Here is a 72,089-nt window from a genome sequence, read left to right on the forward strand (position 1 = left end):
CCACCCCAAGGGTGGCGTAACTGTTGATTTTGTGAAGGAAGGTATCCCTTCCTGCATCAAAACAACCCGATTTCAAAGCAGGCACCCTTGCACCAAAGTGCAAGGGTGCCAGGTTTGCCACAAGTCATTCATTTGTGCTCCAACACAGTGTAAGAAGGAATGTGTGTATCTCAGAGATATGGCGCATTCCTGCCCTGCAGGGCAGTGCAGCAAAGTGACGTGCAGCGCTGCCCTGTGTCAAAGTGTTGTAAATGAAGCCCAGGATTCACAACAAAAGATGGCACATTGAACATATGTGGCTAGAATAGTTGTAGACAAAGGTTCCCAAGGTTCTTGCTCACAACAAGGGCCTCGTTTAAGGCATTTTTGTGCAGGGCAAATGCAAGGTACTTGCTACCCTACACCAAAGTAAAAGGGCAGGAATTCACTGTATTTCAGTAATACGGTGCATTCCTGTCCTTTCTGCCTAGGCTGGTGCTGCTTTGGCAGCCTAGTGCCAACGTAGGCGCCCTTGCAACATTGTGCAAGGGTGCCTGTGTTGTTGGCAGGGGCACCTTCCTGTAAAAAAAAAATCTTTTTTCTATGTATGCTGCAAAATGCAGAGGAATAAATGAGTTAAAACAAAACTATTTCTCCTTGTTATGCCTACTCTGGGAGGCATAAGGTTTTGGCGCTTCCCCAGGTTTACGTGACCAAGTAAATCTGGGGCAGCATCAAAACCCATGGGTGTTGCGTGGAAAACTCACTACATAGCCCATGGAACACCTCCCTGGTGCAGAGTAAGACAACTCAGGGACTTGTGCTGCTTTGTCTTACTCCATATCTATGATGCCATTCAAAGAGGCAATGCCTGGCCTCCTAGATATTTTTGAGAGGTTGGGGTTGCCTGAGGATCAGAAAAAGTGAAGGTGCGGTGGTGCAAGCCTCTCATACATAAGCCACCAACAATCTAATTTATTGTCATTCTATAAAAAACTAATATGTAAAATATAATAACTGGAAGGAAAAAGGTAAAAAAAAAACAACAGTGTATGGAAATAAACGTCAGGTTAAATACAAACATTGGTAAATGCATTGGGTTTCGCCTATGTGACTCTTAATATTTTTTTGTTGTAATTTGTAGCAAATATTAGCAATGATTTGACCCGTTCTTTCCCTCGTGTCAATGCATGATGATCAAAGCAAGTGCAATTCTTCATGCTGTGATATTAGTATTAGAGCACGGCCCTTTGTAGCATCAAGCTTGCTAAATGAACAAGTAATGACGGGGCGAGGGTGGTGAGTAAAAGTAATGAAGGAAAACCAAAGGGAATGATGGACGGAGTGTTGAACATTGCAAGCACTCACCCCCAGTCAACTGATCTAGGTTTTATCCATCATCATTCTTTAGCTCACTCCACCACCCCAGTTCAGACATGGCCATATGCAAATCATTCTGACCCTGTGCTTCATGGGAACAGTCCAGCACGAACTGCCAAGCCATGTCTTCCCTGGACCGAAAACAACCATCCTGGGACCGGTTTCTGACTAATCAGCCATAATCAGCCAGCCTAGCTTGAATCCAGTGGCAAAGTGAGCAAGAGACCCATGTCTGGGCATACCCTGCTAACTTAGGGCGAACAAAGCAAAACCAAAAGGGATGATGGACGGAGTGCTGTACATTGCAAGCCCTCACCCCTAGTCAACTGATCTGGATTTAATCCATCATCATTCTTTAACTCACTCCACCACCCCAGTTCAGACACGGCCATATACAAATCAGTCTGCCCAGTGCCTCATGGGAACAGTCCAGACCGAACTGCCAAGCCATGTCTTCCCTGGACCGGAAAAAAGCATCCTGGGACCACTTTCTGGCCAATCAGCCATCATCAGCCAGGCGAGCTTGAATCCAGTGGAAAAGTGAGCCAGGGACCCACGTCTGGGCATACCCTGCCAACTTAGGGCAAACAAAGCAAAACCAAAGGGGATGATGGACGGAGTGCTGAACATTGCAAGCACTCATCCCTAGTCAACCATCATTGTCCTTTAACTCCGTCACCCCAGTTCAGACATTGCCATATGCAAATCAGTCTGAACCTGTGCCTCATGGGAACAGTCCAGCCCGAACTGCCAAGTCATGTCTTCCCTGGACCTGAAACTAGCATCCTGGGACCGGTTTCTGGCTAATCAGCCGTCATCAGCCAGCCTATCTTGAATCCAGTGGCAAAGTGAGCAAGGGACCCACATCTGGGCATACCCTGCTAACTTAGGGCAAACACAGCAAAACCAAAGGAGATGATGGACGGAGTGCTGAACATTGCAAGCACTCACCCCCAGTCAACTGATCTCGGTTTAATCCATCATCATTCTTTAGCTCACTCCGCCACTCCAGTACAGACACAGCCATATACAAATCATTCGGACCCTGTGCCTCATGGGAACAGTCCAGACCAAACTGCCAAGGCATGCCTTCCCTAGACCGGAAACATGCATCCTGGGACCACTTTCTGGCCAATCAGCCAGGCTAGCTTGAATCCAGTGGAAAAGTGAGCAAGGGACAAACGTCTGGGCATACCCTGCCAACTTAGCGCGAACAAAGCAAAACCAAAGGGAATGATGGACGGAGTGTTGAACATTGCAAACACTCACCCCCAGTCAACTGACATGGGTTTAATCCATCTTCATTCTTTAGCTCAATCCGCCACCCCAGTTCTGACATGGCCATATGCAAATCAGTCTGAACCTGTGCCTTATGGGAACAGTCCAGTCCGAACTGCCAAGCCATATCTTCTCTGGACCAGAAACAAGCATCCTGGGACCCGTTTCTGGCTAATCAGACGTCAACAGGCAGAATAGCTTGAATCCAGTGGCAAAGTGAGCAAGGGACCCACGTCTGGGCATACCCTGCCAACTTAGGGGGAACAAAGCAAAACCAAATGGAGTGATGGATGGAGTGTTGAACACTCACCCCCAGTAAACTGATCTGGGTGTATCCATCATCATTCTTTAGCTCACTCCGCCACCCTAGTTCAGACATGGCCATATGCAAATCAGGCTGACCCTGTGCCTCATGGGAACAGTCCAGACCTAACTGCCAAGCCATGTCTTCCCTGGACCGGAAACAAGCATCCTTGGACCACTTTCTGGCCAATCAGCTGTCATCAGCCAGGCTAGCTTTAACCCAGTGGAAAAGTGAGCAAGGGACACACATCTGGGCATACCCTGCCAACATAGGGTGAACAAAGCAACCAAAGGGGATGTTGGACGGAGTGTTGAACATTGCAAGCTCTCACCCCCTTAAACTGATCTGGGTTTAATCCATCATCATTCTTTAACTCACTCCACCACCCCAGTTCAGACATGGCCATATGCAAATCAGTCTGACCCTGTGCCGGAAACACTCTTTCGGAAAAAACTCAAGACTTGGCTCTTTCCATCCGAAGGCCTTCCCTTCTAACTGTCTCACTGCTTTTTGCTTCTATTGAGGTCTCTGATGCCGCAGCACAGGGACACACTAGTTAGTGTAGCCATGCGCATTATAAATGAGTTCATTATTATTATTATTATTATTATTATGATGGACAGAGTGTTGAAGATTGCAAGCACTCACCCCCAGTCAACTGATCTGTGCTTAATACATCATCTTTCTTTAGCTCACTCCACCACCCCAGTTCAGACATGGCCATATGCAAATCAGTCTGACCCTGTGTCGGAAACACTCTTTCGGAAAAAACTCAAGACTTGGCTCTTTCCGTCCGTAGGTCTTCCCTTCTAACTGTCTCACTGCTTTTTCCTTCTATCGAGGTCTCTGATGCCGCAGCACGGGGACACACTAGTTAGTGTAGCCATGCGCTTTATAAATGTGTTCATTATTTTTATTATTGTTATTATTATTATTATGATGGATGGAGTGTTGAACATTGCAAGCACTCACCCCCAGTCAACTGATCTGGGTTTCATCCATCATCATTTTTTAGCTCACTCCGCAACCCCTATTCAGGTATGGCCATTTGCAAATCAGTCTGAACCTTTGCCTCATGGGAACAGTCCAGCCCGAACTGCCAAGCCATGTCTTCCCTGGACCCGAAACTCGCTTCCTGGCACGGGTTTCTGGTTAATCAGCCGTCATCAGCCAGGCTATCTTGAATCCAATGGGAAAGTGAGGAAGGGACCCACGTCTGGGCATACCCTGCCAACTTAGGACGAACAAAGCAAAACCAAAGGGGATGATGGACGGAGTGTTGAACATTGCAAGCACTCACCCCCAGTCAACTGATCTGGGTTTAATCCATATCAGGCATTAGCTCACTCCGCCACCCCAGTTCAGACATTGCCATATTCAAATCAGTCTGACCCTGTGCCTCATGAGAACAGTCCAGCCTGAACTGCCAAGCCATGTCTTTCCTGGACCGAAAACAAGCATCCTGGGGCCGGTTTCTGGCTAATCAGCCGTCATCAACCAGGCTAGCTTAAATGCAGTGGCAAAGTGAGCAAGGGACCGGCGTCTGGGCACACCCTGCCTACTCAGGTCGAACAAAGCAAAACCAAAGGGAGTGATGGATGGAGTGTTGAACATTGCAAGCACTCACCCCCAGTCAACTGATCTGGGTGTAATTCATCGTCACTCTTTAGCTCACTCCGCCACCCCAGTACAGACATGGCCATATGGAAATCAGTCTGACCCTGTGCCTCATGGGAACAGTCCAGCCCTAACTGCAAAGCAATTTCTTGGACTGGAAACAAGCATCCTGGGACCGGTTTCTGGCTAATCAGCCATCATCAGCCAGGCTAGCTTGAATCCAGTGGCAAAGTGAGCAAGAGACCCACGCCTGGGCATACCCTGCCAATTTAGGGCGAACAAAGCAAAACCAAAGGGGATGATGGACAGAGTGTTGAACATTGCAAACACTCACCCCCAGTCAACTGATCTGGATTTAATCCATCATCATTCTTTAGCTCACTCCGCCACCCCAGTTCAGACACAGCCATATACAGATCAGTCTGACCCTGTGCCTCATGGGAACAGTCCAGACGGAACAGCCAAGCCATGTCTTCGCTTACCGGAAACAAGCATCCTGGGACCACTTTCTGGCCAATCAGCTGTCATCAGCCAGGCTAGCTTTAATCCAGTGGAAAAGTGAGCAAGGGACCCATGTCTGGGCATACCCTGCCAATTTAGGGCGAACAAAGCAAAACCAAAGGGGATGATGGACGGAGTGTTGAACATTGCAAGCTCTCTTCCCCCAGTCAACTGACATGGGTTTAATCCATCATCATTCTTTAGCTCACTCCGCCAACCCAGTTCCGACATGGCCATATGCAAATCAGTCTGACCCTGTGCCTTATGGGAACAGTCCAGCCCGAACTGCCAAGCCATGTCTTCACCGGACCGGAAACAAGCATCCTGGGACCTGTTTCTGGCTAATCAGACGTCAACAGGCAGGATAGCATGAATCCAGTGGCAAAGTGAGTAAGGGACCCACATCTGGGCATACCCTGCCAACTTACGGCGAACAAAGCAAAACCATAGGGGAAGATGGCCGAAGTGCTGAACATTGCAAGCACTCACCCCCAGTCAACTGATCTGAGTTTAAATCATCATCATTCTTTAGCTCACTCCACCAAGCCAGTTCAGACATGGCCATATCCAAGTCAGTCTGACCCTGTGCCTCATGGGAACAGTCCAGCCCGAACTGCTAAACCATGTCTTCCCTTGACCGGAAACAAGCATCCTGGGACCGTTTTCTGGGTATTCAGCCAGGCTAGGAATCCAGTGGCAAAGTGAGCAAGGGACCTGCATCTGGGCATACCCTGCCAACTTAGGGCGAACAAAGCAAAACCATAGGGGATGATGGATGGAGTGTTCAACATGGCAAGCACTCACCCCCAGTCAACTGATCTGGGTTTAAACCCTCATCATTATTTGTCTCACTCCGCCACCCCAATTCAGACATGACCATATGCAAATCAGTCTGACCCTGTGCCTCATGGGAACAGTCCAGCCCGAACTGCCAAGCCATGTCTTCCCTACTCTGGAAACAAGCATCCTGGGACCGGTTTCTGGCTAATCAGCCATCATCAGCCAGGCTAGCTTGAATCCAGTGGCAAAGTGAGCAAGGGACCTACGTCTGGGCATACCCTGCCAACTTAGGGCGAACAAAGCAAAACCATAGGGGAAGATGGACGGAGTGTTGAACATTGCAAGCACTCACCCCCAGTCAACTGATCTGGGTTTAATTCTTCATCATTCTTTAGCTCACTCCGCCACCCCAGTACAGACACGACCATATACAAATTAGTCAGACCCTGTGCCTCATGGGAACAGCACAGACCGAACTGCCAAGCCATGTCTTCCCTGGACCGGAAACTAGCATCATGGGACCTCTTTCTGGCCAATCAGCCGTCATCAGCCAGGCTAGCTTGAATCCAGTGGAAAAGTGAGCAAGGGACCCACGTCTGGGCATACCCTGCCAACTTAGTGCAAACAAAGCAAAACCAAAGGGAATGATGGACGGAGTGTTTAACATTGCAAGCACTCACACCCAGTCAACTGACATGGGTTTAATCCATCATCATTCTTTAGCTCACTCCGCCACCCCAGTTCCGACATGGCCATATGCAATTCAGTCTGACCCTGTGCCTTATGGGAACAGTCCAGCCCGAACTGCCAAGCCATGTCTTCACTGGACCAGAAACAAGCTTCCTGGGACCAGCGGCGGCCTTAGGCATGTGCAAGCTGTGCACCTGCAGAGGGCCCCCAAACCCCAGGGGCCGCCACGAGGAATCGGATACAATACATATTCGTGGCGGCCCCTGGCAGGGATTTGGCGGCCTCCGGCTTCCACTAACTTTCGAGGACAGGAGGCAGAGAAGTAACAGGACTCTGTCTTTTCCTTCTCGCCCAGAGAAGACAAAGACAGTGTCCACTTCTCCTCTGCCGCTTCAGCTGCCCCACCCCCACTCTTTCCTTCTTCCCTCTCTTTCTGTCTAGCAGTTCATCTCTTCCTGAAAACCGAGATTTCAAGACAGGGTTCTCACTCTCTTTCCTCGCCTTTCTTCTATTTGCTCCTCTGTGAAATGGATCAAAAAAAGAAAAACACTTTTGCTGGAAATGTCGTATTTTAATTCCAAAGTGCAGCATTTGGAATAAAAGGTTAAAAATATGAAAAATAACTAAATAAAGTAAGACAGAGTGGTAGCAAACTGACCAGATTGATTTTATTCACACCCAAACACATTAGCGCCAACTTTACTGAGTTTGCCAGTGAAGCGCTATTTTTGTTTTCTTGTCTTTGTTTTCCCTGGGCTTGCAACTAGTGCACCAATCCTGGAGGTACTGCAAAGTGTGGATTGGAAAACAAAATGTGTACTGCGGCTCTGCGTCCAGTGATGTGGTCTTTTTACCATACTGCTCATGTTTTGTAAGGATATAATCAATGGACATTGAAATGGGTCCATTCAGGGCCCTGTAGTCATGTTCTTAACTTTTCAGGCAAAAGCACTCACTGATTTCTGAATGGTGAGTGTAAAAGCGTTAAGGTAACCATGTTGTTCCTGCTTACATTTCACATGGTTTGCTAAATTTTGCATTCCCTATGAGGGTTTGCTTTTTCCAGGATGTTGTTACTTTTTTTTGTAGGCCGCATATTGCTCTTGTCTAGTGCATCATTTAAATTGAGCCGCATCCAGGTGTTTATAGTTGGCAGCAATTGGGTTGTAGTTGAAGGCAGTGTGAGTTTTTCTCATTGGTGTTCACTGGGGGAGAAGATGTGGCACTATGACCAGAGCTGCTTAATTTAGAACTGGGGATCCAGGTTCAGCCTTAATGACCAGTCCACCTGACCACTCTCATGAGGGAGCACGTTCCCATGCTAGGCCTTAGAAGGCTTCGCTAGAGCTTAGAAGCGCTGGTGTCTTAGCACCAGAAGGTGGACCCTAGCAGTGGCAAGTGTGGGTTAACCTTCAAGGTTTGTCCACCACAATCCGTACTGCAGTTCACCTCAAGTCTTGCAGACAGGCCTAGGAAGCAGCACACCCTAGAGTAACAGTGACTCTGTCACTGAGGTCACAGGATACTTGAGAAGGGCCAGCTCTAGGGCAGTGCAACCGGTGTGACTGCACCGGGTGCTGACTTTTGGGTGGAGGCATTATGTTTGCAAGTATAGTAAGGTTTTAAAAGCGCTTGCTGCCTCCTTCCTGGCCTCCAGCAATTTTCGGCAACAATAAAAATGTCATGATGACTCTGGTGTTTAATGTTCTTCCTAGAGAGAGATCATTTTGTCTAGTGGAAGTTTTGATTCATGGAAAGGTAGCTCAGAGGGTTAATGTGCCCGCTGCAAAGAACATGTACCATGCAGATTGTGAGAAGTTGGCCTGGTATATGCTGTCCACTAGTTATAGTGGGCACCTTGTACCAGTCCAAACAACCCTTACTGATGAATTGGTTAAAGACAACCTTTATTGAAAGCTATCCTAATGGTAGCTATGGAGAGCAGCCTTCAGGCTTAGTTTCGAAGGAGTGTGAAGCAGCTTGGTTTACCAGATTATAACCTCTTGAATTACTAAATGAAAGGAGATCCACACAAGGTATATATAAATTATATGTATTTATTTCTTAACACTCACTACTAATCTCTTTATGAGATTAGAGTGCAAAATACACAATAATATAGTTCTGCATGCACTACCTTACCCAGGCTGCAGTGACTCAGATGTTGATCCCGGAGATTTACATACCGAGCTGCGAATGTTCTCCTCCTTGGTGCCAAATAATGCAACAGCTTTAGAAACATTACAATCCATTTATGAAAACAAACTGAAGACTGCAGTTCCAAATCTTGCAGTGGCTTTACGCATTGCGTAGACAAACCCAGTTACAGTGGCTTCAGGGGAAAGAACTTTTTCAAAACTGAAATTGATTAAAAATTGTTTGAGGACATCAATGACTCAAGAGAGACTGAATCATTTGTCCCTGTTATCAATTGAACATGACATTGCTAGATCTCTGGATTACGGACAGCTTATCAGGGAATTTGCAGCACAGAAGGCTCGCAAAGTTGACTTCCTCTCATTAAGAAGTACGCAAGATGTTTTCCATGGTTTTAATCAGACTCGCTATGTTGCTACTCACTAAGTATGCAGAAATGAAAAAAACAGGTGGTAACATAACGAAAGAAGGAAAATGGAATTGGAAAAGTGGAAACAATATAGAAGAGATAGCAAACAGTAAAACACAAAAAGGTAAAAAAGTAAAAGAAAAAGTTAAAAAACATAACATAAAAAACAAACAAATAAAAAAAGCTGGGTATTGCTGCTACCTCCACGTGGTGCCTGGTGGAAACAGCGAAAGCTGGCAAAACACGGCAGCAAATTTTGGCAAAAGTTAAATGCTTGTGTCACGAGGCGGCTATGCAGTGTCTGCAACGGACATGGCCATGCGTAAGACACCATATTTGATATGGTATCGATATTACTGTTTCCGGGCAAAGAGCCACAGATTCTTTCTCTGTGGGGGGGCTGTGGGTCCGGGCCCCCCTGTCATGGCCCTGCAGCCGTCTGTGTGGTGAAATATATTCCTAGGCAATCTTCGTACAATATATGAAATTCTATCGTATTACTTTATAGGGAAACAAGAAAGAATTTGTTCAAGAAAAAATTATAAATATAAAAGATTTATTTTTTCATTATTCATTTTATGAAAAAAGGAATCATATAGCACATTACATTCAATTTTAGTTAAAGGTGATGATTCAACAATTGTGAAAAACAATATAACATAAATATAAAAAGTGGCAGTGTTTGAATAATCGACGCGCGTTTCGGCGTTCACAACGCCTTCATCAGGAGTAGCCACAAAAGTATCTATAATGGTAAAAAAACATATAAATAATCATAATTAACAATATAGTGTTTGTACGTTATCAACATTCTTTCTATAATTCAATCTCTATTTTGCAAACAAGTCTAATAAGAACTTTTTACAAAACAATTTCCCTATATAGACAACTCTATTCAAATCTTAATATAAATTCTGTGATCTCGAATGTTCATTTGGACTAATATATATAAAAAACTAAAAAAACATTTTATCGTAAGTTTAATATCAAAAAGATAGAGAAAATGGAAAAGAGAGAAGACAACGATAGAGAAAGAAACCAAAATAAAACAAGATAAACAGTATTCTAAAATAGATATACTTAAATTTGAAATAATAAATCTTTTAAAGGAAAACTAAGAAAGTAAAAGACAATGATAAAAAGAGAGAAAGAAAATAGATAAGACAGAGTGAGCGATGTTATGAAGTGGACTTACTTCAAGTTTAATTAGTTGATCTTTTTAAAGAAAGACTACCATTCAGATTTTTTCTTTCCACTTAGGATGATCGCTGTAAGTTCGAGAAATAACATAATCAACTAGTTTATTTATATACATATATGTGTATATATGGTGTTTAACCATAATTGTACGACTAAACCCACACTATATATGCGGAACTTGGTGTTGGTATATACTTAAATAGAAAGACTTTCTTCTACACAAGTTTGGATTACGTCTTTCTTCTAAATGTAACCTAATTGTACTGCGCATATATTGAAAAACCTAAAAAAACACAACAACATATTTTTATAATGATGATGATGTTTACGATTAATAATATTAATATTCGTAGTTTAAAGACAACGTGATAAGATTACCTTGTATTTGGGAAGGGATCACTAGTCAGTATTTATATATTTTTTTAAAAATTCACTGGTAATTCGGATTGATTAAAGCAGGGTTTCTAAAAAGAAGAAAGGAAGGTTTTATAAAGAGACTGAAATAACTGACCCTCGTTTATCTAAACAGATATAAGGAACAATATATAAATTAATAATACCTCACAAAGCGCAGTAGTAGGGATATACACTGTTACTACGATATAGTTGGTTTCAGATGTGCATTTCAAAAGCGATTTTTCTGAAACAGAAAATTATGTTTCTCAGAGGTAGAATACCATAATACAGACTACTTTCTCTGCCACATAAGTTGTGTAGAAAGGGTACTATTTAAGTGTTAAGGTTACCTGATTCTGCTTTCGACGGGCTGAAAATGGCCTCTGGCGTTTTACGCACACAACTGAAAACGGGATAACAAAGAATCTAAACTGGCCATGAAGATAAATACTCTATGGTGTGTCATGTGACAAGTCACATGACATACCTCATTTTTTTTTTTTTTATTATTATGAAATCACGTGATAAGTCACATGCTGTGTCTTACTGGCATATTTATTTCTTTTAAGAACCTTTACAAATAGAAATATAAGGGTAAACAAAAAGGAAAATACGTTTCCATTTTTTCCTTTAAACCGATGACTAAAGAATCAGGGATCACTAATTTAAAAAGTGGTACGAAAAAATTCGAATGAAAATAAAAAGAGGACTGTTATATGTGGACGTCCGGCCATGTTTCTACAGGGAAGAACCATCCAGTAGTTGTAAGGAAACCAGCAAGATAGAAAGAGGACTAATCCCCTGGATATTCCGATTTTTCAACTAACTTTATTGTTTCTTAGGTGCGATGTAAGGCCAAGAATTTATAAGAATATTTTATTGATTAAGATTCAAACATGATTTGGAAAACTAGAACAAATAAATCAGATTAATTTTAATTATTAATAATATGGTTAATTGGAAACCAGATAATGATTTTTATGACAGGAAACCAAGGAACCATACATTAGAGAAATCTAATAATACATTATAAAGGTGATTACTACATTCGAATAAATCGACAAAGCGAAGGACTGATAGAGTCGAATAATTCTTAATCGAACAAGAAAGTATTCGATAAGAATTTTTTTTTTTTTTTTTACCATAATAATAATCATTTTTTTCATTTTTCCAATCTTTATTTCGACCATTTGGTCATAAAAGATACACATACATTAAAATCACAAAAATTCTGTCACATTTGATAAAACATCAGTGCGTGATTTAAAAATCCGCTTCAAACATTATTAACAATGTTAAAAATAGAGCAATCTACAGACTACCCAGCATTTTTTAAAAGACGATTACGCGTATGCCATACATTTGTAAAAAATTTGGCAAGCGCAAAAACGATTGGGCCGGAAACATCACATTTTAAAATCCTGTACATAGGTATATATTCCCTGCCACCCAAGTTCTTAATCAGAGGCAGCAGCCAGTACTTTCTGGCTGCCTTATATGCTGGGCAGAAAAAGATCACATGTAAGTCATTTTCCTCTTTGTCAGCGCAAAGGGGGCAATACTTAGTGGAAGGGACTTGCGACCAGGTGCTAGAAAAGGAGCGCAAAGGCAATGTACCGTATCTCCACTGGAGAAATAACTTTCTAGTGAGTACGGGATATATGGGATCAAAAGCCTTTTCAAGTGCATAGAGATCCTTATTTTGCAGGAATTTAGAGGAAAGGGACCCCTCTGTCTGGGTAGCTAAAGCCCTTACCCTTTTGTGTTCATGATACAGATTCGCCAAAAATCTCTTAGAGATTCTAGGTGCTGTATCTGCTGGTTTAGTCCACAGTTCGGGGAGCCCCAGATCTGTGCAGGTTGACTGGATATTTTGGACCCAGGGGATACTGAGCGCCTTGGGGTGTTTTAATAGTTCGACCAGTTCCGCCCTATAGTCGGCGAGATCGTCGCTGCTCCAAAGCCTGCGCCAGAAGGCAATGGGTCTTAGACTTATCTCGTCGGCGAGAGGCCGTAGCCCTAGATCAAGCCTCAAAGGGAGAAGTGGGGTGCTAGAAGGAAGTGCGGTAATTTGTCTTATGAATCTGTTTTCCGTGGATGACAGATTCCGACATGGGGTATGGCCCCACAGTTCAGCCCCATACAGGATCGCCCCCCTGGCCTGTGCTTTATATATCTGAATTAGGGCCCCCAATGGGCGATAGGTCGAACCGGTCATCATCCGGGAGATACCCCCGGTAATTTGTACTAGTTTAAGGTTAGCCCTGGTTTGATGGGTCCCCCAGGTAATATTTTCGTTGAGTGTCACGCCGAGATATTCAAACGTGGCTACTCTTTCCAGCCGTGCTGCTCCCAGCAGGGGATTCGGGCGCTGTTTGGGGCTTGGATTCAATACCATATATTTGGTTTTTGTGGCATTGATTTCCAGTCCTCTGTCCTGACAGAAGGCCACAAAGGCATCAAGTATCCTTTGGATGCCCATGGGAGTTTTAGATACCAACAGTGTGTCGTCCGCAAACATTATTGCGGGCACACTGTTGCCATCTAGTTTGGGGGCATCTGTGTAGTCGGTGGCGTTCAGATGAGCGACTACCCCGTTGACAAAGAGGCAAAACAGGGTCGGCGCCAGCACACAGCCCTGTCTTACCCCTCTGCCCACGGGGAATCTGTCGGTCAGCTCCCCCGACCTCCCACACCTCACCTGGGCATAATTGTTATGGTGCAGCCTCTGCAAGGTCAATAAGATGTCTGGTGGTACGCCCATCCCTGCCAGAATGACCCAGAGTTTTCCCCTGGGCACGAGGTCGAAGGCGGCTCGTAGGTCCACGAAAATCGTGTACAAACTGCCACCCTCGAACCTCACTGTCTTCCAGTACACCAGGTTCAATCTAAAGACCTGGTCCACAGTCGATACCCCTTTCCTAAAGCCTGCCTGGTATGGACTGAGGGCGCCTGCCTCCTCGATCCATTCCTGAAGCCTATTCAGGAGAACCCTGCCGAACAACTTCTGCGCTACATCTATCAGGTTGATCGGTCTGTAGTTGGCTGGGAGGAGGGGGGATCCCTTTTTGAAAATCGGGACCACCTCAGCCCCCAGCCAAGTACTAGGGATTTCCATCCCACCGAGGATACCATTAAAAAGAGCAGCGAGGTAGGGCGCCCAGACGGTGGGCTCCTGCTTGTACAGGTCTCCCGGTAGCCCATCCAGCCCAGGGGCCTTCCCCGAAGCCAGGCCTGAAATGGCAGCAGTGACCTCACTCAGTGTTATTTGGTCCACCTGAGAGCCCTGCCTTTCTGGTTCAATTGACACAGGAAGTTCTCCGGACTCAGCACTGTATAAGGACTGGAAGTGGGCCTGCCACACTCCAGGAGCTATGTTAGGCTCCACTGCCGAATGTAAACTCCCTGATCCCCCGTTCACCATTCTCCAGAACAGGCGTTGATCTTGCACTGCTAGGGCCTTAGTGAGTTCTTCCCACTGGTTTTCCTCCCATTCTATTTTAGCCTGGGCGAGAAGTTTCTTATAGGCTTGCCTATATTGCTTAAGGCGTTCCCCTCCTTTGCCCTCCTTTATTACTCCGAGGAGTTCTGTTTTGGCCCGTCTACAGGCCACATTGTACCATTGGGTTTTGCCTTGGCACCTCTCTCTTGGCTTTCGTACCTTACATGTGAAGTGGGGTGCCGCAACTTTTATAAGTTCCTTGTGGGCATCAGACAATTTGCTCCTTATATCTATTTTTCTTGCTACACTATCAAGGTCCCCAACAATTTCCAGGATAGGGGTAATCTCTGCATAGAGCAGTGGGAGTTTGTCCTTTTTTGTGACCAGATGCTCCCACCTAATTCTTCTCCTACTGTTGTCTATAAGGAGCGTGGGGTGGTTCCCTTCTTCCTGGGTCACTAAGCCCTGAGGTGCTGGATGAACAAGATCTAACTCGAGGGCATTATGGTCACTATCCAACCTATCTATTACCCTAAAATCCTGTATAGTTGACCACCTCGCTAGTTGGACCAGAATATAGTCCAAGTGTGACTCTCTTCCCCAGCGGTTGTAGGTATTTTTGCCTGGTGTGTCCGATTTAACTCTCCCATTACACGCTCTAAGTCCATACCTTAAGGTAAGGGCAGTGATTTGCAACGCTAATGGGGTCCAAGCTTTCGGAGATAGAACATCAACCCCTGGTACTGCCCACCTAGCTTCTTCATCTGATAAAAACCCTTCCTGAAGGCCGGGGAGTGGCTCAAAGTGAGAATTAAAATCCCCACCCACCACATAGTATGAATCAGTTTTCTCGCTACAAGGATTGATCAAAAGATGGTTAGGTGATGGCATTTTCCCAAGGTATCTCACTGTTCAATCCTTTCTTAAAAGTGCTGAGAGAAAAAATCCAAAAAACTTCACGTTTTTTGCGTATTTTTTCGCCACCCTTGTTATTGGGGGTTCTGATTTTTTCCAAAATTCTCCATCGGAGATCCTCAGGTTTGTGATTCATTTCAATGAAGTGCTTAACTAAAGGTGCTATGAGTTTAGCTTATAGCAGAGCAGTGTTCAGTAATCCTGGTATGGATAGCTCTGGACGTTTCTCCAACGTATCCAAGGTTACATGGACAGAGGATGAAGTAAACAGTATTTTGAGTTCTACAGTTCCACATCCCTGCTGCTTGTATGGTGAAACCATTGTGAACAAAGGTTTCTCCACCCAAAATTGAGTCACACGATTTACAAGAAGAACATTTGACTGTTCCTTTAATAGGCCTGTTGCTATCAATGGATTTTTGAGTGAAAGCAGGACTACGTGTCTTTTTGTCAAACCTAGAACGGACAATCAGATCCTTGATGTTCTTGTTACGTCTGTGGGCGAACAAAGGTTTTGCTAGTTTTTGACGTTCAGGGTTACTATTTAAAATATGCCAATTGGTATTAATGATTTGTTTCACTTTAGAATCCAAGGTTGAGTGTCTCGTAATACATACAAGCTGAGTATTTTCACTATTATCTCTAGATCTCAGGAGATGGTCCCGATCATAAAATTTTGCACGTTTATAGGAGTCCCTTACCAGCCGGTGGGGATATCCTCTGTCTAAAAATTTCTTTCTCATATCAGTTGCCTGCCTATCAAAATCCTTCAAATTAGTGCAGTTTCTTCGTACTCTTAAAAATTGAGAGAACGGAATACTCTGTTTCTGGCTACGTGGAAAATAAATCTTTTATATTTATAATTTTTTCTTGAACAAATTCTTTCTTGTTTCCCTATAAAGTAATACGATAGAATTTCATATATTGTACGAAGATTGCCTAGGAATATATTTCACCACACTAAAATTACCCTGTCCTAGGAATTGAACTATTTTCTGTTCAGGGGGTCCTTGTTTTTACTCCCTGCAGCCGTCTGTGCCAGTCCCTCACGTTGTGTGTCACAATGCCCTCCTCCTCCTAAATGTTATCGTTCTGAGACGAATTCGGAAGGGTAGTAGCAGCCGCAGGTACTGGTCATCTAACGCCTTTTCTGGACGTTTTATTAAAACACCATCCTGAGCTCTGCCCCGCCCGGACCCCCTCTTCCGGGGCCCCCTACCTACGCTCCCTGCACAGGGCCACCATGAGCCTAGAGCCGCCCCTGCTGGGACCCGTTTCTGGCTAATCAGACATCAACAGGCAGGATAGCTTGAGACCAGTGGCAAAGTGAGCAAGGGACCCACGTCTGGGCATACCCTGCCAACTTAGGGCAAACAAAGCAAAACCAAAGAGAGTGATGGATGGAGTGTTGAACATTGCAAGCACTCACCCCCAGTCAACTGATCTGGGTGTAATCCATCATCATTCTTTAGCTCACTCCGCCACCCCAGTTCAGACATGGCCATATGCCAATCAGGCTGACCCTGTGCCTCATGGGAACAGTCCAGACCGAACTGCCAAGCCATGTATTCCCCGGACCGGAAACAAGCATCCTGGGACCACTTTCTGGCCAATCAGCCGTCATCAGCCAGGCTAGTTTGAATCCAGTGGAAAAGTGAGCAAGGGACCCACATCTGGGCATACCCTGCCAACATAGGGCGAGCAAAGCAAAACCAAAGGGGATGATGGACGGAGTGTTGAACATTGCAAGCACTCACCCCCAGTCAACTGATCTGGGTTTAATCCATGACCATTCTTTAGCTCACTCCACCCCCCCATTTCAGACATGGCCATATGCAAATCAGTCTGACCCTGTGCCTCATGGGAACAGTCCAGACCGAACTGCCAAGCCATGTCTTCCCTTGACCGGAAACAAGCATCCTGGGACAAGTTTCTGGGTAATGAGCCAGGCTAGCTTGAATCCAGTGGAAAGGTGAGCAAGGGACCCACTTCTAGGCATACCATGCCAACTTAAGGCGAACAAAGCAAAACCAAAGTGGATGATGGACAGAGTGTTGAACATTGCAAGCACTCACCCCCAGTCAACGGATCTGGGTTTAATCCATCATCATTCTTTAGCTCACTCAGCCGCCCCACTTCAGACATGGCCATATGCAAGTTAGTCTGACCCTGTGCCTCATGGGAACAGTCCAGACCGAACTGCCAAGCCATGTCTTCTCTGGACCGGAAACAAGCATCCTGGGACCCGTTCTGGCTAATCAGACGTCAACAGGCAGGATAGCTTGAATCCAGCGGCAAAGTGAGCATGGGACCAATGTCTGGGCATACCCTTCCAATTTAGAGCGAACAAAGCAAAACCATAGGGGATGATGGACGGAGTGCTGAACATTGCAAGCACTCACCCCCAGTCAACTGATCTGGGTTTAATCCATCATCATTCTTTATCTCACTCCGCCACCCCAGTACAGACACGACCATATACAAATCAGGCTGACCCTGTGCCTCATGAGAACAGTCCAGACCGAACTGCCAAGCCATGTCTTCCCTGGACCGGAAACAAGCATCCTGGGACCACTTTCTGGCCAATCAGCCGTTATCAGCCAGGCTAGCTTGAATCCAGTGGAAAAGTGAGCAAGGGAACTACGTCTGGGCATACCCTGCTAACATAGGGCGAACAAAGCAAAAGCAAAGGGGATGATGGACGGAGTGTTGAACATTGCAAGCACTCACTCACAGTCAACTAATCTGGGTTTAATCCATCATCATTCTTAGGCTCACTCCGCCACCCCAGTTCATACATGGTCATATGCAAATCAGTCTGACCCTGTGCCTCATGGGAACAGTCAAGCCCGAACTGCCAAGCCATGTCTTCCCTAGACTGGAGACAAGCACCCTGGGAAAAGTTTCTGGCTAATCAGCAATCATCAGCCAGGCTGGCTTGAATCCAGTGGCAAAGTGATCAAGGGATCTACGTCTGGGCATACCCTGCCAACTTAGGGCGAACAAAGCAAAACCAAAGGGGATGATGGATGGAGTGTTGAACATTGCAAGCACTCACCCCCAGTCAACTGATCTGGGTTTAAGCCATCATCATTCTTTGGCTCACTCCATCACCCCAGTTCAGACATGGCCATATGCAAATCAGTCTGACCCTGTGCCTCATGGGAACAGTCCAGCCCAAACTGCCAAGCCATGTATTCCCTGGACTGGAAACAAGCATCCTGGGACCGGTTTCTGGCTAATCAGCCATCATCAGCCAGGCTAGCTTGAATACAGTGGAAAAGTGAGCAAGGGACCCACGTCTGGGCATACCCTGCAAACATAGGGCGAACAAAGCAAAACCAAAGCGGATGATGGACGGAGTGTTGAACATTGCAAGCACTCAACCACAGTCAACTGATCTGGGTTTAATCCATCATCATTCTTTAGCTCACTCCACCGCCCCAGTTCAGACATGGCCATATGCAAATCAGTCTGACCCTGTGCCTCATGGGAACAGTCCAGCCCGAACTGCCAAGCCATGTCTTCCCCAGACCGGAAACAAGCATCCTGGGACCGGTTTCTGGCTAATCAGCCATCATCAGCCAGACTAGTTTGAATCCAGTGGCAAAGTGAGCATGGGACCAATGTCTGGGCATACCCTGCCAACTTAGGGTGAACAAAGCAAAACCAAAGGGAATGATGGACGGAGGGTTGAACATTGCAAGCACTCACCCCCTGTATACTGATCTGGGTTTAATCCATCATCATTCTTTAATTCACTCCGCTGCCCCAGTTCAGGCATGGCCATATGCAAATCCGTCTGACCCTGTGCCTCATTGGAACAGTCCAGCCCAAACTGCAAAGCCATGTCTTCCCTAGACCAGAAACAAGCATCCCGAGACCCGTGTCTGGCTAATCAGACTTCAAGAGGCACGATAGCTTGAATCCAGTGGCAAAGTGAGCAAGGGACAAACGTCTGGGCATACCCTGCCTACTTAGGGCAAACAAAGCAAAACCAAAGGGGATGATGGACGGAGTGTTGAACATTGCAAGCACTAACCCCCAGTCAACTGATCTGGGTTTAATCCATCATCATTCTTTAGCTCACTCCGCCACCCCAGTTCCGACATGGCCATACGCAAATCAGGCTGACCCTGTGCCTTATGGGAACAGTCCAGCCCGAACTGCCAAGCCATGTTTTCACTGGACCGGAAACAAGCATCCTGGGACCTGTTTCTGGCTATTCAGACGTCAACAGGCAGGATAGCTTGAATCCAGTGGCAAAGTGAGCAAGGGACCCATGTCTGGGCACACCATGCCAACTTAGGTCGAACAAAGCAAACCAAAGGGAATGATGGATGGAGTGTTGAACATTGCAAGCACTCACCCCCAGTCAACTGATCTGGGTGTAATCCATCATTATTCTTTAGCTCACTCCGCCACCCCAGTTCAGACATGGCCATATGAAAATCAGGATGACCCTGTGCCTCATGGGAACAGTCCAGACCGAACTGCCAAGCCATGTCTTCCCTGGACCGGAAACAAGCATCCTGGGGCCACTTTCTGGCCAATCAGCCGTCATCAGCCAGGCTAGCTTGAATACAGTGGAAAAGTGAGCAAGGGACCCACGTCTGGGCATATCCTGCAAACATAGGGCGAACAAAGCAAAACCAAAGGGGATGATGGACGGAGTGTTGAACATTGCAAGCACTCACCCCCGGTCAACTGATCTGGGTTTAATCCATCATCATACTTTAGCTCACTCCACCGCCCCAGTTCAGACATGTCCATATGCAAATCAGTCTGACCCTGTGCCTCATGGGAACAGTCCAGCCTGAACTGCCAAGCCATGTCTTCCCTAGACCGGAAACAAGCATCCTGGGACCGGTTTCTGGCTAATCAGCCATCATCAGCCAGACTAGTTTGACTCCAGTGGCAAAGTGAGCATGGGACCAATGTCTGGGCATACCCTGCCAACTTAGGGTGAACAAAGCAAAACCAAAGGGAATGATGGACGGAGGGTTGAACATTGCAAGCACTCACCCCCTGTATACTGATCTGGGTTTAATCCATCATCATTCTTTAATTCACTCCGCCGCCCCTGTTCAGGCATGGCCATATGCAAATCCGTTTGACCCTGTGCCTCATTGGAACAGTCCAGCGCAAACTGCGACACCATGTCTTCCCTAGACCGGAAACAAGCATCCTGAGACCCGTTTCTGGCTAATCAGACTTCAAGAGGCACGATAGCTTGAATCCAGTGGCAAAGTGAGCAAGGGACAAACGTCTGGGCATACCCTGCCTACTTAGGGCGAACAAAGCAAAACCAAAGGGGATGATGGACGGAGTGTTGACCATTGCAAGCACTCACCCCCAGTCAACTGATCTGGGTTTAATCCATCATCATTCTTTAGCTCACTCCGCCACCCCAGTTCCGACATGGCCATACGCAAATCAGTCTGACCCTGTGCCTTATGGGAACAGTCCAGCCCGAACTGCCAAGCCATGTCTTCACTGGACCGGAAACAAGCATCCTGGGACCTATTTCTGGCTAATCAGACGTCAACAGGCAGGATAGCTTGAATCCAGTGGCAAAGTGAGCAAGGGACTCACATCTGGGCACACCATGCTAACTTAGGTCGAACAAAGCAAACCAAAGGGAGTGATGGACGGAGGGTTGAACATTGCAAGCACTCAATCACTGTATACTGATCTGGGTTTAATCCATCATCATTCTTTAATTCACTCCGCCGCCCCAGTTCAGGCATGGCCATATGCAAATCCGACTGACCCTGTGCCTCATTGGAACAGTCCAGCCCAAACTGCCAAGCCATGTCTTCCCTGGACCGGAAACAAGCATCCTGGGACCACTTTCTGGCCAATCAGCCGTCATCAGCCAGGCTAGCTTGAATACAGTGGAAAAGTGAGCAAGGGACCCACGTCTGGGCATACCCTGCAAACATAGGGCGAACAAAGCAAAACCTAAGGGGATGATGGACGGAGTGTTGAACATTGAAAGCACTCACCCCCAGTCAACTGATCTGGGTTTAATCCATCATCATTCTTTAGCTCACTCCACCGCCCCAGTTCAGACATGGCCATATGCTAATCAGTCTGACCCTGTGCCTCATGGGAACAGTTCAGCCCAAACTGCCAAGCCATGTCTTCCCTAGACCGGAAACAAGCATCCTGGGACCGGTTTCTGGCTAATCAGCCATCATCAGCCAGACTAGTTTGAATCCAGTGGCAAAGTGAGCAAGGGACCAATGTCTGGGTATACCCTGCCAACTTAGGGTGAACAAAGCAAAACCAAAGGGAATGATGGACGGAGGGTTGAACATTGCAAGCACTCACCCCCTGTATACTGATCTGGGTTTAATCCATCATCATTCTTTAATTCACTCTGCCGCCCCAGTTCAGGCATGGCCATATGCAAATCCGTCTGACCCTGTACCTCATTGGAACAGTCCAGCCCAAACTGCGAAGCCATGTCTTCCCTAGACCGGAAAAAAGCATCCTGAGACCCGTTTCTGGCTAATCAGACTTCAAGAGGCACGATAGCTTGAATCCAGTGGCAAAGTGAGCAAGGGACAAACGTCTGGGCATACCCTGCCTACTTGGGGCGAACAAAGCAAAGCCAAAGGGGTTGATGGACGGAGTGTTGAACATTGCAAGCACTAACCCCCAGTCAACTGATCTGGGTTTAATCCATCATCATTCTTTAGCTCACTCCGCTGCCCCCCTTCAGACATGGCCATATGCAAATCAGTCTGACCCAGTGCCTCAGGGGAACAGTCCAGCCCGAACTGCCAAGCCATGTCTTCCTTGGACCTGAAACTAGCATCCTGGGACCGGTTTCTGGCTAATCAGCCATCATCAGCCAGGCTATCTTGAATCCAGTGGCAAAGTGAGCAATGGACTCACGTCTGGGCATACGCTGCTAACTTAGGGCGAACAAAGCAAAACCAAAGGGGATGATGGACAGAGTGCTGAATATTGCAAACACTCACCCCCAGTCAACTGATCTGGGTGTAATCCATACCAGGCTTTAGCTCACTCCGCCACCCCAGTACAGACACGGCCATGTACAAATCAGTCGGACCCTGTGCCTCATGGGAACAGTCCAGACCGAACAGCAAAGCCATGTCTTCCCTGGACCGGAAACAAGCATCATGGGACCACTTTCTGGCCAATCAGCCGTCATCAGGCAAGCTAGCTTGAATCCAGTGGAAAAGTGAGCAAAGGACCCACGTCTGGGCATACCCTGCCAACATAGGGCAAACAAAGCAAAACCAAAGGGGATGATGGACGGAGTGTTGAACATTGCAAGCACTCACCCCCAGTCAACTGACATGGGTTTAATCCATCATCATTCTTTAGCTCACTCCGCCACCCCAGTTCCGACATGGCCATATTAAAATCAGTCTGACCCTGTGCATTATGGGAGGAGTCCAGCCCGATCTGCCAAGCCATGTCTTCACTGGACCGAAAACAAGCATCCTGGGACCCGATTCTGGCTAATTAGATGTCAACAGGCAGGATAGCTTGGATCCAGTGGCAAAGTGAGCAAGGGACCCACGTCTGGGCATTCCCTGCCAACATAGGGCGAACAAAGCAAAACCAAAGGGCGTGATGGATGGAGTGTTGAACATTGCAAGCACTCACCCCCAGTCAGCTGATCCGGGTGTAATTCATCATCATTCTTTAGCTCACTCCGCCACCCCAGTTCAGACAAGGCCATATGCAAATCAGGCTGCGCCCTGTGCCTCATGGGAACAGTCCAGACCGAAATGCCAAGCCATGTTTTCCCTTGACCAGAAACAAGCATCCTGGGACCACTTTCAGGCCAATCAGCCGTTATCAGCCAGGCTAGCTTGAATCCAGTGGAAAAGTGAGCAAGGGAACTAGGTCTGGGCATACCCTGCCAACATAGGGCGAACAAAGCAAAACCAAAGGGGATGATGGACCGAGTGTTGAAGATTGCAAGCACTCACCCCCAGTCAACTGATCTGGGTTTAATCAATCATCATTCTTTGGCTCACTCCGCCACCCCAGTTCAGACATGGCCATATGCAAATCACTCTTACCCTGTGCCTCATGGGAACAGACCAGCCCGAACTGCCAAGCCATGTCTTCCCTAGACAGGAAACAAGCATCCTGGGACCGGTTTCTGGCTAATCAGCCATCATCAGCCAGGCTAGCTTGAATCCAGTGTCAAAGTGAGCAAGGGACCTACGTCTGGGCATACCCTGCCAACTTAGGGCGAACAAAGCAAAACCAAAGCGGATGATGGACGGAGTGTTGAACATTGCAAGCACTCACCCCCAGTCAACTGATCTGGGTTTAATCCATCATCATTCCTTAGCTCACTCCGCCACCCCAGTTCAGACATGGCCATATGCAAATCAGTCTGACCCTGTGTCGGAAACACTCTTTCGGAAAAACTCAAGACTTGGCTCTTTCCATCCGGTGGCCTTCCCTTCTAACTCTCTCACTTCTTTTTGCTTCTATCAAGGTCTCTGATGCCGCAGCATGGGGACAAACTAGTTATTTTAGCCATGCACTTTATAAATGTGTTCATTATTATTATTATTGTTATTATTATTATTATTATGATGGACGGAGTGTTGAACATTGCAAGCACTCACCCCCAGTCAACTGATCTGGTTTTCATCCATCATCATTTTTTAGCTCACTCCGCAACCCCTATTCAGATATGGCCATATGCAAATCAGTCTGACCCTGTGCCTCATGGGAACAGTCCAGCCCAAAATGCCAAGCCATGTCTTTCCTGGACCCGAAACTAGCATCCTGGCACCGGTTTCCGACTAATCAGCCGTCATCAACCAGGCTATCTTGAATCCAGTGGGATAATGAGCAAGGGACCCACATCTGGGCATACCCTCCCAACTTAGGGCGAACAAAGCAAAACCAAAGGGGATGATGGACGGAGTGTTGAACATTGCAAACACTCACACCCAGTCAACTGATCTGGGTGTAATCCATACCAGGCTTTATCTCACTCCGCCACCCCAGTTGAGACATTGCCATATGCAAATCAGTCTGACCCTGTGCCTCATGGGAACAGTCCAGCCCGAACTGCCAAGCCATGTCTTCCCTGGACCAAAAACAAGCATCCTGGGACCGGTTTCTGGCTAATCAGCCGTCATCAACCAGGCTAGCTTGAATCCAGTGGCAAAGTGAGCAAGAGACCCACATCTGGGCATACCCTGCTAACTTAGGGCGAACAAAGCAAAACCAAAGGGGATGTTGGACGGCGTGCTGAACATTGCAAGCACTCACCCTTAGTCAACTGATCTGGGTTTAATCCATCATCATTCTTTAGCTCACTCTGCCACCTCAGTACAGACACGGCCATATACAAATCAGTCGGACCCAGTTCCATCTTGGGAACAGTCCAGACCGAACTGCCAAGCCATGTCTTCCCTGGACAAGAAACAAGCATCCTGGGACCACTTTCTGGCCAATCAGCCGTTATCAGTCAGGCTAGCTTGAATCCAGTGGAAAAGTGAGCAATGGAACTACGTTTGGGAATACCCCGCCAACATAGGGCGAACAAAGCAAAACCTAAGGGGATGATGGACGGAGTGTTGAACACTGAAAGCACTCACCCCCAGTCAACTGATCTGGGTTTAATCAATCATCATTCTTTGGCTCACTCCGCCACCCCAGTTCAGACATGGCCATATGCAAATCACTCTGACCCGGTGCCTCATGGGAACAGTCCAGCCCGAACTGCCAAGCCATGTCTTCCCTAGACAGGAAACAAGCATCCTTGGACCGGTTTCTGGCTAATCAGCCATCATCAGCCAGGCTAGCTTGAATCCAGTGGCAAAGTGAGCAAGGGACCTACGTCTGGGCATACCCTGCCAACTTAGGGCGAACAAAGCAAAACCAAAGCGGATGATGGAAGGAGTGTTGAACATTGCAAGCACTCACCCCCAGTCAACTGATCTGGGTTTAATCCATCATCATTCCTTAGCTCCCTCCGCCACCCCAGTTCAGACATGGCCATATGCAAATCAGTCTGACCCTGTGTCGGAAACACTCTTTCGGAAAAACTCAAGACTTGGCTCTTTCCGTCCGTAGGCCTTCCCTTCTAACTCTCTCACTGCTTTTTGCTTCTATCGAGGTCTCTGATGCCGCAGCATGGGGACAAACTAGTTATTTTAGCGATGCGCTTTATAAATGTGTTCATTATTATTATTATTGTTATTATTATTATTATTATGATGGACGGAGTGTTGAACATTGCAAGCACTCACCCCCAGTCAACTGATCTGGGTTTCATCCATCATCATTTTTTAGCTCACTCCGCAACCCCTATTCATATATGGCCATATGCAAATCAGTCTGACCCTGTGCCTCATGGGAACAGTCCAGCCGGAACTGCCAAGCCATGTCTTTCCTGGACCAAAAACAAGCATCCTGGGACCGGTTTCTGGCTAATCAGCCGTCATCAACCAAGCTAGCTTGAATCCAGTGGGATAGTGAGCAAGGGACCCACGTCTGGGCATACCCTGCCAACTTAGGGCGAACAAAGCAAAACCGAAGGGGATGATGGACGGAGTGTTGAACATTGCAAGCACTCACCCCCAGTCAACTGATCTGGGTTTAATCCATCATCATTCTTTAGCTCACTCCACCACCCCAGTTCAGACATGGCCATATGCAAATCAGTCTGACCCTGTGCCTCAATGGAACAGTCCAGCCCGAACTGCCAAGCCATGTCTTTCCTGTCCCAGAAACAAGCATCCTGGGATCACTTTCTGGCCAATCAGCCATATTCAGCCAGGCTAGCTTGAATCGAGTGGAAAAGTGAGCAAGGGAACCACGTCTGGGCATACCCTGCCAACCTAGGGCGAACAAGGCAAAACCAAAGGGGATGATGGACGGTGTGTTGAACATTGCAAGCACTCACCCCCAGGCAACTGATCTGGGTTTATTCCGTCATCATTCTTTGGCTCACTCCGCCACCCCAGTTCAGACATGGCCATATGCAAATCAGTCTGACCCTGTGCCTCATGGGAACAGTCCAGCCCGAACTGCGAAGCCATGTCTTCCCTAGTCTAGAAACTAGCATAGCGGGACCGGTTTCTGGCTAATCAGCCGCCATCAACCAAGCTAGCTTGAATCCAGTGGCAAAGTGAGCAAGGGACCCACGTCTGGGCATACCATGCCAATTTAGGGCGAACAAAGCAAAACCAAAGGGGATGTTGGTCGGAGTGCTAAACATTGCAAGCACTCACCCCCAGTCAACTGATCTGGGTTTAATCCATCATCATTCTTTGGCTCACTCTGCCACCCCAGTTCAGACATGGCCATATGCAAATCACTCTGACCCTGTGCCTCATGGGAACAGACCAGCCCGAACTGCCAAGCCATGTCTTCCCTAGACAGGAAACAAGCATCCTGGGACCGGTTTCTGGCTAATCAGCCATCATCAGCCAGGCTAGCTTGAATCCAGTGGCAAAGTGAGCAAGGGACCTACGTCTGGGCATACCCTGCCAACTTAGGGCAAACAAAGCAAAACCAAAGGGGATGATGGACGGAGTGTTGAACATTGCAAACACTCACACCCAGTCAACTGATCTGGGTGTAATCCATACCAGGATTTAGCTCACTCCGCCACCCCAGTTGAGACATTGCCATATGCAAATCAGTCTGACCCTGTGCCTCATGGGAACAGTCCAGCCCGAACTGCCAAGCCATGTCTTCCCTGGACCAAAAACAAGCATCTTGGGACCGGTTTCTGGCTAATCAGCCGTCATCAACCAGGCTAGCTTGAATCCAGTGGCAAAGTGAGCAAGAGACCCACATCTGGGCATACCCTGCTAACTTAGGGCGAACAAAGCAAAACCAAAGGGGATGTTGGACGGCGTGCTGAACATTGCAAGCACTCACCCTTAGTCAACTGATCTGGGTTTAATCCATCATCATTCTTTAGCTCAATCCGCCACCTCAGTACAGACACGGCCATATACAAATCAGTCGGACCCTGTGCCTCAATGGAACAGTCCAGCCCGAACTGCCAAGCCATGTCTTTCCTGTCCCGGAAACAAGCATCCTGGGATCACTTTCTTGCCAATCAGCCATATTCAGCCAGGCTAGCTTGAATCGAGTGGAAAAGTGAGCAAGGGAACCACGTCTGGGCATACCCTGCCAACATAGGGCGAACAAGGCAAAACCAAAGGGGGTGATGGACGGTGTGTTGAATATTGCAAGCACTCACCCCCAGGCAACTGATCTGGGTTTATTCCATCATCATTCTTTGGCTCACTCCGCCACCCCAGTTCAGACATGGCCATATGCAAATCAGTCTGACCCTGTGCCTCAGGGGAACAGTCCAGCCCAAACTGCGAAGCCATGTCTTCCCTAGACTAGAAACAAGCATCCCGGGAGCGGTTTCTGGCTAATCCGCCGTCATCAACCAAGCTAGCTTGAATCCAGTGGCAAAGTGAGCAAGGGACCCACGTCTGGGCATACCATGCCAATTTAGGGCGAACAAAGCAAAACCAAATGGGATGTTGGTCGGAGTGCTGAACATTGCAAGCACTCACCCACAGTCAACTGATCTGGGTTTAATCCATCATCATTCTTTGGCTCACTCCGCCACCCCAGTTCAGACATGGCCATATACAAATCAGTCGGACCCAGTTCCATCTTGGGAACAGTCCAGACCAAACTGCCAAGCCATGTCTTCCCTGGACCGGAAACAAGCATCCTGGGACCGGTTTCTGGCTAATCAGCCATCATCAGCCAGACTAGTTTGAATCCAGTGGCAAAGTGAGCAAGGGACCAATGTCTGGGCATACCCTGCCAACTTAGGGCGAACAAAGCAAAACCAAAGGGGATGATGGACGGAGGGTTGAACATTGCAAGCACTCACCCCCTGTATACTGATCTGGGTTTAATCCATCATCATTCTTTAATTCACTCCGCCACCCCAGTTCAGGCATGGCCATATGCAAACCCGTCTGACCCTGTGCCTCATTGGATCAGTCCAGCCAAAACTGCGAAGCCATGTCTTCCCTAGACTGGAAACAAGCATCCTGAGACCCGTTTCTGGCTAATCAGACTTCAAGAGGCACGATAGCTTGAATCCAGTGGCAAAGTGAGCAAGGGACAAACGTCTGGGCATACCCTGCCTACTTAGGGCGAAAAAAGCAAAACCAAAGGGGATGATGGACGGAGTGTTGAACATTGCAAGCACTAACCCCCAGTCAACTGATCTGGGTTTAATCCATCATCATTCTTTAGCTCACTCCGCTGCCCCCCTTCAGACATGGCCATATGCAAATCAGTCTGACCCTGTGCCTCATGGGAACAGTCCAGCCTGAACTGCCAAGCCATGTCTTCCTTGGACCTGAAACTAGCATCCTGGGACCGGTTTCTGGCTAATCAGCCATCATCAGCCATGCTATCTTGAATCCAGTGGCAAAGTGAGCAAGGGACTCACGTCTGGGCATACGCTGCTAACTTAGGGCAAACAAAGCAAAACCAAAGGGGATGATGGACAGAGTGCTGAATATTGCAAGCACTCACCCCCAGTCAACTGATCTGGGTGTAATCCATACCAGGCTTTAGCTCATTCCGCCACCCCAGTACAGACACGGCCATGTACAAATCAGTCGGACCCTGTGCCTCATGGGAACAATCCAGACCAAACAGCCAAGCCATGTCTTCCCTGGACCGGAAACAAGCATCCTGGGACCACTTTTTGGCCAATCACCCGTCATCAGGCAAGCTAGCTTGAATCCAGTAGAAAAGTGAGCAAAGGACCCACGTCTGGGCATACCCTGCCAACATAGGGCAAACAAAACAAAACCAAAGGGGATGATGGACGGAGTGTTGAACATTGCAAGCACTCACCCCAGTCAACTGACATGGGTTTAATCCATCATCATTCTTTAGCTCACTCCTCCACCCCAGTTCCGACATGGCCATATTAAAATCAGTCTGACCCTGTGCATTATGGGAGGACTCCAGCCCGATCTGCCAAGCCATGTCTTCACTGGACCGGAAACAAGCATCCTGGGACCCGATTTTTGCCAATTAGATGTCAACAGGCAGGATAGCTTGGATCCAGTGGCAAAGTGAGCAAGGGACCCACGTCTGGGCATACCCTGCCAACTTAGGGCGAACAAAGCAAAACCAAAGGGAGTGATGGAAGGAGTGGTGAACATTGCAAGCACTCACCCCCAGTCAGATCCGGGTGTAATCCATCATCATTCTTTAGCTCACTCCGCCACCCCAGTTCAGACATGGCCATATGCAAATCAGGCTGCGCCCTGTGCCTCATGGGAACAGTCCAGACCGAAATGCCAAGCCATGTTTTCCCTTGACCGGAAACAAGCATCCTGGGACCACTTTCTGGCCAATCAGCCGTTATCAGCCAGGCTAGCTTGAATCCAGTGGAAAAGTGAGCAAGGGAACTACATCTGGGCATACCCTGCCAACATAGGGCGAACAAAGCAAAACCAAAGGGGATGATGGACCGAGTGTTGAACATTGCAAGCACTCACCCCCAGTCAACTGATCTGGGTTTAATCAATCATCATTCTTTGGCTCACTCCGCCACCCCAGTTCAGACATGGCCATATGCAAATCACTCTGAATGTCGTAAATAAAATATTACGCTCTCAGAATTTCAGAATATCAATAGGATCATGCATAAAGCAAGAGGCTGAGTCTGTGGTATCAGGTTCAAAAAGGGCTTTATTCCAATAACTCGAGTCATAGGGAGAATAGTACCATCACCACAAGGGATCAGAAAGGGTCTCAAAAGTATTCTCAAAACATTATTCACAGAGTACAGTATATATACATCTCTATAATGTACGTAAGCAAAAAGAGCAAGAAAGAATGAGATAAGAGCATGTGGGCGTGTAAGTAGGCGTGAAGGTGGGCGTCCACTTGATGATAATAGGTAATTTGTCATAGGTGGGTGGATACCTGGAGGGGGGTGCGTGATCTGCTGGAATTGTCCTGGAACTTTGCCTTACTTGTGCTCAACTCGAGCATGACGTGTGACTGACGTGGGGAAGGGTTGCTATGCAACCGGGAAGTCTGGAAGTGCGGCCTTCAGTGAGTGAGGCCTTCAGTGTCAGGACGACCAGCACATCTTGTTTTATCTGATATCCGATGTCTGGAGCAGGGACTGATTTGTGACATAGGTTGCCCATCACCAAGAGCCTATGAGGCATCTATTTCTTCATTTTCTTCATTTACTGCAGAGGCCTTACATGGGGGCTATGGGCTTTTTACTGACGTGAGCTTTGCAATCTCACAAACAGAGACAGAAAGGCTAGGCTTTCTCCTTTGCAGATGGGTTATGTTTATCCCTCCTTCACCAGGCAGGAATGCGGCTCTGTAGGAGTAAGCAGATAACCGTGCTCAATACTGTCTCGGCACCTTGTGACAGGGCCCCTTAGGCTGAGGCCAAAGTGTGCAAGGCCAAGGATACGCAGCTGCAGCTTTCTGAACATCCGAGGCCTGAAACCTCTTCTCGGGTCTGGCTGAGCCACAAAACACGGGTTTTCATGTGGTGCAGGAAAACATGATGCAAAACGTGTAGGCCTCAATACAGAATTGTCGTTTCTCTCATGGGAGACTGGATGATGGCAGGCCACGTTTTTAGCATAAGCATCATGATAGACAGGCCATGGAGGGGAAATGCATAGGATACATGCATGTGCACATAAGCGTTGGGGGGGCACATGGGGACATATAGGCCTCATAAATTTTATTTTCCTCCTTCCCTCCTTGTCCCCTAGTGGACCCCTTATGTAACATCTATTTTCATGAGACAGTCGATCTGTTCTTGCAGCATTATTTTTCCATTTTCAATGCTCTGTAAATGGGGATGTGGAACACATGCAGTAGCACACAGGCCGCAAATGGCCGGGCCACACTGCAGACATAGGCAACAACTGAATATTATTAATAGTATCAACCCACAGATGGTCAACACCTTCCATCCCCATATTAATCCCCAGAGCCAACTGGACCAAGTCCACGTGCCTGGGTCTTGATGTATGCTTTGGGCAATCTTGTGGAGCCTTGTTATTGCTTTGCATACAGACGGTGCGTTATTAGGTATGAAAACGCAACAGCTAGAACCGATGACCCTACAAGCCCCGCCCCTATCCGCCAGGATGACGTCAAGAACAAGATGATTCTGAAGAACGACCAGTCTCATAGCAGACTGTTCCTGGGTCAGATTCCCCAGGGCCGATGCAGTCATATTAGCAACTGTTTCTAGAATCCTTGTTAACCTTCGGATAAGTTTACTATTCTGGACGGGACCTATGAAGAAAAAGAATCCTTTGTTGAAATCTGAATATTGCTCCCAAGCTGTCTCGGTCTGGTAAATGCCAGAGGCATCGAGCCCTCGTCTGTGTCTGACAAATGTGAGCCGAAGATCTTGATGATAGCTCGATGGGGCCAAGAAAACGGGTGGTAGAAGAAATGATATGTAACACGTCCCACTCCAGTCTAAAGGCAATTGCACATAGGCTGTCTGGCCACAAATAAAGTAGGTGTGTCGTGATGCTCTGAAATAGGACTTTCCTTTGTCTTTAAACACTATTATAGTATTACACTCGCTGTGTCCTAAATGTACCGAGCCTTCTTTTCTGACACACAAGTTCCCTTTCACTGGCAGAACAGTAATTGAAGACGGACCTGACACGTGTTGGGGCTTTACGTTCAACACTATGAAATCGAGGGTCACATTTCCTTGCAGATACTCTTCATTTTCTAGATCTGTACCTTTCATTTGGGGAAGACCCTCTTCATCTGGGAAACATGCTTTGTTCATGACCTTATTCAAGTTACCCCATACCCACTCGCCCCTACAATCCTCCTCTTGACATTCCTTGGCATCACCGTTGATGGATGTCATTAAGGCAAACCATGCTCCGCAAGAACCATTATGGGAGAACGGAAAAGGGAAAAGAAGCAACACTCCCTTTACCTTCTGATACGGGGGAAGTCGGCCACAGACCCAGCAGTCTGTAGCGTTACTAGTCTGATGTGAATGGTGCAGCATCTGAATAAAGGTATTGTTGCGCAGAGCAAGTCAATACGATAACTCATGGGATGGCAGACCACTAAATGTGTGTATTATGGTATCATTAGTGGAGGAGTGTAAGAGTGAAGCAATAGGAGGAAAAATAGCATGTAGTATTAAGCTGATACATATTGTCGTGATACACAGAAGAGATAGAAAAATCAAAGTAACTATACATCTACCACGTAATATTTTACAGTATTTGCTTTTCATCTTGCTCTTTCTCTCATTCGCTTCGTTCGAGATCTTATGCAAGCCAGAATACATGTTCAACCGCTTCACCACCTAGTGGACTTAATCGATCAAACGGGTTCTGACTTATGAGATCTAAGTTTAGCTTTATATTTCTGCTGCGGAGTCTCCTCTAGTAAAGGGGGCTCAAAGTCCTAGCAGTCAGTGTTCTTTTTGAAAGTACAGTTATTCCCGAAGTAGCGTTTACAATGATGAAGATGTACCCATCCTTTCCGTCCTTCGACTTTAACGGCGGTCCTTGTGGTCAACAACACCAATTTCGGCGTTTTCCACCTCTGCTCAAGAGGGCTTGATCTATCAAAGTTCCGAATCAGCACATAGTCCCCAGGAGCGATCGAGTATTCTTTGACCTGGGTGTTGTCAGGGAAGGCGGCGGCAACCTGCGAACGACAAGAGAGTAGTGCAGACATCAAGGAAGCCAGGTAATCTGTCAGCATGTTACTATCAACATCAGTGATTTTTTTAGGCATTGGAGTGCCCCACATATTCAGTGGTCTACCAAAGACCACTTCATAGGGAGATAAGCCTGTTCTAGAATGGGCTACCATTCGCATGTAAAAGAGGGCAACCGGTAGGGCTACCATCCAATCTACACCTTTGTCTGCGCAAATCTTCGCTAGTTTTATCTTCAAGGTCTGATTATGTCTTTCCACAAGTCCTGCTGCCTCAGGATGTCGTACACAATAAAACTTCCAGGTATACCCTAACAGAAGGGACACTTGTTTCATGAGTTCAGAGGAGAAAGGCTGACCGTTGTCGGAATATACGACACGCGGTAATCCATAACGTGGGAAAAACTCTCGTACCAATTGTCTGGCGGTAGTTACAGCAGTATAATCAGGGACTGGATAGGCTTCGGTCCACCTTGATAGTGAACATACTACTACCAGGACATATGTGTAACCTCTACATCTATCCATTTGGATATAATCCATTTGGAGGACCACAAAAGGATGGTCAGGTGGATGGAATCCACCTTGTTCCATCAGAATGCCTTTACCTGGATTGAATTGGCAACAGATCATACATGTTCTGACCTTTTGTTTCGCTGCTGCACGCAGGTGCTTGTTGAACCATATATTCTGTAGGCTGTCTAGCATTGCTTTCTCTCCTAAGTGTGCAGGACTATGTGCGGTATTTATGATCACTTGTACCATCGAGTCAGGAAGAAACCATGTTGTTTTGCCTTTAGTCATCCAACCCTGATCAGTCAGTACCCCTCCCTGTTCCGACCAATTCTTTAATTCGTCTAGAGTAGCATGTGTCTGTATGTCTTGTACATCCTTGGAAGGATCCCTAACTCTCATGGCTTTGGACACTGATGGTACCTGTGACTTTGTCATGTCTAGTGGAGTCTGAGCTGTCTGTTTAGCAGTTCGGTCTGCCAGATCATTGCCTTGAGAAATGGTATCTGTGGCTCTAGTATGTGCTTTGCATTTTAGGATAGCTATGGCTGTTGGTAAATGTATCGCTTCCAGAAGGGTTTGAATAAGGGGGCCATGCTGTATCTTGGCCCCATGAGAGGTCAAGAAACCTCTTTCTCGCCATAGCACCCCGAAATCATGAACTACCCCATATGCATATTGGGAGTCGGTGTAAATGTTTACTCTCAGGTGCTCAGCTCTTATGCATGCTTGTGTTAGGGCGATGAGCTCTGCTGCTTGTGCTGACAGTATGTCTATTCTTTTAGTCTCTATTATTTCAGTATCAGTAGTCACTGCATATGCTGCCACTAATTCTCCCGCCCCCGTCCTCATGCATGAGCCGTCAACATATAGTGTTAGGTCGGGGTCTGGAAGTGCAACGTCTGTCAAGTCTTGTCTTGGCTTAGTCACGGTATGTATTACTTCAACACAGTCATGTGGGGAAAGGCTTTCTGTACTGGAGGGCAATAGAGTAGCGGGATTCAGTATGTTGCATCGTCTGATCTCTATGTGTGGTTGAAATAACGTCAGCTCATAGCCTGTCAGTCTCGCTACAGTTAGGTGTTGGGTTTGTGTCCGGTTCAAGAGAACCTCCACTGCGTGTGGTACTTGTACTGTCAGAGGGTGGCCCAGCACTATCGAGTCACTTTGTCTTATGGCTAAGGCCGTTGCTGCAACAGATTTTAGGCACGCAGGCAAAGCCTGTGCTACTGGGTCCAATGTACTAGAAAAATAAGCACAGGGCTTGTGTTTTCCTGCATGGTCTTGTGTGAGGACAGATAGTGCTGTTCCATCCCGTTCTGTCACAAAAAGCATAAAAGATTTGTTGTAATCAGGGATTGCTAAAACTGGTGCTTGACATAAAGGTCTCTTTAATTCTTCAAATGCCACAGTGTGTTCTTGTGTCCAAGGGAGGACTTTAGTAGAAGCTGCCTCCTGTGTCGTCAACTGTATTAGGGGCTTGGCTATGTAAGCATACTGGGGAATCCACTGCCTGCAATATGAAGTGAGGCCAATGAATGCACGTACCTCCTTTTGTGTCGTGGGCTGTGAAAGACCTGAAATCAATTGTATACGCTCAGGTGTTAGTCTCCTACCCTCCTTGGATAGCAAGTGCCCAAGGTACGCCACTTGCTGTTCACAGAATTGTAACTTCGAAGGGGACCCTTTGTGCCCCTTGTCAGCCAGGAAATGTAAAACCATCAGGGAAGCATCTTCACAATCATGGTCCGATCGTGCAGTGATGAGAATGTCATCGACATACTGTATCAGAGCTGTAGAGCTAGGCATATGAATACTGTCTAGTTGTCTTTTCAGTGCCTGACTATAAATGCTAGGACTTTCCGTGAAGCCCTGTGGTGCTCTTGTGAATCTGAAGCTGCAACCTTTTAAACTGAAACCGAAAAGATATTGGCTGTCCGGATGTATTGGGATACTGAAAAATGCGTTCTTCAGATCTATCACTGTAAAGAACGTAGCATTTGCATCAATGGCAGTCAATATCGAAGAGATGTCCGGGACCACAGGGTACTGTGGTACCACACATTTGTTTAATTCTCGCAGGTCCACAACTAATCTATATACAGGTGGTATATTGGGGTCAGTTCTTTTAAGAATAGGAAGGACCGGTGAAATACATATGTTTGAATCAGTCTCAATCACCACCCCTTGTGCAATCAGGTCATCAATTATTTTTAGTAAACCTACTTCAGCCTCAGGTGGTATTTTGTATTGTCTAATCCGTGGTAGCACTACACCTTCCTTGAGGGTGACCTGGTGTGGTGTAATGTTCATGTAACCTACGTCAGTTGGGCCTTGTGCCCATAGGTGCTGTGGTACGTCTCGGAGCCTGATGTCAATATCTTTCATTACAAAATGTCCCTTGAAATCACGTAAATACAGTTGCACTCCTTCTGGTGAGCAACAGATAACTGCTCCTAGTTCTTTTAATGTTTTTATACCGAGCAAGTTTTCCGGACATGATTTAGTAAGTAGTAAGTCTGTAGTATGTATCAGTGGACCAACTCCTAAGGAGATTGGTTCTGAAACCTCATTAACAATAGGTCTACCCGAAAATCCCAGGGATACACTCTTTGAGCCCGAGAGGGGTGCCCCGGGCACCTCGGAATGACTAATGGTAGTTCTACTAGCCCCAGTGTCAATCAAAAACTTTTTATTTTGTCCCAGTAACCGTGCATGTACATAGGGACCCGCTTGGTCCACAGGAACGGGAATGAGGGGCAGGTCGAATTCCCTCTCTGGGCAGCTTCATGAATATGCCTGGCATTCTGGATAGTTATTTTGAGCGTGCTCATACATTTGTGTTGTAGCTCGGGCTGGTGCAGGTGCATGGACAGACGGTGGCGGCGGTGGAAACGTATCTGATGTCTGATGTGTGTTACTGTCCTTGGGAGGATATTGACGAGGCTTTGTTTTACCTATCGCTATATTGTTTTTCAGCACTGCACACATTTACGAAGTGGCCTGGCTTCTTGCAATAATTACAAGTCCCACTATTTTGTTTCGTGCTATTCTTGTTCGTGTTTGCATTAGTGTTTGCCGGTGTCGATTGGGCCACCAGCATCTTCATCTTTGTGTCTTTCATGCGTCTCTTTTCTTGGTCATGTTCCTCTCTAATTCTGTTCTGGTGATACTGTAACATCTGTAACATTTGGGAAGGGCTGCTTGCTTGCCAAGTATTCTCAACCTTCAGTACTCTATACTTTACCTCAGGTATGGAATTTTCTACTAATTTGCTCACAAAAAGATGGGGATATGAATCACTACCGGGCTTAAGGCCACTATTGATAGTAAAACATTTCTCAACCTTGAATAAAAATCGCTAGTGTCCTCGTCTGGCTTCTGTTTACAAGCTGAAATGGCATCCCAGTCTTCTTTCTTGGTAATTAATAATCTTGGCAAAACTTGTACAAGGAGTTCAGGTAATTCTTTAGCTCGGGGACCCAGACCCACCCCCGGGCCTCTTGCATTTTCTTCTGCCTGCAACACATCCCAGCCAATCTTGTTCTCTCCCACCTCCCAGTCTTTTTCTTTAAGCTTCTCGTAAATACCAGCAGGCAATAGTACTTTTAATAACTTTAGAATGTCCGCATATGTATATTCCCCTAAGCGGAAAATGTCTTTTAGTTCCCTGTGAAAACCCCCCGGGTCTTTGTCATGGGAGGGCAACATTTTTTTCATTTCCAGTATCTCTAATTTTGACAGAGGGGTGTACCCGTTGCAGTTCATTATTTGCATCCTTTACAGGATGTACCTCTCGTAGGGGGTTCAGTTTGTCGTATGCCTGCCCCTTAACCTGGGGTGGAGCGGGAAGCAGGGATCTAGTTACATATACTTTATATTTGTGTCGCTGATCCAAGATGACATTAATCAGTTCAGTACCCAAGTTCATCCATCTGTCTAGTATTATGTCGTCCAGCAACCTATACAATATACCGGGACCAGAGTACTGACTTTCATATAACGTTATTAAATGTTGGACCATGTAAACACCAGCTAAGCGTTGTTCATTCGGTGGAAGGCTCAAAAACGTCTGTGCTACGACATCATTATTATATAAATCGTATTGGGATACCCACAGGGTGGCTGATCGTGCTAATTCAAGTTTGGTCGGGGTTAAGGGCTGTTCATTACCTAACCATTCATTCACCGCTTTGTCGGTGATTTGGAACACATTTTCAAGGGAAAATCTCTTTTTTATAGCCGTTCCCTGTTTACGGTAATTCAGGCCTTTGGGCTTCTCGAATCGTCAGGCATGGCCCACATATTGTATTTTATCTTGGTCCCCTGCTTCATCATCAGATGATAACGCAGCTGTATCGTGCGGTCCTGCTTCGTGTGACGCTATTATTGCCTTTCGGAGTTTTGGTCAACATGTTGTCTGTCTGTCCTGATTTATCATGCTGTCCGGCATCTATGCGATCACTCCAACCAGTATAACGATGGTCTACATCCCCGTTTCCTTCGTCTTTTTCCCTGATCAGACAATTAATTAGGAAGCGAAGGCTGTAATTCTTAACAACCACTTTTCTATTTTGTATAGCATCTGCTATGCTCTCACGACCTTCCCCTGTTCTTATGAATGTGTACATTTTCTTTAGATGTTTATCCATATCTGGTAGTTTTTCCAAATCTGTGACTGCTCGTCTAAGCCGTAGTGAAAACACGAGCATCCTGCCCTTTCCTGGATCTGGATCATATATACATTCGGGGATGTCTACCTTTACCGTCGACACTCCTCCTGACGCTGTCCCGGATCCTCCCTCCCCGCCGTCACCGAGCTCTTGGAGCTGCTCTGGCGTTGGGGGTGCAGGGAAAGATCCGTCCACGTAGGCTGGTGGGGATTCCTCTAGATAGGTGTCAATAAACCTTTCGGATGCTGTTTGTTTTAATTTTCGGGGTACTGGCGGAGGCTCTCTAATGGGTCTTTCTACTGGAGTCACTTTTGTTAGTTCCTCTGAAAGGACGGGGTAAATACCAGCAACGACAGTATTCTGTTTTCTTTCAGTCTGCTCTCTTTTTACTCGTTCCCCTTCCTCCCGTAATTTCTTTTCTTTGGCTTTTTCAGATTCTTCCTTACTTCTCTCTATTTTGTGGAACTCTTTTTCTGTTCTTTTATGTGACTCCTTGCGCCACAACTCAATGGCATCCTTCTGAGCAGGTCTAGATTTTCTCTTCCATATTTCTTCCTCTACTTTCCTAATGCTTTCTGCATCCCACGTTCCCGTGATAGGCCATCTACATTTTGTCTCTAAATCCTTCGTGTAATCTATCCATAGTTCTAAAAACAACACGGCATCTAAACCATGCTTACAGTACATGAAATGTCCAGGTGTGTCCCTAGGCGGAATGTTAACTGGTTCCTCTAGTACACCTTTTCTGGTACATATTTTACGCAGTTTCGAAAATAACGGCATATTGGAATGTAGCCAAAAACAAAAATCACAATAGCGGTGTAAAAACAAAAACTATAATAAAACAAACTTACATAAAACCTGACACATTCAAACCTAACTGAACCTGACTAGGACAATAACATTCATACAGTTATATCGGTGCACCTTGAATACTTTGATAACTCTATTTCCTATAACTCTTGAAGCATGCACTTGAACATACCGGTCTCACAAGTGAGACACGTCTTTACCGTGTTCATTAAATGAACCCGTCTTGATTGCAACCCCTCATCGGGAAGCGGAACTTGAACTTGAACTTGAAGGCCTCTGAAACTTGACGCTGCGCAGGGAATGGCGTATCTTAGGTGGATCTCCAGAAACCTCGGACACAGCTCTCTCGCAGGGTGGGCTCTGGGTCGGGACAATCTGCATTCCTCACCGCCTCGTATGGATGCCTGGTCGCAGTCCGTCTTCTTCGTTGGCCTGAGGGAGTTGGCGGGAAAACCCGCGACGTACGTACTTGAAGTCCGTCACGGCTGTGGAAGGGGGCAAAACTGGACCTTCATCTCCGGCGTGTGGGGAAAGAGAATTGTCCCTGTTCGGGCGCCATTATGTCGTAAATAAAATATTACGCTCTCAGAATTTCAGAATATCAATAGGATCATGCATAAAGCAAGAGGCTGAGTCTGTGGTATCAGGTTCAAAAAGGGCTTTATTCCAATAACTCGAGTCATAGGGAGAATAGTACCATCACCACAAGGGATCAGAAAGGGTCTCAAAAGTATTCTCAAAACATTATTCACAGAGTACAGTATATATACATCTCTATAATGTACGTAAGCAAAAAGAGCAAGAAAGAATGAGATAAGAGCATGTGGGCGTGTAAGTAGGCGTGAAGGTGGGCGTCCACTTGATGATAATAGGTAATTTGTCATAGGTGGGTGGATACCTGGAGGGGGGTGCGTGATCTGCTGGAATTGTCCTGGAACTTTGCCTTACTTGTGCTCAACTCGAGCATGACGTGTGACTGACGTGGGGAAGGGTTGCTATGCAACCGGGAAGTCTGGAAGTGCGGCCTTCAGTGAGTGAGGCCTTCAGTGTCAGGACGACCAGCACATCTTGTTTTATCTGATATCCGATGTCTGGAGCAGGGACTGATTTGTGACATAGGTTGCCCATCACCAAGAGCCTATGAGGCATCTATTTCTTCATTTTCTTCATTTACTGCAGAGGCCTTACATGGGGGCTATGGGCTTTTTACTGACGTGAGCTTTGCAATCTCACAAACAGAGACAGAAAGGCTAGGCTTTCTCCTTTGCAGATGGGTTATGTTTATCCCTCCTTCACCAGGCAGGAATGCGGCTCTGTAGGAGTAAGCAGATAACCGTGCTCAATACTGTCTCGGCACCTTGTGACAGGGCCCCTTAGGCTAAGGCCAAAGTGTGCAAGGCCAAGGATACGCAGCTGCAGCTTTCTGAACATCCGAGGCCTGAAACCTCTTCTCGGGTCTGGCTGAGCCACAAAACACGGGTTTTCATGTGGTGCAGGAAAACATGATGCAAAACGTGTAGGCCTCAATACAGAATTGTCGTTTCTCTCATGGGAGACTGGATGATGGCAGGCCACGTTTTTAGCATAAGCATCATGATAGACAGGCCATGGAGGGGAAATGCATAGGATACATGCATGTGCACATAAGCGTTGGGGGGGCACATGGGGACATATAGGCCTCATAAATTTTATTTTCCTCCTTCCCTCCTTGTCCCCTAGTGGACCCCTTATGTAACATCTATTTTCATGAGACAGTCGATCTGTTCTTGCAGCATTATTTTTCCATTTTCAATGCTCTGTAAATGGGGATGTGGAACACATGCAGTAGCACACAGGCCGCAAATGGCCGGGCCACACTGCAGACATAGGCAACAACTGAATATTATTAATAGTATCAACCCACAGATGGTCAACACCTTCCATCCCCATATTAATCCCCAGAGCCAACTGGACCAAGTCCACGTGCCTGGGTCTTGATGTATGCTTTGGGCAATCTTGTGGAGCCTTGTTATTGCTTTGCATACAGACGGTGCGTTATTAGGTATGAAAACGCAACAGCTAGAACCGATGACCCTACAAGCCCCGCCCCTATCCGCCAGGATGACGTCAAGAACAAGATGATTCTGAAGAACGACCAGTCTCATAGCAGACTGTTCCTGGGTCAGATTCCCCAGGGCCGATGCAGTCATATTAGCAACTGTTTCTAGAATCCTTGTTAACCTTCGGATAAGTTTACTATTCTGGACGGGACCTATGAAGAAAAAGAATCCTTTGTTGAAATCTGAATATTGCTCCCAAGCTGTCTCGGTCTGGTAAATGCCAGAGGCATCGAGCCCTCGTCTGTGTCTGACAAATGTGAGCCGAAGATCTTGATGATAGCTCGATGGGGCCAAGAAAACGGGTGGTAGAAGAAATGATATGTAACACGTCCCACTCCAGTCTAAAGGCAATTGCACATAGGCTGTCTGGCCACAAATAAAGTAGGTGTGTCGTGATGCTCTGAAATAGGACTTTCCTTTGTCTTTAAACACTATTATAGTATTACACTCGCTGTGTCCTAAATGTACCGAGCCTTCTTTTCTGACACACAAGTTCCCTTTCACTGGCAGAACAGTAATTGAAGACGGACCTGACACGTGTTGGGGCTTTACGTTCAACACTATGAAATCGAGGGTCACATTTCCTTGCAGATACTCTTCATTTTCTAGATCTGTACCTTTCATTTGGGGAAGACCCTCTTCATCTGGGAAACATGCTTTGTTCATGACCTTATTCAAGTTACCCCATACCCACTCGCCCCTACAATCCTCCTCTTGACATTCCTTGGCATCACCGTTGATGGATGTCATTAAGGCAAACCATGCTCCGCAAGAACCATTATGGGAGAACGGAAAAGGGAAAAGAAGCAACACTCCCTTTACCTTCTGATACGGGGGAAGTCGGCCACAGACCCAGCAGTCTGTAGCGTTACTAGTCTGATGTGAATGGTGCAGCATCTGAATAAAGGTATTGTTGCGCAGAGCAAGTCAATACGATAACTCATGGGATGGCAGACCACTAAATGTGTGTATTATGGTATCATTAGTGGAGGAGTGTAAGAGTGAAGCAATAGGAGGAAAAATAGCATGTAGTATTAAGCTGATACATATTGTCGTGATACACAGAAGAGATAGAAAAATCAAAGTAACTATACATCTACCACGTAATATTTTACAGTATTTGCTTTTCATCTTGCTCTTTCTCTCATTCGCTTCGTTCGAGATCTTATGCAAGCCAGAATACATGTTCAACCGCTTCACCACCTAGTGGACTTAATCGATCAAACGGGTTCTGACTTATGAGATCTAAGTTTAGCTTTATATTTCTGCTGCGGAGTCTCCTCTAGTAAAGGGGGCTCAAAGTCCTAGCAGTCAGTGTTCTTTTTGAAAGTACAGTTATTCCCGAAGTAGCGTTTACAATGATGAAGATGTACCCATCCTTTCCGTCCTTCGACTTTAACGGCGGTCCTTGTGGTCAACAACACCAATTTCGGCGTTTTCCACCTCTGCTCAAGAGGGCTTGATCTATCAAAGTTCCGAATCAGCACATAGTCCCCAGGAGCGATCGAGTATTCTTTGACCTGGGTGTTGTCAGGGAAGGCGGCGGCAACCTGCGAACGACAAGAGAGTAGTGCAGACATCAAGGAAGCCAGGTAATCTGTCAGCATGTTACTATCAACATCAGTGATTTTTTTAGGCATTGGAGTGCCCCACATATTCAGTGGTCTACCAAAGACCACTTCATAGGGAGATAAGCCTGTTCTAGAATGGGCTACCATTCGCATGTAAAAGAGGGCAACCGGTAGGGCTACCATCCAATCTACACCTTTGTCTGCGCAAATCTTCGCTAGTTTTATCTTCAAGGTCTGATTATGTCTTTCCACAAGTCCTGCTGCCTCAGGATGTCGTACACAATAAAACTTCCAGGTATACCCTAACAGAAGGGACACTTGTTTCATGAGTTCAGAGGAGAAAGGCTGACCGTTGTCGGAATATACGACACGCGGTAATCCATAACGTGGGAAAAACTCTCGTACCAATTGTCTGGCGGTAGTTACAGCAGTATAATCAGGGACTGGATAGGCTTCGGTCCACCTTGATAGTGAACATACTACTACCAGGACATATGTGTAACCTCTACATCTATCCATTTGGATATAATCCATTTGGAGGACCACAAAAGGATGGTCAGGTGGATGGAATCCACCTTGTTCCATCAGAATGCCTTTACCTGGATTGAATTGGCAACAGATCATACATGTTCTGACCTTTTGTTTCGCTGCTGCACGCAGGTGCTTGTTGAACCATATATTCTGTAGGCTGTCTAGCATTGCTTTCTCTCCTAAGTGTGCAGGACTATGTGCGGTATTTATGATCACTTGTACCATCGAGTCAGGAAGAAACCATGTTGTTTTGCCTTTAGTCATCCAACCCTGATCAGTCAGTACCCCTCCCTGTTCCGACCAATTCTTTAATTCGTCTAGAGTAGCATGTGTCTGTATGTCTTGTACATCCTTGGAAGGATCCCTAACTCTCATGGCTTTGGACACTGATGGTACCTGTGACTTTGTCATGTCTAGTGGAGTCTGAGCTGTCTGTTTAGCAGTTCGGTCTGCCAGATCATTGCCTTGAGAAATGGTATCTGTGGCTCTAGTATGTGCTTTGCATTTTAGGATAGCTATGGCTGTTGGTAAATGTATCGCTTCCAGAAGGGTTTGAATAAGGGGGCCATGCTGTATCTTGGCCCCATGAGAGGTCAAGAAACCTCTTTCTCGCCATAGCACCCCGAAATCATGAACTACCCCATATGCATATTGGGAGTCGGTGTAAATGTTTACTCTCAGGTGCTCAGCTCTTATGCATGCTTGTGTTAGGGCGATGAGCTCTGCTGCTTGTGCTGACAGTATGTCTATTCTTTTAGTCTCTATTATTTCAGTATCAGTAGTCACTGCATATGCTGCCACTAATTCTCCCGCCCCCGTCCTCATGCATGAGCCGTCAACATATAGTGTTAGGTCGGGGTCTGGAAGTGCAACGTCTGTCAAGTCTTGTCTTGGCTTAGTCACGGTATGTATTACTTCAACACAGTCATGTGGGGAAAGGCTTTCTGTACTGGAGGGCAATAGAGTAGCGGGATTCAGTATGTTGCATCGTCTGATCTCTATGTGTGGTTGAAATAACGTCAGCTCATAGCCTGTCAGTCTCGCTACAGTTAGGTGTTGGGTTTGTGTCCGGTTCAAGAGAACCTCCACTGCGTGTGGTACTTGTACTGTCAGAGGGTGGCCCAGCACTATCGAGTCACTTTGTCTTATGGCTAAGGCCGTTGCTGCAACAGATTTTAGGCACGCAGGCAAAGCCTGTGCTACTGGGTCCAATGTACTAGAAAAATAAGCACAGGGCTTGTGTTTTCCTGCATGGTCTTGTGTGAGGACAGATAGTGCTGTTCCATCCCGTTCTGTCACAAAAAGCATAAAAGATTTGTTGTAATCAGGGATTGCTAAAACTGGTGCTTGACATAAAGGTCTCTTTAATTCTTCAAATGCCACAGTGTGTTCTTGTGTCCAAGGGAGGACTTTAGTAGAAGCTGCCTCCTGTGTCGTCAACTGTATTAGGGGCTTGGCTATGTAAGCATACTGGGGAATCCACTGCCTGCAATATGAAGTGAGGCCAATGAATGCACGTACCTCCTTTTGTGTCGTGGGCTGTGAAAGACCTGAAATCAATTGTATACGCTCAGGTGTTAGTCTCCTACCCTCCTTGGATAGCAAGTGCCCAAGGTACGCCACTTGCTGTTCACAGAATTGTAACTTCGAAGGGGACCCTTTGTGCCCCTTGTCAGCCAGGAAATGTAAAACCATCAGGGAAGCATCTTCACAATCATGGTCCGATCGTGCAGTGATGAGAATGTCATCGACATACTGTATCAGAGCTGTAGAGCTAGGCATATGAATACTGTCTAGTTGTCTTTTCAGTGCCTGACTATAAATGCTAGGACTTTCCGTGAAGCCCTGTGGTGCTCTTGTGAATCTGAAGCTGCAACCTTTTAAACTGAAACCGAAAAGATATTGGCTGTCCGGATGTATTGGGATACTGAAAAATGCGTTCTTCAGATCTATCACTGTAAAGAACGTAGCATTTGCATCAATGGCAGTCAATATCGAAGAGATGTCCGGGACCACAGGGTACTGTGGTACCACACATTTGTTTAATTCTCGCAGGTCCACAACTAATCTATATACAGGTGGTATATTGGGGTCAGTTCTTTTAAGAATAGGAAGGACCGGTGAAATACATATGTTTGAATCAGTCTCAATCACCACCCCTTGTGCAATCAGGTCATCAATTATTTTTAGTAAACCTACTTCAGCCTCAGGTGGTATTTTGTATTGTCTAATCCGTGGTAGCACTACACCTTCCTTGAGGGTGACCTGGTGTGGTGTAATGTTCATGTAACCTACGTCAGTTGGGCCTTGTGCCCATAGGTGCTGTGGTACGTCTCGGAGCCTGATGTCAATATCTTTCATTACAAAATGTCCCTTGAAATCACGTAAATACAGTTGCACTCCTTCTGGTGAGCAACAGATAACTGCTCCTAGTTCTTTTAATGTTTTTATACCGAGCAAGTTTTCCGGACATGATTTAGTAAGTAGTAAGTCTGTAGTATGTATCAGTGGACCAACTCCTAAGGAGATTGGTTCTGAAACCTCATTAACAATAGGTCTACCCGAAAATCCCAGGGATACACTCTTTGAGCCCGAGAGGGGTGCCCCGGGCACCTCGGAATGACTAATGGTAGTTCTACTAGCCCCAGTGTCAATCAAAAACTTTTTATTTTGTCCCAGTAACCGTGCATGTACATAGGGACCCGCTTGGTCCACAGGAACGGGAATGAGGGGCAGGTCGAATTCCCTCTCTGGGCAGCTTCATGAATATGCCTGGCATTCTGGATAGTTATTTTGAGCGTGCTCATACATTTGTGTTGTAGCTCGGGCTGGTGCAGGTGCATGGACAGACGGTGGCGGCGGTGGAAACGTATCTGATGTCTGATGTGTGTTACTGTCCTTGGGAGGATATTGACGAGGCTTTGTTTTACCTATCGCTATATTGTTTTTCAGCACTGCACACATTTACGAAGTGGCCTGGCTTCTTGCAATAATTACAAGTCCCACTATTTTGTTTCGTGCTATTCTTGTTCGTGTTTGCATTAGTGTTTGCCGGTGTCGATTGGGCCACCAGCATCTTCATCTTTGTGTCTTTCATGCGTCTCTTTTCTTGGTCATGTTCCTCTCTAATTCTGTTCTGGTGATACTGTAACATCTGTAACATTTGGGAAGGGCTGCTTGCTTGCCAAGTATTCTCAACCTTCAGTACTCTATACTTTACCTCAGGTATGGAATTTTCTACTAATTTGCTCACAAAAAGATGGGGATATGAATCACTACCGGGCTTAAGGCCACTATTGATAGTAAAACATTTCTCAACCTTGAATAAAAATCGCTAGTGTCCTCGTCTGGCTTCTGTTTACAAGCTGAAATGGCATCCCAGTCTTCTTTCTTGGTAATTAATAATCTTGGCAAAACTTGTACAAGGAGTTCAGGTAATTCTTTAGCTCGGGGACCCAGACCCACCCCCGGGCCTCTTGCATTTTCTTCTGCCTGCAACACATCCCAGCCAATCTTGTTCTCTCCCACCTCCCAGTCTTTTTCTTTAAGCTTCTCGTAAATACCAGCAGGCAATAGTACTTTTAATAACTTTAGAATGTCCGCATATGTATATTCCCCTAAGCGGAAAATGTCTTTTAGTTCCCTGTGAAAACCCCCCGGGTCTTTGTCATGGGAGGGCAACATTTTTTTCATTTCCAGTATCTCTAATTTTGACAGAGGGGTGTACCCGTTGCAGTTCATTATTTGCATCCTTTACAGGATGTACCTCTCGTAGGGGGTTCAGTTTGTCGTATGCCTGCCCCTTAACCTGGGGTGGAGCGGGAAGCAGGGATCTAGTTACATATACTTTATATTTGTGTCGCTGATCCAAGATGACATTAATCAGTTCAGTACCCAAGTTCATCCATCTGTCTAGTATTATGTCGTCCAGCAACCTATACAATATACCGGGACCAGAGTACTGACTTTCATATAACGTTATTAAATGTTGGACCATGTAAACACCAGCTAAGCGTTGTTCATTCGGTGGAAGGCTCAAAAACGTCTGTGCTACGACATCATTATTATATAAATCGTATTGGGATACCCACAGGGTGGCTGATCGTGCTAATTCAAGTTTGGTCGGGGTTAAGGGCTGTTCATTACCTAACCATTCATTCACCGCTTTGTCGGTGATTTGGAACACATTTTCAAGGGAAAATCTCTTTTTTATAGCCGTTCCCTGTTTACGGTAATTCAGGCCTTTGGGCTTCTCGAATCGTCAGGCATGGCCCACATATTGTATTTTATCTTGGTCCCCTGCTTCATCATCAGATGATAACGCAGCTGTATCGTGCGGTCCTGCTTCGTGTGACGCTATTATTGCCTTTCGGAGTTTTGGTCAACATGTTGTCTGTCTGTCCTGATTTATCATGCTGTCCGGCATCTATGCGATCACTCCAACCAGTATAACGATGGTCTACATCCCCGTTTCCTTCGTCTTTTTCCCTGATCAGACAATTAATTAGGAAGCGAAGGCTGTAATTCTTAACAACCACTTTTCTATTTTGTATAGCATCTGCTATGCTCTCACGACCTTCCCCTGTTCTTATGAATGTGTACATTTTCTTTAGATGTTTATCCATATCTGGTAGTTTTTCCAAATCTGTGACTGCTCGTCTAAGCCGTAGTGAAAACACGAGCATCCTGCCCTTTCCTGGATCTGGATCATATATACATTCGGGGATGTCTACCTTTACCGTCGACACTCCTCCTGACGCTGTCCCGGATCCTCCCTCCCCGCCGTCACCGAGCTCTTGGAGCTGCTCTGGCGTTGGGGGTGCAGGGAAAGATCCGTCCACGTAGGCTGGTGGGGATTCCTCTAGATAGGTGTCAATAAACCTTTCGGATGCTGTTTGTTTTAATTTTCGGGGTACTGGCGGAGGCTCTCTAATGGGTCTTTCTACTGGAGTCACTTTTGTTAGTTCCTCTGAAAGGACGGGGTAAATACCAGCAACGACAGTATTCTGTTTTCTTTCAGTCTGCTCTCTTTTTACTCGTTCCCCTTCCTCCCGTAATTTCTTTTCTTTGGCTTTTTCAGATTCTTCCTTACTTCTCTCTATTTTGTGGAACTCTTTTTCTGTTCTTTTATGTGACTCCTTGCGCCACAACTCAATGGCATCCTTCTGAGCAGGTCTAGATTTTCTCTTCCATATTTCTTCCTCTACTTTCCTAATGCTTTCTGCATCCCACGTTCCCGTGATAGGCCATCTACATTTTGTCTCTAAATCCTTCGTGTAATCTATCCATAGTTCTAAAAACAACACGGCATCTAAACCATGCTTACAGTACATGAAATGTCCAGGTGTGTCCCTAGGCGGAATGTTAACTGGTTCCTCTAGTACACCTTTTCTGGTACATATTTTACGCAGTTTCGAAAATAACGGCATATTGGAATGTAGCCAAAAACAAAAATCACAATAGCGGTGTAAAAACAAAAACTATAATAAAACAAACTTACATAAAACCTGACACATTCAAACCTAACTGAACCTGACTAGGACAATAACATTCATACAGTTATATCGGTGCACCTTGAATACTTTGATAACTCTATTTCCTATAACTCTTGAAGCATGCACTTGAACATACCGGTCTCACAAGTGAGACACGTCTTTACCGTGTTCATTAAATGAACCCGTCTTGATTGCAACCCCTCATCGGGAAGCGGAACTTGAACTTGAACTTGAAGGCCTCTGAAACTTGACGCTGCGCAGGGAATGGCGTATCTTAGGTGGATCTCCAGAAACCTCGGACACAGCTCTCTCGCAGGGTGGGCTCTGGGTCGGGACAATCTGCATTCCTCACCGCCTCGTATGGATGCCTGGTCGCAGTCCGTCTTCTTCGTTGGCCTGAGGGAGTTGGCGGGAAAACCCGCGACGTACGTACTTGAAGTCCGTCACGGCTGTGGAAGGGGGCAAAACTGGACCTTCATCTCCGGCGTGTGGGGAAAGAGAATTGTCCCTGTTCGGGCGCCATTATGTCGTAAATAAAATATTACGCTCTCAGAATTTCAGAATATCAATAGGATCATGCATAAAGCAAGAGGCTGAGTCTGTGGTATCAGGTTCAAAAAGGGCTTTATTCCAATAACTCGAGTCATAGGGAGAATAGTACCATCACCGCTAGGGATCAGGTAGGGTCTCAAAAGTATTCTCAAAACATTATTCACAGAGTACAGTATATATACATCTCTATAATGTACGTAAGCAAAAAGAGCAAGAAAGAATGAGATAAGAGCATGTGGGCGTGTAAGTAGGCATGAAGGTGGGCGTCCATGTGGGCGTCCACTTGATGATAATAGGTAATTTGTCATAGGTGGGTGGATACCTGGAGGGGGTTGCGTGATCTGCTGGAATTGTACTGGAACTTTGCCTTACTTGTGCTCAACTCGAGCATGACGTGTGACTGACGTGGGGAAGGGTTGCTATGCAACCGGGAAGTCTGGAAGTGCGGCCTTCAGTGAGTGAGGCCTTCAGTGTCAGGACGACCAGCACATCTTGTTTTATCTGATATCCGATGTCTGGAGCAGGGACTGATTTGTGACATAGGTTGCCCATCACCAAGAGCCTATGAGGCATCTATTTCTTCATTTTCTTCATTTACTGCAGAGGCCTTACATGGGGGCTATGGGCTTTTTACTGACGTGAGCTTTGCAATCTCACAAACAGAGACAGAAAGGCTAGGCTTTCTCCTTTGCAGATGGGTTATGTTTATCCCTCCTTCACCAGGCAGGAATGCGGCTCTGTAGGAGTAAGCAGATAACCGTGCTCAATACTGTCTCGGCACCTTGTGACAGGGCCCCTTTGGCTGAGGCCCAAGTGTGCAAGGCCAAGGATACGCAGCTGCAGCTTTCTGAAAGTCCGAGGCCTGAAACCTCTTCTCGGATCTGGCTGAGCCACAAAACACGGGTTTTCATGTGGTGCAGGAAAACATGATGCAAAACGTGTAGGCCTCAATACAGAATTGTCGTTTCTCTCATGGGAGACTGGATGATGGCAGGCCACGTTTTTAGCATAAGCATCATGATAGACAGGCCATGGAGGGGAAATGCATAGGATACATGCATGTGCACATAAGCGTTGGGGGGGCACATGGGGACATATAGGCCTCATACATTTTATTTTCCTCATGACCCTGTGCCTCATGGGAACAGACCAGCCCGAACTGCCAAGCCATGTCTTCCCTAGACAGGAAACAAGCATCCTGGGACCGGTTTCTGGCTAATCAGCCAGCATCAGCCAGGCTAGCTTGAATCCAGTGGCAAAGTGAGCAAGGGACCTACGGCTGGGCATACCCTCCCAACTTAAGGCGAACAAAGCAAAACCAAAGCGATGATGGACGGAGTGTTGAACATTGCAAGCACTCACCCCCAGTCAACTGATCTGGGTTCAATCCATCATCATTCCTTAGCTCACTCTGCCACCCCAGTTCAGACATGGCCATATGCAAATCAGTCTGACCCTGTGTCGGAAACACTCTTTCGGAAAAACTCAACACTTGGCTCTTTCTGTCCGTAGGCCTTCCCTTCTAACTCTCTCACTGCTTTTTGCTTCTATCGAGGTCTCTGATGCCGCAGCATGGGGACAAACTAGTTATTTTAGCCATGCGCTTTATAAATGTGTTCATTATTATTATTATTGTTATTATTATTATAATGGACGGAGTGTTGAACATTGCAAGCACTCACCCCCAGTCAACTGATCTGGGTTTAATCAATCATCATTCTTTGGCTCACTCCGCCACCCCAGTTCAGACATGGCCATATGCAAATCACTCTGATCCTGTGCCTCATGGGAACAGTCCAGCCCGAACTGCCAAGCCATGTCTTTCCTGGACCCGAAACTAGCATCATGCCACCAGTTTCCCGCTATTCAGCCGTCATCAGCCAGGCTATCTTGAATCCAGTGGGATAATGAGCAAGTGACCCACATCTGGTCATACCCTGCCAACTTAGGGCGAACAAAGCAAAACCAAAGGGGATGATGGACGGAGTGTTGAACATTGCAAACACTCACACCCAGTCAACTGATCTGGCTGTAATCAATTCCAGGCTTTAGCTCACTCCGCCACCCCAGTTCAGACATTGCCATATGCAAATCAGTCTGACCCTGTGCCTCATGGGAACAGTCCAGCCGGAACTGCCAAGCCATGTCTTCCCTGGACCAAAAACAAGCATCCTGGGACCGGTTTCTGGCTAATCAGCCATCATCAACCAAGCTAGCTTGAATCCAGTGGCAAAGTGAGCAAGAGACCCACGTCTGGGCATACCCTGCTAACTTAGGGCGAACAAAGCAAAACCAAAGGGGATGTTGGACGGCGTGCTGAACATTGCAAGCACTCACCCTCAGTCAACTGATCTGGGTTTAATCCATCATCATTCTTTAGCTCACTCCACCACCCCAGTACAGACACGGCCATATACAAATCAGTCGGACCCAGTTCCATCTTGGGAACAGTCCAGACCGAACTGCCAAGCCATGTCTTCCCTGGACCGGAAACAAGCATCCTGGGACCACTTTCTGGCCAATCAGCCATTATCAGTCAGGCTAGCTTGAATCCAGTGGAAAAGTGAGCAAGGGAACTACGTTTGGGCATACCCCGCCAACATAGGGCGAACAAAGCAAAACCAAAGGGGATGATGGACGGAGTGTTGAACATTGCAAGCACTCACCCCCAGTCAACTGATCTGGGTTTAATCAATCATCATTCTTTGGCTCACTCCGCCACCCCAGTTCAGACATGGCTATATGCAAATCACTCTGACCCTGTGCCTCATGGGAACAGTCCAGCCCGAACTGCCAAGCCATGTCTTCCCTAGACAGGAAACAAGCATCCTGGGACCGGTTTCTGGCTAATCAGCCATCATCAGCCAGGCTAGCTCGAATCCAGTGGCAAAGTGACCAAGGGACCTACGTCTGGGCATACCCTGCCAACTTAGGGCGAACAAAGCAAAACCAAAGCGGATGATGGACGGAGTGTTGAACATTGCACGCACTCACCCCCAGTCAACTGATCTGGGTTTAATCCATCATCATTCTTTAATTTCACTCCGCCACCCCAGTTCAGACATGGCCATATGCAAATCAGTCTGACCCTGTGTCGGAAACACTCTTTCGGAAAAACTCAAGACTTGGCTCTTTCCATCCGTAGGCCTTCCCTTCTAACTCTCTCACTGCTTTTTGCTTCTATCGAGGTCTCTGATGCCGCAGCATGGGGACAAACTAGTTATTTTAGCGATGCGCTATATAAATGTGTTCATTATTAATATTATTGTTATTATTATTATTATTATGATGGACAGAGTGTTGAACATTGCAAGCACTCACCCCCAGTCAACTGATCTGGGTTTCATCCATCATCATTTTTTAGCTCACTCCGCAACCCCTATTCAGATATGGCCATATGCAAATCATTCAGACCCTGTGCCTCATGGGAACAGTCCAGCCCGAACTGCCAAGCCATGTCTTTCCTGGACCCGAAACTAGCATCCTGGCACCGGTTTCCGGCTAATCAGCCGTCATCAGCCAGGCTATCTTGAATCCAGTGGGATAGTGAGCAAGGGACCCACGTCTGGGCATACCCTGCCAACTTAGGGCGAAAAAAACAAAACCAAAGGGGATGATGGAAGGAGTGTTGAACATTGCAAACACTCACACCCATTCAACTGATCTGGGTGTAATCCATACCAGGCTTTAGCTCACTCCGCCACCCCAGTTGAGACATTGCCATATGCAAATCAGTCTGACCCTGTGCCTCATGGGAACAGTCCAGCCCGAACTGCCAAGCCATGTCTTCCCTGGACCAAAAACAAGCATCCTGGGACCGGTTTCTGGCAAATCAGCCGTCATCAACCAGACTAGCTTGAATCCAGTGGCAAAGTGAGCAAGAGACCCACATCTGGGCATACCCTGCTAACTTAGGGCGAACAAAGCAAAACCAAAGGGGATTATGGACGGAGTGTTGAACATTGCAAGCACTCACCCCCAGTCAACTGATCTGGGTTTAATCAATCATCATTCTTTGGCTCACTCCGCCACCCCAGTTCAGACATGGCTATATGCAAATCACTCTGACCCTGTGCCTCATGGGAACAGTCCAGCCCGAACTGCCAAGCCATGTCTTCCCTAGACAGGAAACAAGCATCCTGGGACCGGTTTCTGGCTAATCAGCCATCATCAGCCAGGCTAGCTCGAATCCAGTGGCAAAGTGACCAAGGGACCTACGTCTGGGCATACCCTGCCAACTTAGGGCGAACAAAGCAAAACCAAAGCGGATGATGGACGGAGTGTTGAACATTGCACGCACTCACCCCCAGTCAACTGATCTGGGTTTAATCCATCATCATTCTTTAATTTCACTCCGCCACCCCAGTTCAGACATGGCCATATGCAAATCAGTCTGACCCTGTGTCGGAAACACTCTTTCGGAAAAACTCAAGACTTGGCTCTTTCCATCCGTAGGCCTTCCCTTCTAACTCTCTCACTGCTTTTTGCTTCTATCGAGGTCTCTGATGCCGCAGCATGGGGACAAACTAGTTATTTTAGCGATGCGCTATATAAATGTGTTCATTATTAATATTATTGTTATTATTATTATTATTATGATGGACAGAGTGTTGAACATTGCAAGCACTCACCCCCAGTCAACTGATCTGGGTTTCATCCATCATCATTTTTTAGCTCACTCCGCAACCCCTATTCAGATATGGCCATATGCAAATCATTCAGACCCTGTGCCTCATGGGAACAGTCCAGCCCGAACTGCCAAGCCATGTCTTTCCTGGACCCGAAACTAGCATCCTGGCACCGGTTTCCGGCTAATCAGCCGTCATCAGCCAGGCTATCTTGAATCCAGTGGGATAGTGAGCAAGGGACCCACGTCTGGGCATACCCTGCCAACTTAGGGCGAAAAAAACAAAACCAAAGGGGATGATGGAAGGAGTGTTGAACATTGCAAACACTCACACCCATTCAACTGATCTGGGTGTAATCCATACCAGGCTTTAGCTCACTCCGCCACCCCAGTTGAGACATTGCCATATGCAAATCAGTCTGACCCTGTGCCTCATGGGAACAGTCCAGCCCGAACTGCCAAGCCATGTCTTCCCTGGACCAAAAACAAGCATCCTGGGACCGGTTTCTGGCAAATCAGCCGTCATCAACCAGACTAGCTTGAATCCAGTGGCAAAGTGAGCAAGAGACCCACATCTGGGCATACCCTGCTAACTTAGGGCGAACAAAGCAAAACCAAAGGGGATTATGGACGGAGTGTTGAACATTGCAAGCACTCACCCCCAGTCAACTGATCTGGGTTTAATCAATCATCATTCTTTGGCTCACTCCGCCACCCCAGTTCAGACATGGCTATATGCAAATCACTCTGACCCTGTGCCTCATGGGAACAGTCCAGCCCGAACTGCCAAGCCATGTCTTCCCTAGACAGGAAACAAGCATCCTGGGACCGGTTTCTGGCTAATCAGCCATCATCAGCCAGGCTAGCTCGAATCCAGTGGCAAAGTGACCAAGGGACCTACGTCTGGGCATACCCTGCCAACTTAGGGCGAACAAAGCAAAACCAAAGCGGATGATGGACGGAGTGTTGAACATTGCACGCACTCACCCCCAGTCAACTGATCTGGGTTTAATCCATCATCATTCTTTAATTTCACTCCGCCACCCCAGTTCAGACATGGCCAAATGCAAATCAGTCTGACCCTGTGTCGGAAACACTCTTTCGGAAAAACTCAAGACTTGGCTCTTTCCATCCGTAGGCCTTCCCTTCTAACTCTCTCACTGCTTTTTGCTTCTATCGAGGTCTCTGATGCCGCAGCATGGGGACAAACTAGTTATTTTAGCGATGCGCTATATAAATGTGTTCATTATTAATATTATTGTTATTATTATTATTATTATGATGGACAGAGTGTTGAACATTGCAAGCACTCACCCCCAGTCAACTGATCTGGGTTTCATCCATCATCATTTTTTAGCTCACTCCGCAACCCCTATTCAGATATGGCCATATGCAAATCATTCAGACCCTGTGCCTCATGGGAACAGTCCAGCCCGAACTGCCAAGCCATGTCTTTCCTGGACCCGAAACTAGCATCCTGGCACCGGTTTCCGGCTAATCAGCCGTCATCAGCCAGGCTATCTTGAATCCAGTGGGATAGTGAGCAAGGGACCCACGTCTGGGCATACCCTGCCAACTTAGGGCGAAAAAAACAAAACCAAAGGGGATGATGGACGGAGTGTTGAACATTGCAAACACTCACACCCATTCAACTGATCTGGGTGTAATCCATACCAGGCTTTAGCTCACTCCGCCACCCCAGTTGAGACATTGCCATATGCAAATCAGTCTGACCCTGTGCCTCATGGGAACAGTCCAGCCCGAACTGCCAAGCCATGTCTTCCCTGGACCAAAAACAAGCATCCTGGGACCGGTTTCTGGCAAATCAGCCGTCATCAACCAGACTAGCTTGAATCCAGTGGCAAAGTGAGCAAGAGACCCACATCTGGGCATACCCTGCTAACTTAGGGCGAACAAAGCAAAACCAAAGGGGATATTGGACGGCGTGCTGAACATTGCAAGCACTCACCCTTAGTCAACTGATCTGGGTTTAATCCATCATCATTCTTTAGCTCACTCCGCCACCTCAGTACAGACACGGTCATATACAAATCAGTCGGACCCAGTTCCATCTTGGGAACAGTCCAGACCAAACTGCCAAGCCATGTCTTCCCTAGACAGGAAACAAGCATCCTGCGACCGGTTTCTGGCTAATCAGCCATCATCAGCCAGGCTAGCTTGAATCCAGTGGCAAAGTGAGCAAGGGACCTACGTCTGGGCATACCCTGCCAACTTAGGGCGAACAAAGCAAAACCAAAGCGGATGATGGAAGGAGTGTTGAACATTGCAAGCACTCACCCCCAGTCAACTGATCTGGGTTTAATCCATCATCATTCTTTAATTTCACTCCGCCACCCCAGTTCAGACATGGCCATATGCAAATCAGTCTGACCCTGTGTCGGAAACACTCTTTCGGAAAAACTCAAGACTTGGCTCTTTCTGTCCGTAGGCCTTCCCTTCTAACTCTCTCACTGCTTTTTGCTTCTATCGAGGTCTCTGATGCCGCAGCATGGGGACAAACTAGTTATTTTAGCGATGTGCTTTATAAATGTGTTCATTATTATTATTATTGTTATTATTATTATTATTATGATGGACGGAGTGCTGAACATTGCAAGCACTCACCCCCAGTCAACTGATCTGGGTTTCATCCATCATCATTTTTTAGCTCACTCCGCAACCCCTATTCAGATATGGCCATATGCAAATCAGTCTGACCCTGTGCCTCATGGGAACAGTCCAGCCGGAACTGCCAAGCCATGTCTTCCCTGGACCAAAAACAAGCATCCTGGGACCGGTTTCTGGCTAATCAGCCGTCATCAACCAAGCTAGCTTGAATCCAGTGGGATAGTGAGCAAGGGACCCACGTCTGGGCATACCCTGCCAACTTAGGGCGAACAAAGCAAAACCAAAGGGGATGATGGACGGAGTGTTGAACATTGCAAGCACTCACCCCCAGTCAACTGATCTGGGTTTAATCCATCATCATTCTTTAGCTCACTCCACCACCCCAGTTCAGACATGGCCATATGCAAATCAGTCTGACCCTGTGCCTCAATGGAACAGTCCAGCCCGAACTGCCAAGCCATATCTTTCCTGTCCCGGAAACAAGCATCCTGGGATCACTTTCTAGCCAATCAGCCATATTCAGCCAGGCTAGCTTGAATCGAGTGGAAAAGTGAGCAAGGGAACCACGTCTGGGCATACCCTGCCAACATAGGGCGAACAAGGCAAAACCAAAGGGGATGATGGACGGTGTGTTGAACATTGCAAGCACTCACCCCCAGGCAACTGATCTGGGTTTATTCCATCATCATTCTTTGGCTCACTCCGCCACCCCAGTTCAGACATGGCCATATGCAAATCAGTCTGACCCTGTGCCTCATGGGAACAGTCCAGCCCGAACTGCGAAGCCATGTCTTCCCTAGACTAGAAACATGCATCCTGGGACCGGTTTCTGGCTAATCAGCCGTCATCAACCAAGCTAGCTTGAATCCAGTGGCAAAGTGAGCAAGGGACCCACGTCTGGGCATACCATGCCAATTTAGGGCGAACAAAGCAAAACCAAAGGGGATGTTGGTTGGAGTGCTGAACATTGAAAGCACTCACCCCCAGTCAACTGATCTGGTTTAATCCATCATCATTCTTTAGCTCACTCTGCAAACCCCAGTACAGACACGGCCATGTACAAATCAGTCGGACCCTGTGCCTCATGGGAACAGTCCAGACCGAACTGCCAAGCCATGTCTTCCCTGGACCGGAAACAAGCATCCTGGGACAACTTTCTGGCCAATCAGCCATCATCAGCCAGGCTAGCTTCAATCCAGTGGAAAAGTGAGCAAGGGACCCACGTCTGGGCATACCCTGCCAATTTAGGGCGAACAAAGCAAAACCAAAGGGTATGATGGACGGAGTGTTGAACATTGCAAGCACTCACCCCCAGTCAACTGACATGGGTTTAATCCTTCATCATTCTTTAGCTCACTCCGCCACCCAATTCCGACATGGCCATATGCAAATCAGTCTGACCCTGTGCCTTATGGGAACAGTCCAGCCCGAACTGCCAAGCCATGTCTTCACTGGACCGGAAACAAGCATCCTGGGACCTTTTTCTGGCTAATCAGACGTCAACAGGCAGGATAGCTTGAATCCAGTGGCAAAGTGAGCAAGGGACCCACGTCTGGGCACACCATGCCAACTTAGGTCGAACAAAGCAAACCAAAGGGAGTGATGGATGGAGTGTTGAACATTGCAAGCACTCACCCCCAGTCAACTGATCTGGGTGTAATCCATCATAATTCTTTAGCTCACTCCGCCACCCCAGTTCAGACATGGCCATATGCAAATCAGGATGACCCTATGCCTCATGGGAACAGTCCAGACCGAACTGCCAAGCCATGTCTTCCCTAGACCGGAAACAAGCATCCTGAGACCCGTTTCTGGCTAATCAGACTTCAAGAGGCACGATAGCTTGAATTCAGTGGCAAAGTGAGCAAAGGACAAACGTCTGGGCATACCCTGCCTACTTAGGGCGAAAAAAGCAAATCCAAAGGGGATGATGGACGGAGTTTTGAACATTGCAAGCACTAACCCCCAGTCAACTGATCTGGGTTTAATCCATCATCATTCTTTAGCTCACTCCGCTGCCCCCCTTCAGACATGGCCATATGCAAATCAGTCTGACCCTGTGCCTCATGGGAACAGTCCAGCCTGAACTGCCAAGCCATGTCTTCCTTGGACCTGAAACTAGCATCCTGGGACCGGTTTCTGGCTAATCAGCCATCATCAGCCAGGCTATCTTGAATCCAGTGGCAAAGTGAGCAAGGGACTCACGTCGGGGCATACGCTGCTAACTTAGGGCGAACAAAGCAAAACCAAAGGGGATGATGGACAGAGTGCTGAACATTGCAAGCACTCACCCCCAGTCAACTGATCTGGGTGTAATCCATACCAGGCTTTAGCTCATTCTGCCACCCCAGTACAGACACGGCCATGTACAAATCAGTCGGACCCTGTGCCTCATGGGAACAATCCATACCGAACAGCCAAGCCATGTCTTCCCTGGACCGGAAACAAGCATCCTGGGACCACTTTCTGGCCAATCACCCGTCATCAGGCAAGCTAGCTTGAATCCAGTAGAAAAGTGAGCAAAGGACCCACGTCTGGGCATACCCTGCCAACATAGGGCAAACAGAACAAAACCAAAGGGGATGATGGACGGAGTGTTGAACATTGCAAGCACTCACCTTCAGTCAACTGACATGGGTTTAATCCATCATCATTCTTTAGCTCACTCCTCCACCCCAGTTCCGACATGGCCATATTAAAATCATTCTGACCCTGTGCATTATGGGAGGACTCCAGCCCGATCTGCCAAGCCATGTCTTCACTGGACCGGAAACAAGCATCCTGGGACCTGATTTTTGCTAATTAGATGTCAACAGGCAGGATAGCTTGGATCCAGTGGCAAAGTGAGCAAGGGACCCACGTCTGGGCATACCCTGCCAACATAGGGTGAACAAGGCAAAATCAAAGGGGATGATGGACGGTGTGTTGAACATTGCAAGCACTCACCCCCAGGCAACTGATCTGGGTTTATTCCATCATCATTCTTTGGCTCACTCCGCCACCCCAGTTCAGACATGGCCATATGCAAATCAGTCTGACCCTGTGCCTCATGGGAACAGTCCAGCCCGAACTGCGAAGCCATGTCTTCCCTAGACTAGAAACATGCATCCTGGGACCGGTTTCTGGCTAATCAGCCGTCATCAACCAAGCTAGCTTGAATCCAGTGGCAAAGTGAGCAAGGGACCCACGTCTGGGCATACCATGCCAATTTAGGGCGAACAAAGCAAAACCAAAGGGGATGTTGGTCGGAGTGCTGAACATTGAAAGCACTCACCCCCAGTCAACTGATCTGGGTTTAATCCATCATCATTCTTTAGCTCACTCTGCAAACCCCAGTACAGACACGGCCATGTACAAATCAGTCGGACCCTGTGCCTCATGGGAACAGTCCAGACCGAACTGCCAAGCCATGTCTTCCCTGGACCGGAAACAAGCATCCTGGGACCACTTTCTGGCCAATCAGCCATCATCAGCCAGGCTAGCTTCAATCCAGTGGAAAAGTGAGCAAGGGACCCACGACTGGGCATACCCTGCCAATTTAGGGCGAACAAAGCAAAACCAAAGGGGATGATGGACGGAGTGTTGAACATTGCAAGCACTCACCCCCAGTCAACTGACATGGGTTTAATCCTTCATCATTCTTTAGCTTACTCCGCCACCCAATTCCGACATGGCCATATGCAAATCAGTCTGACCCTGTGCCTTATGGGAACAGTCCAGCCCAAACTGCCAAGCCATGTCTTCACTGGACCGGAAACAAGCATCCTGGGACCTGTTTCTGGCTAATCAGACGTCAACAGGCAGGATAGCTTGAATCCAGTGGCAAAGTGAGCAAGGGACCCACGTCTGGGCACACCATGCCAACTTAGGTCGAACAAAGCAAACCAAAGGGAGTGATGGATGGAGTGTTGAACATTGCAAGCACTCACCCCCAGTCAACTGATCTGGGTGTAATCCATCATAATTCTTTAGCTCACTCCGCCACCCCAGTTCAGACATTGCCATATGCAAATCAGGATGACCCTATGCCTCATGGGAACAGTCCAGACCGAACTGCCAAGCCATGTCTTCCCTAGACCGGAAACAAGCATCCTGAGACCCGTTTCTGGCTAATCAGACTTCAAGAGGCACGATAGCTTGAATCCAGTGGCAAAGTGAGTAAAGGACAAACGTCTGGGCATACCCTGCCTACTTAGGGCGAAAAAAGCAAAACCAAAGGGGATGATGGACGGAGTTTTGAACATTGCAAGCACTAACCCCCAGTCAACTGATCTGGGTTTAATCCATCATCATTCTTTAGCTCACTCCGCTGCCCCCCTTCAGACATGGCCATATGCAAATCAGTCTGACCCTGTGCCTCATGGGAACAGTCCAGCCTGAACTGCCAAGCCATGTCTTCCTTGGACCTGAAACTAGCATCCTGGGACCGGTTTCTGGCTAATCAGCCATCATCAGCCAGGCTATCTTGAATCCAGTGGCAAAGTGAGCAAGGGACTCACGTCGGGGCATACGCTGCTAACTTAGGGCGAACAAAGCAAAACCAAAGGGGATGATGGACAGAGTGCTGAACATTGCAAGCACTCACCCCCAGTCAACTGATATGGGTGTAATCCATACCAGGCTTTAGCTCATTCCGCCACCCCAGTACAGACACGGCCATGTACAAATCAGTCGGACCCTGTGCCTCATGGGAACAATCCATACCGAACAGCCAAGCCATGTCTTCCCTGGACCGGAAACAAGCATCCTGGGACCACTTTCTGGCCAATCACCCGTCATCAGGCAAGCTAGCTTGAATAAGGTAGAAAAGTGAGCAAAGGACCCACGTCTGGGCATACCCTGCCAACATAGGGCAAACAAAACAAAACCAAAGGGGATGATGGACGGAGTGTTGAACATTGCAAGCACTCACCTTCAGTCAACTGACATGGGTTTAATCCATCATCATTCTTTATCTCACTCCTTCACCCCAGTTCCGACATGGCCATATTAAAATCATTCTGACCCTGTGCATTATGGGAGGACTCCAGCCCGATCTGCCAAGCCATGTCTTCACTGGACCGGAAACAAGCATCCTGGGACCTGATTTTTGCTAATTAGATGTCTACAGGCAGGATAGCTTGGATCCAGTGGCAAAGTGAGCAAGGGACCCACGTCTGGGCATACCCTGCCAACTTAGAGTGAACAAAGCAAAACCAAAGGGAGTGATGGAAGGAGTGTTGAACATTGCAAGCACTCACCCCCAGTCAGATGCGGGTGTAATCCATCATCATTCTTTAGCTCACTCCGCTACCCCAGTTCAGACATGGCCATATGCAAATCATGCTGCGCCCTGTGCCTCATGGGAACAGTCCAGACCGAAATGCCAAGCCATGTTTTCCCTTGACCGGAAACAAGCATCCTGGGACCACTTTCTGGCCAATCAGCCGTTATCAGCCAGGCTAGCTTAAATCCAGTGGAAAAGTGAGCAAGGGAACTACATCTGGGCATACCCTGCCAACATAGGGCGAACAAAGCAAAACCAAAGGGGATGATGGACCGAGTGTTCAACATTGCAAGCACTCACCCCCAGTCAACTGATCTGGGTTTAATCAATCATCATTCTTTGGCTCACTCCGCCACCCCAGTTCAGACATGGCCATATGCAAATCACTCTGACCCTGTGCCTCATGGGAACAGACCAGCCCGAACTGCCAAGCCATGTCTTCCCTAGACAGGAAACAAGCATCCTGGGACCGGTTTCTGGCTAATCAGCCATCTTCAGCCAGGCTAGCTTGAATCCAGTGGCAAAGTGAGCAAGGGACCTACGTCTGGGCATACCCTGCCAACTTAGGGCGAACAAAGCAAAACCAAAGCGATGATGGACGGAGTGTTGAACATTGCAAGCACTCACCCCCAGTCAACTGATCTGGGTTCAATCCATCATCATTCCTTAGCTCACTCTGCCACCCCAGTTCAGACATGGCCATATACAAATCAGTCTGACCCTGTGTCGGAAACACTCTTTCGGAAAAACTCAAGACTTGGCTCTTTCCGTCCGTAGGCCTTCCCTTCTAACTCTCTCACTGCTTTTTGCTTCTATCGAGGTCTCTGATGCCGCAGCATGGGGACAAACTAGTTATTTTAGTCATGCGCTTTATAAATGTGTTCATTATTATTATTATTGTTATTATTATTATTATTATGATGGACGGAGTGTTGAACATTGCAAGCACTCACCCCCAGTCAACTGATCTGGGTTTAATCAATCATCATTCTTTGGCTCACTCCGCCACCCCAGTTCAGACATGGCCATATGCAAATCACTCTGATCCTGTGCCTCATGGGAACAGTCCAGCCCGAACTGCCAAGCCATGTCTTTCCTGGACCCGAAACTAGCATCCTGCCACCAGTTTCCCGCTAATCATCCGTCATCAGCCAGGCTATCTTGAATCCAGTGGGATAATGAGCAAGGGACCCACATCTGGTCATACCCTGCCAACTTAGGGCGAACAAAGCAAAACCAAAGGGGATGATGGACGGAGTGTTGAACATTGCAAACACTCACACCCAGTCAACTGATCTGGCTGTAATCCATACCAGGCTTTAGCTCACTCCGCCACCCCAGTTCAGACATTGCCATATGCAAATCAGTCTGACCCTGTGCCTCATGGGAACAGTCCAGCCGGAACTGCCAAGCCATGTCTTCCCTGGACCAAAAACAAGCATCCTGGGACCAGTTTCTGGCTAATCAGCCGTCATCAACCAAGCTAGCTTGAATCCAGTGGCAAAGTGAGCAAGAGACCCACGTCTGGGCATACCCTGCTAACTTAGGGCGAACAAAGCAAAACCAAAGGTGAGGTTGGATGGCGTGCTGAACATTGCAAGCACTCACCCTCAGTCAACTGATCTGGGTTTAATCCATCATCATTCTTTAGCTCACTCCACCACCCCTGTACAGACAGGGCCATATACAAATCAGTCGGACCCAGTTCCATCTTGGGAACAGTCCAGACCGAACTGCCAAGCCATGTCTTCCCTGGACCGAAAACAAGCATCCTGGGACCACTTTCTGGCCAATCAGCCGTTATCAGTCAGGCTAGCTTGAATCCAGTGGAAAACTGAGCAAGGGAACTACGTTTGGGCATACCCCGCCAACATAGGGCGAACAAAGCAAAACCAAAGGGGATGATGGACGGAGTGTTGAACATTGCAAGCACTCACCCTCAGTCAACTGATCTGGGTTTAATCCATCATCATTCTTTAGCTCACTACACCACCCCAGTACAGACAGGGCCATATACAAATCAGTCGGACCCAGTTCCATCTTGGGAACAGTCCAGACCGAACTGCCAAGCCATGTCTTCCCTGGACCGGAAAAAAGCATCCTGGGAACACTTTCTGGCCAATCAGCCATCATCAGCCAGGCTAGCTTGAATACAGTGGAAAAGTGAGCAAGGGACCCACGTCTGGGCATACCCTGCAAACATAGGGCGAACAAAGCAAAACCTAAGGGGATGATGGAAGGAGTGTTGAACATTGAAAGCACTCACCCCCAGTCAACTGATCTGGGTTTAATCCATCATCATTCTTTAATTCACTCCGTCACCACAGTTCAGGCATGGCCATATGCAGATCCGTCTGACCCTGTGCCTCATTGGAACAGTCCAGCTCAAACTGCGAAGCCATGTCTTCTCTAGACCGGAAACAAGCATCCTGAGACCCGTTTCTGGCTAATCAGACTTCAAGAGGCACGATAGCTTGAATCCAGTGGCAAAGTGAGCAAGGGACAAACGTCTGGGAATACCCAGCCTACTTAGGGCGAACAAAGCAAAACCAAAGGGGATGATGGACGGAGTGTTGAACATTGCAAGCACTAACCCCCAGTCAACTGATCTGGGTTTAATCCATCATCATTCTTTAGCTCACTCCGCAGCCCCCCTTCAGACATGGCCATATGCAAATCAGTCTGACCCTGTGCCTCATGGGAACAGTCCATCATCATTCTTTAGCTCACTCCGTAAGCCCTATTCAGATATGGCCATATGCAAATCAGTCTGCCCCTGTGCCTCATGGGAACAGTCCAGCCCGAACTGCCAAGCCATGTCTTCCTTGGACCTGAAACTAGCATCCTGGAACCGGTTTCTGGCTAATCAGCCATCATCAGCCAGGCTATCTTGAATCCAGTGGCAAAGTGAGCAAGGGACTCATGTCTGGGCATACGCTGCTAACTTAGGGCGAACAAAGAAAAACCAAATGGGGTGATGGACGGAGTGATGAACATTGCAAGCACTCACCCCCAGTCAACTGATCTGGGTGTAATCCATACCAGGCTTTAGCTCACTCCGCCACCCCAGTACAGACACGGCCATGTCCAAATCAGTCAGACCCTGTGCCTCATGGGAAAAGTCTAGACCGAACAGCCAAGCCATGTCTTCCCTGGACCGGAAACAAGCATCCTGGGACCACTTTCTGGCCAATCAGCCATCATCAGGCAAGCCAGCTTGAATCCAGTGGAAAAGTGAGCGAAGGACCCACGTCTGGGCATACCCTGCCAACATAGGGCAAACAAAGCAAAACCAAAGGGGATGATGGACTGAGTGTTGAACATTGCAAGCACTCACCCCCAGTCAACTGACATGGGTTTAATCCATCATCATTCTTTAGCTCACTCCTCCACCCCAGTTCCGACATGGCCATATTAAAATCAGTCTGACCCTGTGCATTATGGGAGGAGTCCAGCCCGATCTGCCAAGCCATGTCTTCACTGGACCGGAAACAAGCATCCTGGGACCCGATTTTTGCTAATTAGATGTCAACAGGCAGGATAGCTTGGATCCAGTGGCAAAGTGAGCAAGGGACCCACGTCTGGGCATACCCTGCCAACTTAGGGCGAACAAAGCAAAACCAAAGGGAGTGATGGATGGAGTGTTGAACATTGCAAGCACTCGCCCCCAGTCAGATCCAGGTGTAATCCATCATCATTCTTTAGCTCACTCCGCCACCCCAGTTCAGACATGGCCATATGCAAATCAGGCTGCGCCCTGTGCCTCATGGGAACAGTCCAGACCGAAATGCCAAGCCATGTTTTCCCTTGACCGGAAACAAGCATCCTGGGACCACTTTCTGGCCAATCAGCCGTTATCAGTCAGGCTAGCTTGAATCCAGTGGAAAAGTGAGCAAGGGAACTACGTCTGGGCATACCCTGCCAAAATAGGGCGAACAAAGCAAAACCAAAGGGGATGATGGACCGAGTGTTGAACATTGCAAGCACTCACCCCCAGTCAACTGATCTGGGTTTAATCAATCATCATTCTTTGGCTCACTCCGCCACCCCAGTTCAGACATGGCCATATGCAAATCACTCTGACCCTGTGCCTCATGGGAACAGACCAGCCCGAACTGCCAAGCCATGTCTTCCCTAGACAGGAAACAAGCATCCTGGGACCGGTTTCTGGCTAATCAGCCATCATCAGCCAGGCTTGCTTGAATCCAGTGGCAAAGTGAGCAAGGGACCTACGTCTGGGCATACCCTGCCAACTTAGGGCGAACAAAGCAAAACCAAAGCGGATGATGGACGGAGTGTTGAACATTGCAAGCACTCACCCCCAGTCAACTGATCTGGGTTTAATCCATCATCATTCCTTAGCTCACTCCGCCACCCCAGTTCAGACATGGCCATATGCAAATCAGTCTGACCCTGTGTCGGAAACACTCTTTTGGAAAAACTTAATACTTGGCTCTTTCCGTCCGTAGGCCTTCCCTTCTAACTCTCTCACTGCTTTTTGCTTCTATCGAGGTCTCCTATGCCGCAACATGGGGACAAACTAGTTATTTTAGCCATGCGCTTTATAAATGTGTTCATTATTATTATTATTGTTATTATTATTATTATTATGATGGACGGAGTGTTGAACATTGCAAGCACTCACCCCCAGTCAACTGATCTGGGTTAAATCAATCATCATTCCTTGGCTCACTCCGCCACCCCAGTTCAGACATAGCCATATGCAAATCAGTCTGACCCTGTGCCTCATGGGAACAGTCCAGCCCGAACTGCGAAGCCATGTCTTCCCTAGACTAGAAACAAGCATCCTGGGACCGGTTTCTGGCTAATCAGCCGTCATCAACCAAGCTAGCTTGAATCCAGTGGCAAAGTGAGCAAGGGACCCACGTCTGGGCATACCCTGCCAACTTAGGGCGAACAAAGCAAAACTAAAGGGAGTGATGGATGGAGTGTTGAACATTGCAAGCACTCACCCCCAGTCAGATCCGGGTGTAATCCATCATCATTCTTTAGCTCACTCCGCCACCCCAGTTCAGACATGGCCATATGCAAATCAGGCTGCGCCCTGTGCCTCATGGGAACAGTCCAGACCGAAATGCCAAGCCATGTTTTCCCTTGACCGGAAACAAGCATCCTGGGACCACTTTCTGGCCAATCAGCCGGTATCAGCCAGGCTAGCTTGAATCCAGTGGAAAAGTGAGCAAGGGAACTACGTCTGGGCATACCCTGCCAACATAGGGCGAACAAAGCAAAACCAAAGGGGATGATGGACCGAGTGTTGAACATTGCAAGCACTCACCCCCTGTCAACTGATCTGGGTTTAATCAATCATCATTCCTTGGCTCACTCCGCCACCCCAGTTCAGACATGGCCATATGCAAATCACTCTGACCCTGTAATCAGCCATCATCAGCCAGGCTAGCTTGAATCCAGTGGCAAAGTGAGCAAGGGACCTACGTCTGGGCATACCCTGCCAACTTAGGGCTTACAAAGCAAAACCAAAGCGGATGATGGACGGAGTGTTGAACATTGCAAGCACTCACCCCCAGTCAACTGATCTGGGTTTAATCCATCATCATTCCTTAGCTCACTCCGCCACCCCAGTTCAGACATGGCCATATGCAAATAGGTCTGACCCTGTGTCGGAAACACTCTTTCGGAAAAACTCAAGACTTGGCTCTTTCCATCCGTAGGCCTTCCCTTCTAACTCTCTCACTGCTTTTTGCTTCTATCGAGGTCTCTGATGCCGCAGCATGGGGACAAACTAGTTATTTTAGCCATGCGCTTTATAAATGTGTTCATTATTATTATTATTGTTATTATTATTATTATTATGATGGACGGAGTGTTGAACATTGCAAGCACTCACCCCCAGTCAACTGATCTGGGTTTAATCAATCATCATTCTTTGGCTCACTCCGCCACCCCAGTTCAGACATGGCCATATGCGATTCACTCTGACCCTGTGCCTCATGGGAACAGTCCAGCCCGAACTGCCAAGCAATGTCTTTCCTGGACCCGAAGCTAGCATCCTGGCACCGGTTTCCCGCTAATCAGCTGTCATCAGCCAGGCTATCTTGAATCCAGTGGGATAATGAGCAAGGGACCCACATCTGGTCATACCCTGCCAACTTAGGGCGAACAAAGCAAAACCAAAGGGGATGATGGACGGAGTGTTGAACATTGCAAACACTCACACCCAGTCAACTGATCTGGGTGTAATCCATACCAGGCTTTAGCTCACTCCGCCACCCCAGTTCAGACATTGCCATGTGCAAATCAGTCTGACCCTGTGCCTCATGGGAACAGTCCAGCCGGAACTGCCAAGCCATGTCTTCCCTGGAACAAAAACAAGCATCCTGGGACCTGTTTTTGGCTAATCAGCCGTCATCAACCAGGCTAGCTTGAATCCAGTGGCAAAGTGAGCAAGAGACCCACGTCTGGGCATACCCTGCTAACTTAGGGCGAACAAAGCAAAACCAAAGGGGATGTTGGACGGCGTGCTGAACATTGCAAGCACTCACCCCCAGTCAACTGATCTGGGTTTAATCCATCATCCTTCTTTAGCTCACTCCGCCACTCCAGTACAGACACGGCCATATACAAATCAGTCGGACCCAGTTCCATCTTGGGAACAGTCCAGACCGAACTGCCAAGCCATGTCTTCCCTGGACCAGAAACAAGCATCCTGGGACCACTTTCTGGCCAATCAGCCGTTATCAGTCAGGCTAGCTTGAATCCAGTGGAAAAGTGAGCAAGGGAACTACGTTTGGGCATACCCCGCCAACATAGGGCGAACAAAGCAAAACCAAAGGGGATGATGGACGGAGTGTTGAACATTGCAAGCACTCACCCCCAGTCAACTGATCTGGGTTTAATCAATCATCATTCTTTGGCTCACTCCGCCACCCCAGTTCAGACATGGCCATATGCAAATCACTCTGACCCTGTGCCTCATGGGAACAGTCCAGCCCGAACTGCCAAGCCATGTCTTCCCTAGACAGGAAACAAGTTTCCTGGGACCGGTTTCTGGCTAATCAGCCATCATCAGCCAGGCTAGCTTGAATCCAGTGGCAAAGTGAGCAAGGGACCTACGTCTGGGCATACCCTGCCAACTTAGGGCGAACAAAGCAAAACCACAGCGGATGATGGACGGAGTGTTGAACATTGCAAGCACTCACCCCCAGTCAACTGATCTGGGTTTAATCCATCATCATTCTTTAATTTCACTCCTCCACCCCAGTTCAGACATGGCCATATGCAAATCAGTCTGACCCTGTGTCGGAAACACTCTTTCGGAAAAACTCAAGACTTCGCTCTTTCCGTCCGTAGGCCTTCCCTTCTAACTCTCTCACTGCTTTTTGCTTCTATCGAGGTCTCTGATGCCGCAGCATGGGGACAAACTAGTTATTTTAGCGATGCGCTTTATAAATGTGTTCATTATTATTATTATTGTTATTATTATTATTATTATGATGGACAGAGTATTGAACATTGCAAGCACTCACCCCCGGTCAACTGATCTGGGTTTCATCCATCATCATTTTTTAGCTCACTCCGCAACCCCTATTGAGATATGGCCATATGAAAATCATTCAGACCCTGTGCCTCATGGGAACAGTCCAGCCCGAACTGCCAAGCCATGTCTTTCCTGGACCCGAAGCTAGCATCCTGGCACCACTTTCTGGCCAATCAGCCGTTATCAGCCAGGCTAGCTTGAATCCAGTGGAAAAGTGAGCAAGGGAACTACGTCTGGGCATACCCTGCCAACATAGGGTGAACAAAGCAAAACCAAAGGGGATGATGGACCGAGTGTTGAACATTGCAAGCACTCACCCCCAGTCAACTGATCTGGGTTTAATCAATCATCATTCTTTGGCTCACTCCGCCACCCCAGTTCAGACATGGCCATATGCAAATCACTCTGACCCTGTGCCTCATGGGAACAGACCAGCCCGAACTGCCAAGCCATGTCTTCCCTAGACAGGAAACAAGCATCCTGGGACCGGTTTCTGGCTAATCAGCCATCATCAGCCAGGCTAGCTTGAATCCAGTGGCAAAGTGAGCAAGGGATCTACGTCTGGGCATACCCTGCCAACTTAGGGCGAACAAAGCAAAACCAAAGCGGATGATGGATGGAGTGCTGAACATTGCAAGCACTCACCCCCAGTCAACTGATCTGGGTTTAATCCATCATCATTCCTTAGCTCACTCTGCCACCCCAGTTCAGACATGGCCATATGCAAATCAGTCTGACCCTGTGTCGGAAACACTCTTTCGGAAAAACTCAAGACTTGGCTCTTTCCGTCCGTAGGCCTTCCCTTCTAACTCTCTCACTGCTTTCTGCTTCTATCGAGGTCTCTGATGCCGCAGCATGGAGACAAACTAGTTATTTTAGCCATGCTCTTTATAAATGTGTTCATTATTATTATTATTGTTATTATTATTATTATTATGATGGACGGAGTGTTGAACATTGCAAGCACTCACCCCCAGTCAACTGATCTGGGTTTAATCAATCATCATTCTTTGGTTCACTCCGCCACCCCAGTTCAGACATGGCCATATGCAAATCACTCTGACCCTGTGCCTCATGCGAACAGTCCAGCCCGAACTGCCAAGCCATGTCTTTCCTGGACCCGAAACTAGCATCCTGGCACCGGTTTCCCGCTAATCAGCCGTCATCAGCCAGGCTATCTTGAATCCAGTGGGATAATGAGCAAGGGACCCTCATCTGGTCATACCCTGCCAACTTAGGGCGAACAAAGCAAAACCAAAGGGGATGATGGACGGAGTGTTGAACATTGCAAACACTCACACCCAGTCAACTGATCTGGCTGTAATCCATACCAGGCTTTAGCTCACTCCGCCAACCCAGTTCAGACATTGCCATATGCAAATCAGTCTGACCCTGTTCCTCATGGGAACAGTCCAGCCGGAACTGCCAAGCCATGTCTTCCCTGGACCAAAAACAAGCATCCTGGGACCGGTTTCTGGCTAATCAACCGTCATCAACCAAGCTAGCTTGAATCCAGTGGCAAAGTGAGCAAGAGACCCACGTCTGGGCATACCCTGCTAAATTAGGGCGAACAAAGCAAAACCAAAGGGGATGTTGGACGGCGTGCTGAACATTGCAAGCACTCACCCTCAGTCAACTGATCTGGGTTTAATCCATCATCATTCTTTAGCTCACTCCACCACCCCAGTACAGACACGGCCATATACAAATCAGTCAGACCCAGTTCCATCTTGGGAACAGTCCAGACCGAACTGCCAAGCCATGTCTTCCCTGGACCGGAAACAAGCATCCTGGGACCACTTTCTGGCCAATCAGCCGTTATCAGTCAGGCTAGCTTGAATCCAGTGGAAAAGTGAGCAAGGGAACTACGTTTGGGCATACCCCGCCAACATAGGGCGAACAATGCAAAACCAAAGGGGATGATGGATGGAGTGTTGAACATTGCAAGCACTCACCTCCAGTCAACTGATCTGGGTTTAATCAATCATCATTCTTTGGCTCACTCCACCACCCCAGTTCAGACATGGCCATATGCAAATCACTCTGACCCTGTGCCTCATGGGAACAGTCCAGCCCGAACTGCCAAGCCATGTCTTCCCTAGACAGGAAACAAGCATCCTGGGACCGGTTTCTGGCTAATCAGCCATCATCAGCCAGGCTAGCTTGAATCCAGTGGCAAAGTGAGCAAGGGACCTACGTCTGGGCATACCCTGCCAACTTAGGGCGAACAAAGCAAAACCAAAGCGGATGATGGACGGAGTGTTGAACATTGCAAGCACTCACCCCCAGTCAACTGATCTGGGTTTAATCCATCATCATTCTTTAATTTCACTCCGCCACCCCAGTTCAGACATGGCCATATGCAAATCAGTCTGACCCTGTGTCGGAAACACTCTTTCGGAAAAACTCAAGACTTGGCTCTTTCCATCCGTAGGCCTTCCCTTCTAACTCTCTCACTGCTTTTTGCTTCTATCGAGGTCTCTGATGCCGCAGCATGGGGACAAACTAGTTATTTTAGCGATGCGCTTTATAAATGTGTTCATTATTAATATTATTGTTATTATTATTATTATTATGATGGACAGAGTGTTGAACATTGCAAGCACTCACCCCCAGTCAACTGATCTGGGTTTCATCCATCATCATTTTTTAGCTCACTCCGCAACCCCTATTCAGATATGGCCATGTGCAAATCATTCAGACCCTGTGCCTCATGGGAACAGTCCAGCCCGAACTGCCAAGCCATGTCTTTCCTGGACCCGAAACTAGCATCCTGGCACCGGTTCCCGGCTAATCAGCCGTCATCAGCCAGGCTGTCTTGAATCCAGTGGGATAATGAGCAAGGGACCCACGTCTGGGCATACCCTGCCAACTTAGGGCGAAAAAAGCAAAACCAAAGGGGATGATGGACGGAGTGTTGAACATAGCAAGCACTCACCCCCAGTCAACTGATCTGGGTTTAATCCATCATCATTCTTTAGCTCACTCCACCACCCCAGTTCAGACATGGCCATATGCAAATCAGTCTGACCC

Source organism: Triturus cristatus, chromosome 3_2, assembly GCF_964204655.1.
Source record: "Triturus cristatus chromosome 3_2, aTriCri1.1, whole genome shotgun sequence".
Classification (NCBI taxonomy): domain Eukaryota; kingdom Metazoa; phylum Chordata; class Amphibia; order Caudata; family Salamandridae; genus Triturus; species Triturus cristatus.